Genomic DNA, 72089 nt, shown 5'->3' on the forward strand with positions numbered 1-72089 from the left:
TTTCTAAAAAGAATTGGCGTACCAGAGCACTTATACTTGCTTTATACTTTTTACCCACTTAGACATTGGGCTACATACTTTCTGAATTTTAATACATAAACAACCCAAACCGCGATGTCTAGTAATAATAATTAACAGCAAACACAAATTAGCACTCGGCGACGGCATTAAAATTCCAGTCGGAACAATCAGCTCCCATGAATTCTCTCACGATCATTATCTTGCACTCGGAATTGGAACTGGAGTGCGCCATTTGGCGGCTAAATGAAGAGGCTGCCGCAATGGGGCAGCGGCAGAGTAAATGTCACTGCCAACAAATTTGTAACCCACCTGGCGAATCGCAAAACATTTTCCATGAAATTGCTCCAGTTAGAAATTTTTTAGCCCAACAGCAATATGCTGCACAGAGATAAATTCCGTAAAGCGTAGTAAACTTGCAAAGAGGTATCGAAAAACATTTAAATTAAGCGACAGAAACTGTGATTTATATTTTGTAAAAATACAGAAACTGTGAATTAAATTTTGTAAAAATACAGAAACTGTAATTTAAATTTTGTAAAAACACAGCAGATAAGGTGTGCTGGTTTGTGATGCCTTAAAATAGTAAATCAGTTAATAATTCTTACCCATCAGTTCTTTTGGTGTACTGCCTCGTGCGGCAGGGTGTTGAAAAATTGCAGGCACCTCTGCGGCCCCAAAACCCCCTTTTTACACCCTGGCAGCCTCACACTTGTGTCACGATCACTTCTCAGTCGCTGCCACAGCCACACATCCATTGTTGCATCTTGGCCGCGGCTGATCTCACAGAGATTGCGCCTGCGCGGCACTTTTTGGGCTGGTCATCGCGACATCATCGCGCCCAGCCAGAGAATTGATGAACGCCCCAGAGTCCCGGTGCCTAACTGCACTGGCAGAAATAGTGGCATAGTCCTAGTGGCATAGTCCTAAGGAGTGGAAGAAATCCACTAACCATTGCCATAATCTACTATGTATTATTTTCCCCTTTACTACTAACATATAAGGTATTTATAAGTTAATATTAGTTAAAAGTGATCTATATGTTTTAGAGCATACTCTGTCTACCAAGTTATGGTATTATGGTAGTAAGATAACTATAACTATAACAATTGAGTTTTAAAAATCCATTGACTGTTAATTAGTTAAAGTATGCTACAGCTTTTGTCCAGTGCAGATACAGAAGAGAGCCCATCTGCATGGAAGTGTTGCTGCAGTTGAGTTGGGGGTCGAACTGCGTCTATTTAAGGCCAAGATTTGATTGTCAAGCGGAGATATGCCAATTTCTCAGTCGGATCCTGGCAGCTCACAGCTTGTCGGACATTGTTCTGGCTATGAGTGTTGAGTGTTGAGTGCTGGATCTTGAATGCCGAATGCCGAATGTTGAATGTTGCATGTGGCGGCGATCGGAGTCGCCTCGATTGAAGCCGATTGCTGGTCAAGCGAAAGTGTCAATATAATTGGCCAAATTGATGCTGCTGCTGCTGCTGCTGATGGTGTTGCTTTTGCTGCATTTGCTGCTCTTGCTGATGCCTTGGGGCCCAAATTAGGCAGACTCGTTCCAGGAACATTCCCCAACGCTCGCCACGAAGTTCTCCGCACGGCCAGAGACACATTTCAATCAGTTTTCATTTTAGCGGCGAAAAGCGATAAATAAATGACAAAAACCATTTCATAAGAGAGTGAATGTCGTGCCGCTGACAGTCGCATCTGCTGCCGAACACTTGCAACTTGCAACAGCAGTAGCTGCAACATCGACAGCAGCAACAGCGGCAACTTCCTCAATGCAACATTGCTACTTGCATAAATAGAAACAAACTTGAGACTCGTTTGCATGCAGCCGCTAGACTTTCACATTGTGACGTATTTATGGATATCAAGTGCCACAATTTCTGCACTCGCGGATTCATCTTTGTCCCACACTCCATAGAACCGAGCAGCATTTCCTTTTCGATTCGACAGCCCAGAGAAATCCAGTTAGTTATGTGCGATTCCCTCTTGAAGACCGGCGACTTCTCCCCGAGTTATTTGCATATCCATATTTGTTGCATTCGCATATTGATGGATGCATTCGCCGCGCAATTATTTCGGCTGGACTGTAAAGGAATCTCAGTTGGTTAACTTTTAAAATGGCACGAAGATAATACGATTGGAATTCCTATATCAAAATAAACGGAAATTATCTTAATCGGGAGTTGGAAAAGATATGCCAGCTATTTGACAGGCTCGGATAGGAATTTCTAATCGCAAACATTGCAGTTTGTCAGTTGTAATAAAAATGGATTTACATTGGGTTGGAGCAGAAAAGTATTTCGCTTAAACTTAATGAAGTTCTAACTTGTTGCTATCTTCTATATCAATTAAATACTGATTAAGATCAGTATAAGTGAATAAAACTGTTGTCTTTCCTTAATCTTTATGTCTTGCCATTTCGCATAAAACTCGATGCAAATGGCTTTGTTTGGACAGAGTTCGAGAATTATAGACATCGTTTCACATTGGCCTCAAAATTAATTAATTAATCAATTATGGAAACACCGCCCATCCTTACATCCACATCCACATCCATGGCACATCCATATCGATGACGCCGCGTATTCCTTGGAAACGGGCTGAGTTTTTATGTGCCAGCCATCCCGTGTGTAATGCTCGTTAAAGTTTTATTGGCTGCCGCTCCCGATGGGATGTATGCTCCCCAGTTCGCCACCTGCATATCTGCCAATATTTGCCAATTATTGAAGTATGAAAAATTCAAAATCCGCGAGGGAAACAAAAGGCGAACGCAGCTGGAAACGCTGATAAAATGTCGCCGCTTTGCATTTGAGTGCAGCTAATTAATTTTGATTCGCCAGGTGGGCAGCCACCCAGAAGGGCAGTATCCATCTGGAGTGAGAGTCACGGGCCTTGTACTGCTATTTAAAACAAATAAAATCTATTTTATTTTATATTTTTATGGAAATAATTGTATAAGGATTCTTACTCGCAGTATTTCTTATGTTTATGGGTGAAATCCCAAGGAAGTACGTAAATATTCCTATATATGTTTGGTTTTATATTCTGATTACACATTTTCGATTTTTTTAGTGTATCCACCAAGCCCTGCACTTGCTGGTCAAATAGTCAGCTCACTCGAATCGGGTTGAGTTATGGCCAATTGTCATTCGCGCAACACATTTGCCATTCGATGACCTGTCAAGGCTCCAATCCCCATTCCATTCGGGTTTCCCCATAGGAGAGTACAGCGGCTTTCTATGGGTTTGCATGTCTTTCTCAAATTTTCGTGATTTCGCATTTTGGCTTTATTGCGACTAATGCTTATCCATCGTGCGGAGTGTCCGGTCAGTCCCTGGCGTATATTATTTGGGCATAAATCAAAACTTTCACTTAGCACGCTCATTTGTTTCAATGAAACCGCACCGCCCTTGTACGAGTATCCGTACAACGTATCCACACACTCGAACAGTGATAAAAATCTATTACAAGCTCATATCATATTTTATTTCCGCTCTCGCGCACTTCGGGCGAAATTATGAAAAAGCTTTTTTATGGTCCAGTCTTTTTACGATGACGAGGAGCGGAAGAGGACAGTGTCCTGTGCCGGGCATTGTCCTTTGGCCAAGTGACATATTAAATTTAATGGAAATTGATGAGCGCTTATTATGATATGAGATAGCCAGCTTCTTTGTCCGGTCCGCACTTCCTGGCCATCTCGACTTCAGGGGTGGTTGGATTTGGATGGATGGATTTTGGGTCCGCACTTTAGTATCTTTTTTTTATCATACGTGTATAAGTAATTTCTGCTGATGGTCGCACTAAATTCGTTGATTCAATTTCCTCGCTGGCATTATGTGCTTTTTTCTTTCGCATCTGGAGCGCAGTGACAGCTCCAATAAATATGGATATAATATTTCAATATTTGTGCAACTTTCTTTTGGCTGCAACGTAAATCACGATTTGTCCAAAGACTTTTGTGACTGTTGGCTTGATTTCGTAGCGATTTTTGCCGCTGCAAAGGAAAAGGAGAAATAAATAGGAAAACAAAATAGAGGAAGCGAGTTTCGAAGAAATTGGAAGCGCTTTTTGTGTCTGTTTGCTATTTAAACGTTGAATAAATAGTATAATTTAATATTAGCCATCGATATGCATTACAAATATTAGCAATTATTGAATAAATACACGACAACTGATTGCCTCTTCCTGTAATCCCCTTTGATTACCCACTTGCCTAACAGCTTTGGGTATTCGATACGAGTATACTCAAAACACCCGCTGCTGGGATGCAGAAACATTCCCCTTTCTGCCTGGGTATTATTATGGCCATTGTGCGAGGTCATAAATACTCACGAGCCCTGACAGTCGTCATAAAAGTGGGCATGATTCATATGCCAGGCTCCCCGGCCGTTTAACGACACTTTAATAATTCTCTAATTGCAAAAAATACGGCGAAATGTTGCAGTGGGCCCAGCTCACGATCCCTGTCCCGTCCCAGTTCCTCCGATTCTCGAGATTCTGCCAAACGGACCAACGGCTTTTAATGGCCAACGAGTGCCTTTTAATTGGGTGGCGCCCAATGCCATAAAGCAGCACGAGGGGATCGGGTTCGATTCGCCCCGGGATCACTTGTCTCGGCTTGAGTTTGTTTGGGTTGGGTTGACACGATGCGATGGGTCTTGGACCCAACTGGCCGCCGGGCTCTTCTCCACCTGCGGAGAATGCTTATTCATAAGTTTTGCTGCATAATTTAAAGCGACACTAAAACAAACATCGCCAAAAGCCTTCAGGACTTCGAAGGCACAAAAAGGCACAGCATACTCTTCAATTATCTCTATTTCGTTGATAATAACCATTGTATTTCATATAAAAATTAACAGCAAAACATTATTATTTTATAATACCTCATACAGTTATAAAGTCAATTTAAAATACAGCGCTCATTAAGTTTAATAAAATATTTGCTTACAAATTTAAAACAAATTCTGCGCTCATTAAGTTTAATAAAATATTTGCCTACAAATTTAAAACAAATTCTGCAGTTTTGATATACTAACATTCTTAAAACATATTTATACATTTTTGTTTTCCTTGCTAAGAAGTATAACTAATATACCCAGCGAAAACAACCAAAAGTGAAGAGCATGTGGAATTTCAGCTCCGGTTGACGTGAAAGCGAAGCAAGTTGAGGGAAAAATGCCAAGGCAAGTTAACGTCATAATTTTCCGGGCATTTGAACGTTGTCTTGAACACCGGGTTTCCCTCCTTTTGGGCTGGATTTCCTCTGCTTCTTCCGCCCCCCTTTTGTTGTAATAAGTTTCCACTTCGTCGCCAAATTTCATTACGCACTCGTCCGTCCCTCGAACTCCCCGCCGATGTTGACATATCGGATTACGCACTAATTATCCTTCTAATTAACCCTTCTGTCTTAATGTTCTTTTCGTCTCACCTTGGAGGCGGCTTCGACTTGTTTTCCGCTTGCCTAGGGAATTTTTCGAACGGCTCGGTTTCCGTTTCCCCATCTCCATTTCAATCTCCATCTGCTTCCCTTTTGGCCAAGTCTGTTGCTCGAGCATGACCCTCTTCATGCCAGTTGGCTTTGCGTCGTTTTTAAGCCTATTAGACAAAAGTCTCATAATTACTTTGTTACTTGCCACTGGCAGTTGGCTCTTGGCCCGGCTTTAAGCCGTTTTCGCTCGCCGCCTGTCACCACTTTTCAGACTAAGCATATCGATATCCATCGGATAGCGGGGTTCATTCCGGTGACTCTGACAGGTCTGTCAAGCGATTTGACTTTGGCCAAGTGGCTACTGGAATCGGAGTTTCTTTGGGTGCATGAATAAAGCTGTATCATTCATAATTGTGTTTCAAGCCATTAGACACATTAAATTTGAAAGAAATGAGTTGACTCTTATCAATTTGAATAGGTGAGCTGACCTTTTAGAAAATTACACCAAATTATTATGAGTAAAGTGAGATGGTAGTTATACTTCAGTTCAAGTTACATCTGCAATAGAAATGTATCTACACTTATGCATCCACTTGACTGTAACTGCCTAATTGCAAGTTTTCAGCTGCAGTCTGTAATCAGGAATGCGTCCTCATGGACACACATTAGAATTACACACAGTAAAGTCAAATCGACGTGGAGTGGCATTCGAGGGAGGCAATTTAAATATTGATTGTTATATCAATGCATCAATATCGAAATTTGCATATCGCCATCCGCAAACTAGCTCCATCTCACTCCGAATGCAAATGTCACCAAATTATCCCCGAAATGGATCAGTTGCCTGGCTCGTCCACTGGGTAAGAAGATGACCCTTTGTGCTGTTTATCATTAAATGTATGTTTGGCCAGGCCTCGTACCCACTTATAGCTGTCCAATAATATTGCCGCCCCCAGGTGTCCCTGTACGGTGGGCGTGGCACATTATTATTGTATGTCTGATCACAATGCAGCAATCAGCAGCAACAGCCCACACAATTGAGTCCATTGAAACTGCAGTTGCAAGTGCGAAACTTACTCCCCATTTATGAGTAATACCGCCCCCACTCAACCAATTCGAATTTAATGCACTTCGACTGAAATTGCATGTGCAGATGGCACAACTATCATATAGAAATGCACATTTACTCTCGATTTGTGTTTGCATGCAATAAAAATATCAGAATACAAACTCGAGACATGCTCCTTTTCAATAAATATATATTTTGGGCAGCTCAATGAGTTTGCTAGATACAAGTATTCATTTAAATACTCATATTTCCCATTTGAAAAGTTCAAATTAATATGTTTCGTTGGCGATTTTGTATATTCAAAATACTCATATGGTAATAACACAAGTCTTAAATAGTCAAATGGGTTGATTACTTCTCAACCTCCCCTCTTTCAGCCAAGACAAAATATTATATTATTATTATGTGTGTCTGAAGATGTGAGGTGCGTAAATATACCTTCAATAGTCGTATGTGTTTTGTTTGAGCATTGTGAATTGTGTTTGAGAGCAAATATTTGTGCAGCACAGGACTGCAAGAAGCCAAGATGTTTGATGCCCTGCCAATGTGTGGAACATCCTCACTGATGGCTGGCCAACACCACCACCCACCACCCACTGCCACTCCCACAACCCATGAGCCAAGAGCCAAGTTGTAGGCCAAGTGCAAATAGCAGACTGCCACCTTTCCCGCCCCTTCGTGTGGTGGAAACTTTAGATGTTGACCGTTGTTTACAGTTGACGTTGATTAAACAGACATAAGAAGGGGGGGAGCCACCCCAAGCACCAACACCCGCCGAAACTGATATGCTGAAATCAAAGATGTTGATTTCCGTTGGGAATCGTCGCCTCGCTCCCAACTTAACCCATTCGCTGCGCACAATTGCCAGTTGACCTCCGATTCCGACAGTGACCACTGACTGGAGCTTCTGCCTCTGCTTCTGCTTCTGCTTCCTTTTGACCCTCCACTGCACTGGTCATATTCAATTACAGGGCTTTCATCGTGCGACTTCCTGCCGCACTCGAATCCAACTCAGATACTCAGACAACTCAAACTCGTACTCGAACTCGAATCGCAGCGAGTTGTGAAATTAATGTGCGCTCTGATTTACATCGACCGCACCCAAAAGGTCTTCCCGCTGGGTATGATATGTTAATTCACAATAACAACGCCAAATGGTTGGCTACACCGCGAATAAAATTGGCTAAGTTAGTTGTTAATTACCAAATGTTTCTTGTATTAAAATAAATTCATTCTTCGCCTTGTTAAACTGATAAAACTGAGCTGTTTTCTACTAAAAGGTAGAAATAAATAAGTGAAATATATTGTTTGTTTATTTCTACATTACATTTTTATGTTAAATTCAAGCCTCTATATCTCTTTGCTTATTGTAATGATTTTTTTTCAGTGCAGCACTACAGCGACAGCGTCAACAAAAGGCCAAAAGGGGTTAACAATTGCATTCATATCCGCAGCGAAACGTTAAAGAACACTCGCATATGGTAAATATAGCTGACCGCTGACCAGGGCAGGGCGTGGCCCGCCCCTTTGGACCGGATGCACATGAAATCGATCGCCGTGGCGAGAATCGATCCCTTCCCTCACCTTGCCCCAAGCCCCGAAAACACCCCTTCAATTATCGCATAATGAGCTGTTGCTTTTGCTGTTGCTTTTGACGGAGGCTTCACTATCGTTATTTTCACACATTTCAATTTCATAATTGATATGTGGTCAATTTGCTTAAACGCCGGCTAACACACGAAGCCACAATTTGTCGAATTTCTCAGCGTTGTGGTTATCAAAACGCAGAAAGTTCCCCTTTTGACATTTGATACGGATGACACGCAAGAGCTTCGCTGGCAAAAGATTTTATCGGACTTCGAAACGGGAAGTATCGCGTTTTGGTTTCACCAAGCCAAGGGGTTTAAGTCAATACAATTACGGGTGATTCGATTTGTCTTCATGTTCGCAGTCCTTCTGGTGATATTTAATCTTTTGCTATACAAAACAGGCCAAACCTATTGCAATATCATAGGTAAATCTGTGAGAGAGTAGCCAGCTTGGTATTACATTATCCATAAGTGGCTGTTTAAATTGATTTCATAAATCTACTTTTTAGATTAAATTTTTCACTTGTCTGTTGTCCCAATTAAAATCAATGCTTTTATCAATAGCCACCTGCGAAACTCACTATTGGCCTGATTCGCTGAAGGGAATCACACAGTTATTCACACAGTAAAATTCGCAAATTATGACGAGTATGGCAATGCCGACACTTCTTGTATATAAACACGTATATAGCTGTATAAAATGCGAGCGAATTATCATTTTGGCACGACGGCCAAGAAATAGCGACTGATGTCCCAGAAACCGCGAATTCGTGTGCACTTATTCCGCCCCCAAATAACTCTTTAGTTCCCCGCCATCGCATGAAGCCTAAGAAAATGCGGATAAGATCTACGAGCCAAACAATTCGCTTTTGACGTTTATGATCAAATTTCTTAAATCAACTGTCATGTCCGACTGTCATATTGAATAATTTCGGTGGCTTTATGCCCCTGCTTTATGCCGTATGGTGTAAATGGCGGGGAAATTGGGGGATCGCCGCACTTGCTATGCATAATTTATGGCCACATTATGGCCAACTTTTCGCAGCGAGTGAACTCATTCTAATTAAGTGGCCCAGACCTCAGACCCCGGCTCCATTCCGATGCCAAGCCAAATCCAAGCTGCCCTGCAGAGGGGCCACAAACTACACTCGGAGATCGGTGAAATGTGGTTCCATTTTCAAACATAACTAAATATGAAAATAAAGATAAGTTTCACAAGTTGATTTTACATAAATATTAAGAGTTCGTTTGTATAATATACATAGGTGACCTATTTAAGCACTTTATTTCATTTCTTTTAGTGTATTTAGTGCTGAAGAGGAGCAGTGACGAGGCCCAGTTGGGGCCACATACGTGAGTTGGCCGAGCGGGGAAATTAAAATGCGTGGACACGCACTTAAAACGCGAGGCAGGCACAAAATTTAATAATTTCGCTTTTTGCCCAACATCATCAGCCCTTCTACAGATACATATACAGATACAGATACAGATACAGATACAGATACAGATACATATACAAGTGCTGTCGATTGACGATCTTTCGACCTGGCCAATTTCGAGTTCCGTAGCCGCCGAATCGGTCGGCCGTCTGCGATGGGGCTTTATGATTTTATTATTCTCATTTTTAATGACAACGACGACGATGATGACCAATAAAGATATTAAAACGGCGCATGAAATGTGCCCCCGAAATGGTTTCATAAATGGCACTGCGCACGCCTCCGCGAAAAGGGGCGGCAGTGGGAGGGGCAGGGGGTAGGGGATTGGGATGGAGATGGGGCTTTCCCCGCATATGCCACGAATACAAATTTGTTATGATGGTTTTTATGCCATCGCCACAAATGAATATGTAAGAGCATACGCATACGCATTCACATTCACATTCACAGTCGCATTCATTTTGGCCCTTTCCATTTCGGCCAGTTTCGACTGCCGCTGCATTTTGAGACGGCAGCGTGTGGCGCTCAGTTCAGCTGGAGATTGCATCTCGTGCATGCCACTTCAACAAAAATGGTACTTCATTTAACACAAAATATAAGGTTTAAAAGTTACACACGCTTCTGAGTTTGATTCGATTTCATATAGCAACTGCTTTGAGTAAAGGTTTATTCAAGTTATTAGGCCAAACTAATTTTGTTTTATTTATTATATAGTTAATGTAAAAAATAATTAATTAGCTGTATTCCTTGCCATTTTTTTGTTTGGTATATGTGGTTCTATAGCAAGAAATCTCGTTTACTTCCCAGTGATGGTTGAAGTGCACTTTATAAAGTAGAAGGGATCTTGGAGCCATAAGATCTTGTAGCCGCTCCCCTCCCACTCAAAATGCACCTCGTTTCCCGCAAGGAGATTCAAAATCGTAAAGATCTGCTGCGTTGCGGGTACGAGAAATCAGGCTCAGATCTTGGGCTCAAAACCCTCCTGCTCTCCCTGTCTCTCTCTCTCTCCGTCTCCGTCTCCGTCTCTTTCTGTATCTGTATCTTTATCTCTGCTCCGGCGGGTTCATTGCGGATTGGGGGCCGCGGTGTGTGTGTTTTTACGAATCACGGATTCGATGTTTCGCATGAATACGTAATTAAATCTATAAATCGGCCAATTAAAATGCTTTGATATCGTGACAACATAACATTGGACATTGCCGTATGTTGAGATAGTCTCCGACTGCGACTCATACAAACATACATACATACACTCCCCAACCTCCCAGATTCTTCTCGAATCTTTTTTTTTGCAGTCGGGATTAAAAATAAAATGAAATTATTATACGAAAACAAAGTGGGCAGAGACCTTCGATTGCCTCGCATTTAGCTTATTTACTAAATGCACTTGGGCTGTGTCCTTATTCCCGACAACGATCGCTGGCATATTATGTTATAAGCATTCTTTTAACGTTTGTGACAGTTCAATGCCCAGGCAACCTTTTAATTGTCCACTTCCCAGGGCAGACTAAACATGAATGAATTTTACTTGGCTGCCAAAGGATGTCGATAAAGCAATCGCTGCGAAGAGGGTCGACTATCAACACACTCCAAAGTAAGCCTTATCTCACCCGAATGCGAAAAATCAGCGAAGAGAAGTATGCAGGCCAAGGGATTCAAATAATTTTAACCAAAACATGTTTCTTTTACTGTCTGCTTTTATTCACTAAAGATTTTCAAGAGCCTAATGCTAACACTTTCATATAAAAGCTCACTTTTGCATTGATTCTTATATATATTTTTAGATTGCAATTGGAAATAATTCAAATTAAAGTCTATGCTTAAAATTAATTTCATATCCTTTACTGTGCAGCTGTTTCTTTTCTTCCCCTTTGGTAAAAACCGGTTGGCTTTCATGGCTAATATGCATATTAAGTTGACCATCTCGAAACGCAGCCACTGACCACTGACCACTGAGCTTTAAGCAAATGCCCGCCTACGTCTGGCCGCACTTGCAGATACTCCAACGCGGTGACAAACTATCCAATTATAAAATGGACAACTCCCTGCCGATCGCATCGACGACATATGCAAATGGGGCAAGCGCCACCGCGATGGCCTGGCTGCATCCAAGCCACCGCCTGCAGCACCTGGGCCCAATTGCGACTCATAAAAGTTGTGGCAATTAACAGAAACGAGATCAGCGCGGAGCAGCCGCATCCACATCCACATCCACATCCCGCTCCTCCATTTCCACATCCACATCCACTTCCAGCTCGCCACCCACACTGCGGTGGGCAGGGATTAACTGAAGCGTCGATCTAGCGATTAATCGCAACAAGTGCCGCTCCAGAAAGGAGGCGCATCGGAGGGAGGATCCATCCAAGCCTCAGGCGTCGCCAGAGTCGCCTATGCCAAGCTGAGTAAGAAGGGGGTCAGGACTGGGGATACCAGCAAATATTGAAAATAACTTAGAAAAACCAACAAATTTTGAAAATAACTCTAAAAAATTGTGCTGAAAATTTACAGCTTGAATGAAACTCTATTCCTCCGAATTGAATATAAATGGAATATAAATTTACTTTAAAATATATATACATATATAATTAAGATCTAAACAATCCTGAAATAATATAATATAATAATATATATATAATAAATTATCGAATAAATGTATAAAAGCACACTTAGTGACGAAGCGCACCGATCGTTACTAGTATAAAAAGCATTATCTATAAGGTAGTTAATGAGAAGTTTGATTGCATTAAATAGAAAGGATCTTAAGCCTGTTGTGCCTTTAATGTACTAAAAAATTCAGCTTCCTTTGCATAGCTTTTTCACTACTGAGTAGCAGAGTTAAAAATTTTAATTTTCGATTTTTGACTCTAACTTTTGTAGGGGAGTGGGAATCCTCTAGTTCTGTGTGTTGCACATTATTGCCGCCTGTGGCGCCGACTTGAATGCCGAGCCCAGTTACAATCCCGAGATCAGGAACCCAGGATCGAGGATCGAGAATCGAGTACTTTGGCGAGGTGGGCAAGTGGCAAGTGGCAAGGGAAAGGGCCGCCAACCAATCGAAAACACATTTGTCGCTGGCGAAACAGCGACGACGATCAGTTCGTGGGCTGTTTCGGCGAATTCCCGGCATTTCCCCCGGAAAATGGCAACCGCCTCCCAACTACCCCCTCCTGCAGCTGCACACTTGCAGCTTCCAACTAGCAACAACCAACAAGCAACAACCAACAAGCAACTACCAACTCGCAATGCCAATCGTCCAGATCGTGAGAGTTTAGTGCGCAGGCAGGCTCACTGAGCAGGCTATACCATCATCGGCTGTTGTTGTTATTGTCATCATTTTATAATTGTCGTTGTAAGCTCCTCAGTCGCAGCCATGAATGTTGTTGTTTTGTTCCTGTCTCCGCTGTTGCGGCGGTTGCTATTCGCAATTGTTGTTGCCCCACAGCCATGGCCAGCAGGCACTGCCAAGGCCCAGAGCTACAGCCAAAGCCAATCGCATTGCCGCCGAGGAGCAGAGCACAGATCCAGACAGGCCAGTGGCGGAGATCGAGGAATACGACGACCAGGCGACATCGACGACTGCCAGACGCCGTCCGAGTTGTTAGCTTCATTTGTTGCCGCGAGTGTAAGCTCGGTCGGGCTTCAAAGTGCCCCCAGGAGCGGATTTAGCTCAATTCGGGTGGTATTTATGCACTCTAAAAAAATATGAATAAATACATACCTTCATTTAAACAGTAATCAATAACCTCTACTACTAAGGATATTCAGCATTTTAAAGTATTAGTTGATATAAAGAAACTAACAATGTATGGTCCATATATTTGTAAATGTCTTATTGTGTTTTCAGTCAATGAATATATTTACTACTTCAAAATATTAGTTCAAATTTCGGCGCCCCCTTTTGGGCGCCAATAAGTGCGCCCCTGGCCAAAGGATTCAGGAGAGTTGTACTGCCTGCGCTTGAATCTCCTGTTCTGTCTTTGTTGCAATGAGCGCGAATGCGAATTCTTCTGCGTCCCTGTCTGCTGTCCCTGTTTGCTTCCACCCTTATTGCCCCACCACCCTCCGCAGCCCCACACAAACCGCTCCCCCTACCCCTCCCCGTTCCCCTTGCCCACTGGCAACCGCTGTTGTTGTTGGGCTGTGGCATGCTGTAGCTGAAGCTGCAGGTCGCCTTAAGCGGGCTTTAAGTGGGCTCTGCGGCAAGTTATTTTTGTAACTTGTTGGAATTTTTGATTTTGTTCATGTTCGTCGCTTCAGAAATGTTCGCTTATGTTTTCCATAATTTAAATATGGTTGAAATTCTACATCGGCCATCGTCCAACGGGCAGCGGCCATCGGCCATCGGACGGAGTGCAGCAGCATGGCTGCCATAAACTGGCCAAGACGGACGTGAGATGGAGTTGGCCCAGAGGAGGAGACTCCTCCAGGAGGGTGTGCGATCAGAGGGAGACGGATGAACAGCCCAGGCGGCTGGCATCCACAAGTAATGAGCGTTCCACTCGAGCTGCAGATTAAAGTACATGCGATTCTCACATGGCTTGATGTCTCCTTCGAGTTCGTCATCTAATCGCCTTTTGGAATGCGATGGAGAACAGAAATGGTGGAAATACAGCACAGATATAGAAACTTTAACATCCACATGTGTGATAACAATTGCCTCTAGGTACATTGTTAAAAATGTATTTTAATTGCCTAGAAATTTCTTATAGATATTGCTATATTTTTAAAAAATTTACCTAAACCATTTATCTGTTCACATATAATATAATGTGAACTGATAATTAAATCTGAGTACAACTATTCCGTGAGTATCTACAAATATTTCAGAACTTTCATAATAAATTATGTATTTCGATACTGGAAAAGATATTCTAACGAGTGAGTATTAACTTTCCACAAAAAACACCACAAATGCTTTCTAACTGCTCATCTATTTTAGCTATTGGTTAATATAATATTTTTCCCAGAAATTTATTGCTCCTCTTGATTTAAATAACTTTTAGGCATAATGCGTCTTCGACACTTGTTGCGGATCGCCACTTACAACGGCGATAACCAAGGTTGCAGCAGCAACAACAACGTGCCACACACAGCAGCAACACGGACAACAACAAATAACATTGTCTGAAAGTTGTTGCTGTTTCTGCAATGAGCAACTGCAACATCGGCAGCAGCAGCAGCAGCAGCAACACAAGTTGCCACTGGAATATTTGTGCCGACTACTTGTCGGCCGACCAGCAGCAAGCAGCAACATCCAAACCTGGACTATGATGAAGTGGCAATGGTCAGTTTCGGCCCAGACACCGATATTGGCCAACTCGGTAGCTGACCAGGGGAGTGAAAATTTGAGAAAAAGACATTTTTAAATAGGCACAAATCAAAGTTGAGCATGCGACATGGCCAACAGCAACAGCAACATCCTTGGCTGCTGCAGCTACTGTGGGGCAATCGATTTGATCCCCGTGGGCAAGGGCCGGGAATGTGGCATCTGTAATCTGGAGTCACCATTCGGGACACTTTGAAGTCGGCCAAGTGCAGTTGTGCAGCTAGTGTTGCTGCGGGTCAACAGGTTGCCATTGCAGTTGCTGCCGTGATGCGCCGTACTGCCTTGCTGCAGTTGCAACTGCAACTGCAACTGCTGTTGTCAGCGCTACACAACTCGCTGAAATTCCTAACATCCCGGGCATGTTCCTGCCGCAGTCGGAATCGCAGGAGCCGAGTGCTGTTTCCAAAGGACATGACCAGCCATTCCCTAATCGATTGTCATTGTCGGTGGTGCGTGTTGGCCCAAGCGCCACCGAAAGTCGCCAGTCGAAAGGCTCCTATTACAGCGCCATCGTCCCATTCTCATTCTCATTCTCAGTCTCGGCAGTGAGCAGTCGGCAGTCGGCTGTGGGATAAACCAAAAAAATTGTGTTTCAAATCATGTTCGTTTGGACAGAGTACAAACAGCTTGGACAAACTGCGGAAACGTCTATGAGATTGTCATTAGCAGGCGACTTTAGCAGCCGGCTTTCCCAGCGAACCCAAAGAACAATAGTCACACGGAAAAAATTGGAAAGTAATATGTCCACATGGCCATACCGCTGCATTCAGCAGATGAGCAGATCATTAAAAGAAAGTTGTCACTATACTTTAACTCATTTTCAAAAAATATATTACTAAAAACTGAAAATTACTAACTACAATTTATGCCATATATGTACATATATTAAATGCCTTCTATATATATTTCAATGCTTTGTCGAAGGTATGCATTATGATACTACTTTTACCATTGAGATATAAAAAATTAAATTGTGTTTACTTTAAGTACATATCCACTAGTAATTGGTACTATTTCTGGTGTTAGGTTTATATCATTTGCCTTTTCTTTACGTGCACCACTGCAACAGCATCAGTTGCCGAGTTGCAGTTGCAAAAAGTCGCCAGTGGCAAACGAATCGTAACAAAATACAAGCCGTGAATTTCATTCGAACAACATCGTCTACAAGACAATCGAAGGCGAAGGCGATGGCGATGGCAAAGGCAACTCCGGCGGCATTGGCGACACGGACGACCAGCGAACAATAGCCACAATTTGGGCCCATCCAGCACTTCCATCGCCGGGTTCTATTGCCATTCCTCGCCAGAAGAGCAAAAGAGCTTCTGAGCAGAAGACTTGAAGAACAGAATAGGAGGCAGAAAAAGTCGCCAACTGGAGTCGGCTGGGTCAGCGAGCATTGGGCCACCTTGGAACCGTCTTTAATCATGCCAACTGCATCGCTCAGCTTAGCGGCAATTATTGTCACTACATCCGCAGATCGGAGTCGCCGCCGCCAAGATGTTGCAACTTGTACGAGTTTACGCAGCAATTTTCATTTCAATGTCACCGACTCTTTCGTCAGGTGAACTGGACTGGCGTGGGATTATGTGGGAATAGGTGAGTTTTTGAAGGATTATTTTGAGATTATTCAACTAAGGTTAAACGGAATAAACATAAACACTTGGTCCAGTCAGCCAAACAATCAGTTAGTTCAAAGGAACGCGGCCCTGCACATTTTCATCATCGAATAATGGCAATTAATATTGCTCCGATATGAGCGAAATTCCAATCAGCAACATCAAAGGGGCAGATAACTACGCTGTCATCGCTAAAAACTGTTTGAACAAACAAATGATCAACGGACAGGCCAAAACAAAAGAGCCAGCCCCATTCATTACAGTCGACAAGGCATCTGGGAACTTGGAGTGAGTCGAGTCCGGGGGCATAAACAGAATATAACAAATTTTCCATAATGACCAGGTGAATGGTTCGGATCGAGCGATCTCGTGTTGCAAGCCCATCTGGACGGGGAATCCTAAGTTTGCATAACTCATACCTAAATGGGGGCCAGCATTTAGTACCCGGAATCCGTATGGCCGGAGAATCAGGGGCATTAATCCATCAAATGGGTGAAAAGCAACTGCCACGACGGCAATTATTCATTCATTCATAAAGAGATCGGCCATAAATAAACAAACAAATCGACCGGCCGACTGACAAATAATTGATCTATACTATCGAGTCTGTGCCCCGAGTTTCACCCTCAACAGAAATCGAAAGCACCACCCAATAGTGGAGCTCTCCTAGTGCCGTGCACAGTGGTATGAAATTGATTATAGAAGATCATTTAGATTTGGAAATAATAAATAATTTACCATAAGTTCGTATTCAATTGACAATGCATTCTTATAAGAAATGCAGTAGGATTTTATTTCCATGAGATTTCTCTATAAGTAGGAATATAAAAGTTAGGGTATCACTGTGCTCCGGTGAAACCTGGCGTCACAAATCGGCGACTACCGGGAAAATGGGGACGGGAATCGGCGATCGGGACTCCGGATCTCAGATCTCGGACGGGCGTGGGCGGCTATATGTCCGTCCGGTTGAAGAGCAATGAATGAAAAATTCTGTTTATAGAACAGATGAATCGCGGAGCGGAGGCATTTGAGGGGATATTCAGCCAGGAGACCTATTAGCGAGTGCGTATCTGTACAATTTCAAATTATTAACCGTGAATCTGTTTGTTTATTGTGATCGAAGCTCATTCATGTGCTCAACCAAGTGGCGGCAGCCAATGGATTGGTTCAAATCAACGCCGGACCCACCGAAAAGTCAAGAAAAATAATTTTAAATGGAGACCGAGAGGAAAAGTGATTTTTGTGCGCCAAATCAGAATGCGATCTGCAGTTGTCTCCCAATCGATACGCTGTATCTAGAGATACTTTTGTGTGGGTGGGCATCCGGCCAAGCCAGTCCGATGATAAACAAACGCAGATACAGATACAGATGGCGATACAAACACGGATATAGATACAGATACCGATACAGATACAGATACAGACTACAGGTGGCTCCAGCAAAGCGCGTTTCCGGCGGCGTTTTGCATGGAACACAATTTAAATATTCATTAATTTTATGAAAATCGAAATTCACGCGAATCGAAACGAAACGAATCGAATCGAGTCGTTCCGAATCCAAAACTCTGTGCTTGCTGCTACTGTATGCCGCAAGTGTATCTTTGTATCTTTCTATCCGTGAGCTTCCACTTTTGTTTTGTTTTTCAAATTAAATTGTGGACCTCTGTGTGTGTGTGTGTGTGTATTGGGGATTCAATAAAATTATTGGGCGCGGGTCTATTCGAGCGTTAACAAATATTATTGTTCATTTTGCTGTTATTGTGATTATAAATTTCGTATGTGCTGCTTGTGTAAACAGCAACAACAACAGCACGACAATGGCAGCAATTTGGGGTGCAGCCAGTAAATTATTGTGCAGGTGAGTTTTAAATGCTTTTATTTTGATTTTAATAACGGAAATACTAAATTAAATATAAAAATTACCAATAGCCAGCAACTGATTGATTTACATTGTTGCAATTGTCTGGCTTCCCTCGCCCATCGGATTCAGTGAGCAATGAGAATGGATTTCCACTCGACCCCCGACCGGAACACACCCAAATCGCAGATAGATTCCACATAGATAGATGTTCGAATGTATAGGAGTGATATTGAAAAACTTTTGCCATGGCATCTGGGGCCATAAACAATATGGGCACATGCGATTTACATATCAATGAAGCGATCGCATTGGAAACAGGCCTCTATCTTGTTCCAACTGAATAGCTAAATGTTTGACAAATCGTGAATCCATTTGATGAATGTAAGCCCATCATAACACCGAAGAGCACCAGTGCCACGCCCACTTTTCAAGGGGATTGCCTTTTCTCACATTGAAAGCATTTTATTTAATAAATTTTCTAATTCATCTTCTTCGAATACATATTTATTAGAAATTCCCCAGTATTATAATGTTGATTCCTTTTTAGCACACTCATACCTGCGACTTCTGGCAACCTCATTCGCAAAACAAATTCCGCCAAGACATGGATTGTCTATCTGATTGTGCGATCGCTTAAGACTTAAGACCAGCAAATTTCTTATAAGTAGCACTTGGCTGGCGCTTATGAATTTCATTCATCCGCGGCCCCAGTGGATCCCCGATCCCAAAATTGTTTTGCCCAAAAACCGGCAACTTCCGTTCGAAAGCGATGGCTAACTGGCGATTAGCGGACCCGCTGCCTAAAGATGCTTTATAATAATTTCAAATATTCTGCGGCTGGGTTGGAAAAATTAAAAAAAAAAACAAAAGAAGCGAGAAAACATTAAAAAACGAACATGGAAATTATTGTCGGTCTCTCCACTTGAGGCCGATAAAAGTTTTTCGATAGTGGCAGTGAAAATGCCACAAACAGCTCATTACAAGCGTCAAAACAAATTTATGCAAATAGCAGCAGCCGCTGTGGCAGCAGCAGCAGCAACAACAACAGGAACCACAAATCGGAAAGAGTGACCATATATACATGCATATATAGCCAGAGATCGGGCCTTTAAGCCGAGTTCGGAGCGGTGGCAATTAACATTGCGCCGTGCGTTGAGCATTAATCATTTTAATCGCAATTTATGTGTCGTCGACGTCGTCAACACGAGCCGACACGACAGCAGCCGCAGCAGCAACAGCCGCAACAGCAGCAGCAACAGCATCAGGCAACAGCAGCAGCAACGGCAGCACACCATCATCATCGCAAGAATCAACTACGACTACTACAGTGAAGCCTATACTTGCAAAACACAGGTAGGCTCCGCTTTTCCGCTTACGGCAATACATTTTGTCATTTAAAAACACATTTTTCAAAATGAGTTTGCTATATAAGATGCATAAGATTCACAAAAATGTTTGTATAATTTAATTAAAAGTTTATTAGTTTACAGATAACTTTTTAGTTTTATTTTTACGTAGTTAGTTTAGGAAGACATAACATTTTTAGTAACTACACAATACCTTTTTAATTTGAATAACTCGTATGCTTATGAGAAAAGCCCATTTCAGTAAAGATAGTCTGCTATTAAAAGGTGCCTAATTTTTCAAAAATATATGTGCACTACATGCATGCTTCACTGTGCCCCATATCGACCGCAAATGAGCGCTAAACGAGCTCGAAGACTCCAAGAGCAGCACGATTTTTTTGGGGGCAGCCTGAAGAAAGCCGACTTGGAGTTTTGATTCCGCACATTTTCGGGGCGGTCTTTCAAAGCCACCGCACGCACTTCAATCCCCATTCCCATCCGCATCCCCATACCCATTCCCCATCCCCATACCCATTCCCCAATGCCAAGCCCCATCTTTTACCGCCCTGTTATCGGGACATCTTGTCGGCTCGGTGTCAACGTCAATGACGACACCGAGGCATTTGCTCCGATCAAATTATGTTTCATAAACGCTCGCATTTATGGCGAATGACAACGGCAATGACAACAGCACATCGCAGCAGCTTTAAAGCAATGATTTGTTACAATTCTCAAGTTATTTGAACTTTTTCGAGATTCCTCTGGTCGATGGCCCGCAATCTGCGGCTCTTTGTTAGCGTTCGACTTTTTCCCGGATTTCGTGCTAAATGCCTAATTATTTTTTATTTGTCAGGCAATTGGTATGAGGTGCCTTGGTGGTAAAAACCTAAAGAAAAACGGGTGAGGATGTGTAATCGATGTGGTTGCAAGTCGCAGGTGATCGATTACTGTTGAAAGGGCAACGCCTCAAGGAGAAATCAGTAAAATATTTTTTAACAATTGAACTTGTTTTACAGATACGTTCTTATTAAAGAAGATATGATCAATTTGCCTAGATAATTTCCTCTTTAGTGACCATAACTTCCTTTTTCCGACACGGATTTCTTCTACAACCAACTAACTTGGTTTCTTTTGAAGACCACTTCTTTTACTATTTTCTTCGCTGCAAAGAAGCTCTAATGTTGAATGGGTTCTAAGTCTTTAGGGCTATTTTATGAGGGTTTTTTTTAGCCCCAACGGCTACCGAGGAACGCTCAGTTCTTGCAGCCTCAAGTTTTGCTGCGTTCAAGTTGTACTTTTACGACTGAACAGAGTTGGTCGCTTGTAAATTTGTAATAATTGCAGATATTTTAACTCCACTTGGGCTGGCTACGATTTATGGCCAGCTAATTCGCTTTGCATGTCAATCGAACTGTACGAGCAGGCCATTTATGCTGGCCCAACCAGACGGACGGGACGACTCAGCGTTCGCATGATTTTCTAAAAACTTTTATTTTATATTAAAATTTAACGAGACTGCCATAAATCTTTGCTAAAAAGCAGACAATTCAAATTTCGCAAGCTCCGCGCGCGAAAGCAGCAGGATGGTCGACAGGGGCGGAGGCTGCAAAGGGGGTCGTTTGAAAGGACAGGTTGACGGAGAGACGACAGTGGCCACGTTAAACGTTTCGCCACTGAAATTGATCCAGTTGCAGTGGTCCGCGGATGCCTTGCATCGCTGGAAATGTTTCCATCATTGGCCAGCAGTTTGAGAAGCAGAAGCAGAAGCAGAAGCAGAAGGGTTCAGGAGAGGATTCTGGAGGCAGGAGCTGGGGGCACCCATAATTCTTGCACTAAAGGCCAGACAAAAAGCACTGAGCGATGGCCATGTCAGCAGCTACTGACTCCGCTCCGATCCGGGCCCAGCTCGCACTCCAACTCGAACTCCAAAGGCGCAATGTCCGGCCGATTTAACCAAATGGGCATATGGACATCGGCTGGCAAACTGGCAAACTGGCAAAGTGGCAAACTGGTCAAGAGCGAGCCGCGTGCGTCGCCGGCCTGACAATAGGCGAAATATCATCGAAAACCATAAAAAACTGACAGCACAAAAAGAGGTGTTGACACATTGATTTATCTGGCATGCTACTGGGCACAGCACAGATGAGACCAGAGACCGGAGACCGGAGACCGGACCTTCTGACTTCGCCTTCTATTTGGCTGCCCGCGGATGAGGATAAACGGCGCGGCTCGTCCAGCGGTAACTGCTGTTTTGGATGGATGGATTCATATGCGAATGCTGAGGGGCTGCGACAGGAACAGGAACGGGAGCGGCAAAGGCGGCAACAATATCATAACCATAACAATGAACACACTCAGAGAAAAAGAGCCATCCAATCAGGAGGCACAAATGATTTCAGAGTGGATATAGACAAACCAAATCCAGTAATAATTCATAATAAACAATATTTTAATTTTCTATAACGATGTTATTAACATGGCAAGCAAATCCTAGCAAATCCCATTTTTAGACAAATTAAAGTGATGTACATATGTAAGTTTGATGTATGATAATTTGAAGTGAGGAAATATGAAAAGTGTTTCATAATGTAAACCAAGTACTTATCTTGAAGTAATTCCAACAATATTCCTAAAAAATTGTCTGCATTTGCGCACTGTATTTTCCTGTGAATCCATTAAGAAATTTAGCCTAATAAGAAACTATACTTTTCAGTGTATTAACCGGGAATAAAAACTTAGGAGGGGGTTGCCCAAAATGTTAGTCGTGCAAATCTTCAAATCTTCGTGGAATCTCGAGGAATATGGGGTACCATATTTTTCCATATGTGTGTGGGAGCTTCCCCGCTGCAGCCCCCTCATATGACAATCTTGGCTGTATCCATTTAAGCCACTTAACACGCACACACACACACACACACAGATACATACACACTCACACACACACAGAAGGAAATAAGCCAGGGACAGGAATGAAAGAATGGGAGACAGAAAGATATCCGCTGGAGTGATCCTTTTGGCTGATGGGTCAGTGCGATATGTAGCCGAAAAACGTTACCAATTTAAAAATTCCAAATAAAATATAAATTGACCAAATTAATATTGGGAATACATGAAACAATTCTGGGAGAAAAATGTTCACATTTTTGCCTTCTCTCCTTCTTTTGGCTTCGCTCTTCTTTCGCTTCTTGGGTTTTTGTTTTCGGCTGATCACAATTTAAGTTCTTATGAGAAGCCTGCACATTGCTTATCCATTTCCAGTTTTTGGGAGACCAAATCAGAGTCTTGAAAAACTCTTCAAAACGCTGAAACAAATGCAGAATCAGAACCGGTGGCAGTCAAAGAAGAAATCGCTGTTGCCACTCAGTTTTTTGGGCCAAATGGTAGAAGGCAACCGGGAAACGGGAAATGGAAAATGGGAAACTTTAAAATGGGATTTCGGCTTGCAGCTCGCTTTTCTCCGCTCAACTCTGCGGTCGAAAGAGGCGACAAGGCATGAAACCGGTAAATTAAAGCAAAAGGATAAAGTTTAATTGGAAAACTATTTTTTGCCCGTCAACCCCGGCACCTCCCCTTTCCACCCATCCCCCATACCCCCATCCCCTCATCACTCTGTTCTCGCTTCCTTAATCTGCTTACCTTTAGTTTTCTTAATTTCATCCATTCTGTCGTGGCATTATATTCACGAGTGTGAAGACAAAAGTTTCGCTTCCATTTCCGCTGCCAATATGACTGCTCGCCAGCCCCGCTCCCTCCTGATATACCCACCGTGCCCGCACACACACGTGCTTATTCATACACTCAAAAAAAGAAGACATACTGATATTGGTCAGGCTGTAGAATGCAAAGTTATTACTTCCTGTTTATGTAAAGTGTATTCAAATGGGTTATTTCATATGGCTTCATAGCTCCTGCACCTAAAATATAGTTGAGCATTCTATTTCTCCAAGTGTACCCACCGCATTTGCTCCATTTACCCTCCCCCCCGCCTTTTGTCTTTCTACCGCCGAATGAATTTTAGCAAATGAATAGAAATTAAGTTTCGTTGCCGCTTGAGTGCTCGCCCAACTACTGCAATGCCTCAGGGCCCAAGTGCCCACTTTTTGCCACCAAAACCCCTTTTTTGGCCAGGTGAGATAATGCCGTTATTGTCGAAAAAGTTTAAAATATGCCGCCTTTTATAAAATTTAATGAGAAAAGTTGGCGTTATAAATTTTTGTATGCGGTGAATTTATTTGCTCATTGCTGCAACTCGCAAAAGCGTAGAAAGAGCTAGTTGCTAAGTGAGATGGGAATAGGTGAAAGAAAGAGCTAGTTGCTAAGTGAGATGGGAATAGGTGAAAGAGATAGCACTATTGCGAGCGACACTGCACAATTCAAAAAGTTTTACACCCATCTCAAGACTGATTGCTGTTTGAATGATTCCTGAGTGGTGAGCTCGATAAAAACAGAAACTTTTGAAGAGCACCAGAGGAAAATTTTTCCTTTGCAAATGATATAAAGTCCCACTTATAGAGGTGTTTAAACACATGCTATAACCCATAAGGAAATATTAGTCAACGTCCTTAAGAAGGACATATTTTTATAGAATGCGGAAGCAATCATATTCATACTTCACTAATTGTAGGAAGGTTTATTTTCCGCTTTGGTCATGCACCAGCTAATGCATTTTAATTTTATCTATAATTTCCACTCATTTTTTTAGATTTTATGTATTTTTCATCCGCGATGACACAAAAAGAAGCCCCTTATTTGATGCCGCGATAATTGTCATCTGTTTTGCATTATAATAACGCTCGGCTGAGCGGACAAGTGTTGCAGATTATTATTGTGCAACTGCAACTGCAAGTGCAACTGGCCTTTGATTAACAACTGCGGAGCGGAGGCATAAATGAAAATTTCATTTTCACAATGCGGCTTTCATGGCGACCAGCAATATTTGCCACTAATATGCGGCCAACACGGCGGCACAATGGAGCCAGTTTGCCGCATCTGAAATGCATATTTATGAGCCGTGAGTCCCACATCTGCCATATGTATGTACATATATACATACACGTGCATGTGTGGCATATAGGTATGGATATATAGAGTGGGGCTATAGGCACGCATCAGGGAACCCGACCGCTAAATGTGCGGCTGCCAATGTGCGATTTGCATTTGCATTTTGGCCGAGTGCCTAGCCTAGACACAATTCCTCATAATTCGCGGACTGGCCGGCGAAACTCTCTCTTTTACCAGCAGCTTGCCACATTTTGCGGCACGTACGATGCGCAGAGGCGAATCCGAATTGAAAATGAATTACGCCGAAATGAATGCAAAACTCTTATCGCAATGCGGAATCTATAAGTCACCCACACGCGGCAGTTGCCGGCTTTTCACGTGGGGAACGTGACCATAAAACGGGTTCAAATGGGGTCGCAAATCAATCGAGGTTCTGTGCGAAACAAATTGTCAGAGGTTACCTTTACTCAGAGAAGAACAATTTATGCTTACTAACCGATGACGTTGATGAATAACGTTCTTAAAACTCAAATCGCTGATATATTACTATAATAATCTCGTGTCCCAAAGGCCTCTACATTTATTCCGAGGTGCGACCCAAAGTTGGGCAACTAATGCAAAGATGTCAAGCCCAATTAGCATTACTTAGTGCATTCGACATTTATAATTGAAAAAAAGGAAAAGTACTAATTGCCCCCCGACCTGTGTGACATTTTTTCAAGTACGCGGTACAAACCCAAATCGATTGAAAGTCTATAACATTAATTTATGCCTTCATAAATTACTGGCCCATTACATGCCCCGCAGGTACCACGGCGTGTCTTGTTTTCGCGTACTTATAACACGACACATAGGCCATAAAATCAAATTTCATATTTCATATTGCCGATAGGAATCTAAATTTCGCCTCACGTCGCTCACCTGCCTCGCCCACTCACCTGCGCAGTTGGTAGCATTCGGTAGCCGTCTTAGGATCATAATAATCACGCATTAATATCATAAATTCATGGCTCTAACTACCGAATTCAAAGCAGGCTTGTGCCACCGCTCCCAGCTCGGGATTTCAGCTTGGAACTGGGGCTGGCTTGGAGCTGGAAATCATAACAATTTGATATATTGTGCGATACATACAGCCACATGTCATGCATTTCAAGTGGTGCTAGAAATAACCCGAGAAATAATGTGGGTTTTTGGAAAAAATATGGAAAGGTTTCCATGTTTGGTATGCTTTCCTTTTCGAGTGAATACCTTCACTTTCAATCTTTGTGGTGATAAAAAATGTAATACACTTAAATGTAAACACGGTACTAGGTGTATATGCATAATAAATTAACACAGCAATATATTGAATACTTTTGGTTCATAGATTAACTAGTCGGCAGAAAAGTTACTACCAAACGGAGAAAAGAAAAGTGCCAGTGTATCAACTACAGACAACTTCGATAATGAATTAGATCGGGGAAAGAGGGTAGAGGCAAGAGAGTAGCCCTAACCCTTTGGCACATCGTTAACGGGTAAGAACTGGGTTATAGCCTGTGTACGCCCCATATCTTTAACGAAAGTCAGGACACTTGAGGCGGCAGGACAATGGCTTGGCTCATTGTGCCAGGACTTTTATGGCGGCCTCTTCAAAAGTGTAATTGAACCCCATTGACCGACGAAGGCATTCGGTAGTTCTGGTAGTTCTGGTAGTTCTGCGGACCCGCAATAAACATAATGGGATTGCTCGACTCGACCCATATGGAGTATGAAATTGCCGGCTGACACACAAAGCGAAAGTCTCATAGTTTGAGGCCAAATATGATATTCCACCCACCCGGTTGACATTTCAATTTATTTCACCATAAATAAAGCAATAGAGCCAGTCGAAGAACCCTTTTGCCGTCCCCCAAAAAGCTTGCAATTCACATTCGCATTCACATTCGCATTCACATTCACATTCGCATTCACAATTCACAATATTTCGCCATTGATGGGACCCCACGTTCGGTTGGGCAGATCCATTAATTATACGCCCACTTCACAGGGGCAGGCAGGAAAAGTCAAAATATTGACAGCTTAAATTTTTTTCGCAGATCCTGCAATTGTTGTGCAGTGTGGCGAGTGGAAGGCGAAGTCCTTCTGACTGCGACTTGCAATTATTCAACGACAATCGGAAGAGGAAGCGAACAAAAATATCCTTTCCTCATATCCGTTTATCATTTTTGACCTTCTGCCCACTTTGGACCCTTCCGATTTCGTCCTTTTGTGGCTGCTGAGTGGGCGGAATGGGCGGAGTGGTGGCTCCATTTAAGTTATTGTTTCGCTGCCCGTCATTTATGAGGTTGAGGACCAGGTTGCGTACTCCTCGAAGGACTAATGAATTATTATGCCCAGAAGCGCACGCCCCTCTATAATTTCTGGTTCGCAGTGAGCTTTGTTGCGAAAATTATTAAATGGCCCGGAATGAATGATTTAATGACCATGCCGGGGCATAATTGCAGGTCCGCCGAGAAGGGTTCGGTATCCACCAACACAAAAGGGGTTGAGCAACCTTAAAGCACTGGCCAACTTAAAGCCTCTAGTCCACTGGCCACTTTTTTTCGGGGTCGGAAGTCACGGAGTGCACATAACAATTGTCGGGCAATTTTCCGGGAAAGTGGCAAAACGGATTTCTTCACACCAAATGTCTTTGTTTCGCTGCTCACATTCTCACATTCATACATTCATAAAGTCATATGCCATGAAAATTCTGTTCTTGTTTCGCCAGGAAATGCATGTCCAGGAACCTCGGTCTCCTTTGGGAGACATCACAATCAAACCGTCGTGTTCTTTACTACCTCTGCGCCACTTCTAGCAGCCAGTCCTCAAAGTCCTAATGGCGTGGCAGGGGATGGCCGGGGCAATTCGCCAAATGGAAATATTATTGGTCTGCATATAAAGTGAATTTTATTCCGCCTTCCATGCAGGAAAACTCATAACTTTCTGCCAGGATAATGCACACGTCCGCGCTCCTCGAGTTTTGTTTTCTTTCCTTTTTTGTTTAGCTGTGGCGTTTTCATATAGAGAAAGCGTAATCCACTTCTGAAGTAATGGAATGGCCGGGAAACACAGGCATTTTCACCAGAACTGTTGACGTTGCAAATGGGTAACGACTGCAGTGCTCGTTTCGGACTTCATCAAAGTAGTTCACTTGGTTATGGGCATCTCACATGATAGGCGACTCTTGACTTATGGGTGTCTCAATATAACTGAAGTTCTGATTATCCTAATAATGCACTTACCCCATCTACTTGATTGAAAAATACGTAATGATAAAACACCCAAGCCTTTATGTGAGCACACTATCTGATATATCGATATCTTTATCTATATCACACTATCTTAATAACTTCTATACTGATAAACCAATGTTGCTTAAATGTCTCACACAATAGACATTGAGGCACGTAAATAATTTCGTCCTTCAACTAACAGATCGTATCCCTTTGATGTAGCCTCTTTTTAATATCACTAAAATAGCAAGTGGTGAGCTATCCTTACTCCCCAAGTCAACAACCCTTGGATGCATCCGAAGCTATGCTAATTTTTCCAATCGTTAATTTCACGAAATATGCAAATAGGTAATTCAACTGAAAACTTTTTCGCCAATAACGACGATGACGAGACATAAAACGCAAAATGCCGGAAGAAAAAACTGAGTCGGGTCAAACCTTTTTTACAACTCAGCGATTTGATCGAATGACGAACCTGCGCATTTGAATTGTTATTAAAAAATGAAAGAAAATAGAGTAAAGTCGAGCGGAAAATATCCTTAACTCCGACAGCTTTGTCTGGCTTGCTGCTTGGGAATGGGAATGGGAATAGGAATGGAAATGGAATGGTTAGGAAAAATTGGGAAGGGATCCACAGCGATGGCGGACGAGACCCAATCGCTGTGAGAAATTATCATAAAAATCGCGCAAACTCCGTGCGTAACTTTAAAGTCAGCAGCAGCATCCTTGGGGTGGCTCCTGTCGATTAGCCTTGCTTTTTTTGGGTGGTGGCTTGTATCCTTTTTAATATTCCCGTCATACGCGTTGTCATTTTTGTTGTATTTGATTTTAATACGAATTTCACATTTTACAATCAAATTAATTGGTCACGCTGCCGCAGAATTACACCCGTACATCCCGAAAAAGGGATACAAGGACACCCAGGGCTTAAGCCAACAAACAAGTTCCGCCCGGAGTCCTTCGACAGGGGATGCATTTCGGAAGGAAGGCAGGGAGTTGAGGAACTTATTGTCATTGTCTGCATTTGACGGTTCGACGACTGTGCACGTGAGGCCCACGAAGCGGCGCTAATTTATGCAAATATTTACTCAGTCCAAGGCTGAAGGCAGTTCAATTAGTTCCGCGATATTTATTATTTTGTTGCCTGCATTTTGAATATTCAATTTCGCCCGAATAGTCCGCGCACAAAATGCCCAATTTCATGCCTGCCGCCTTGAGCCTCCAAATTAATTTGTAATACGTTGGCAATTTGGCGGATGAAATATCTCTTGCCGCGTTTGTCATGCCCGTCACAGAAGGGCTAAATGCCTCGATTTATGTGCGACTATTTGCATATCAGAATTTATACTTGTACATATGTATCTCGGAGTTCACACACTGATCTGTGAACTCTGCCATGTCATCATTTCATATTTCATCCAGCGATCGAGCCACGGGCGGTCTTCCGTCAAATCGGTTCAGATTTAGGATGGCCAGAAGCTGGGAGGGCCCATAAATCGCACGGATTCCTCTTGAAAAGTTCAAAGTGAACTTGAGTAAATTTAGACATCGGCTAGCGTTTGATCCTCACCAGTTGGACGATAGCCACGGATGAGTCTAATGAAGATGTATCGCCAATCGCAGCATGACACCAATCAAATCCGGAGGTGCTTGCTCCGGGCTGGAATTTTATTTGGTGGAACTGAATACGGGAAAATGAATATGTGTACTTAACAATTTCGTAGACTTCCATCTTAAATGTTAGAAAAAGTAAGCCTTTAAGGGTACACAAATATCCCTTTTCTTTGAGGTCCTACATCATATGCACCTACATATGCATCTGGGCCAAACACGTGCTCCTGATTCGGGGTAAAACTGTAAAATATATCTGGAGTGCAGAACAAACTCCCCAGAAAATAGTCAGAGCATCGCAATGTTTCAATATGTTTACTCTTGTTTGGGATGCATCGACACTCGCGTAAACAAAGGCCAACCTGCAGATGAGAAACTACTCCACACCAGCCAACTACCACTACCACTACCATTTCCATTCCCAATCCGCATCCGAATCCACGATGCTCCACTGCGAGTACAGTTCAATAAAAAAGGAAAATAGAATCATAAATCAGCAGATTAATATTTTATGAAGTGTATTGTATCTGGCTTTGTCCGCATTGAGTTGGGGAAAGGCGGGGAACTCGATTCATTGGGTGGTGGTGCTTGGTGGGTGAATGTGGATGGTTGGGGGTATCTGGAGATGGTACAGGGTCTTTGAACAAACGACTTCCCTTTGTTTACCATAAATTCGTTAATAGACGCTGCCGCGTGTAAACAAATCACTTAAACATTTTCAAATTGACGCCTGACATGATTTTTTCTACTGCTCTGCGAGCGAGAAAGGCATCCACATCGATAGATGAATATTTATTTAGTTGTTGAAGTACGGGAAGTATCACAAATTGTAAATCTACTTGTTGTTACATTGAATTTTCTTGTTGCCCCGCCGGAGATTGGGAGTGGAAACTGGCTTGGTTCGGTGGCTCCGAGTATCCATGGAGGTCCAGCTTGTGTCGCGGCAATCAAGTGCGACCGGCGATGGGCGGAAAGTCAGGGGGAGGAACTGCCACGAGGTTGGATTGACAAGTATTTGGTCTCTTATCGTACATTACTTCTGATGAGTTTGAACAGAAAACTATACACATTCTTGTGGTTAGTGATTATATAAAGCTAATAAAAAAACCAATTTTATAGTTTTATTTTGAAAGAATATAATTGTGCCACATGTTTTCTTAGATCAACCCTCGCTGCATAAAAAAGTACTGCAGCATTTGCAATTAGTAATCAAGCATCCAGCATCGCGACTGACCGAGTGAGACATTGGCTCGCTTCAGATACAAGCATAGATGGGCTGGCGAAAATCCGGGGGGAGAAAGTATCTCGGTAGTGTCAGATACAAATGCGCATACGAGTATAGATACGAGTACGACAATCTGTCGGATAAAGTTTTATGAAAAGTTCAATTAATTAGCGTCGATTTTACCCAGCACACGCGTAAATTAATAATCAATGCATTTATTTGTGCATTTCATTTTCACAACGCAGTAGTAACTACGAGCTGCTGTGGCGGACGTCGCGCCGTCTGCCAGCTGCCAATACAATTCATTTGCACCACATCACATGGCAGCCCGGTCCCACCCCATTTCATGGCCATCCTCCGACAGGTCGGGATGTGCCATCTCCCGATGGATGAAAACAAATTGTGGATCTGCTTCCCAGCTGCCCAGCTACCCAGCTCCAGCTTCTGTGGACTTCAGTTCTGTTCTGTTCCGTTCAGTTCTCCTCGATTCGATGCGATTCCGACTGACAGCACACGTTTCTTTTACTTTTTTATGTGTCTTCGCCTCGTTGGGCTTTCGTTTTTTATTTGTAAACAATAATTTTTTACAATATTCGAGTCTGAGCTGCAGATGCATCTGCAGCATCAGCACTCCGCCATCTATCTTGTGGATACTTGCTCATACTCGATGCTGCTGCTGCACAATCTGTTTACGTTATTAAATTTGTTCTGCAATTGCCCTAAAGCACGAGGTAAATATCGTAAATACCCAAGTTTCGAGAGTCATTAACTCAGGGAAATTATGGGTGCTCCCAATAGTGCTTATATTTTTATGATATCGCTATGCTGCATTTCAGATTGTTGTAACCGAATTAGGCTCCTTAAATTTAATTTCTAAAATTAGTAAAAATAAATCTAAAATCCTATCAAATATTCTTCTTTAATTCCCATTGAACAAGATCCGCATTCTTGTAGTCTTTTCTATTCGGACACAGAAAGTATAGGCTTGAGTGGCCTGTAAAAGCACATTCCCATATTTTAATTGAAAATTCCTGGCCATAAGCAGGAACCCATAAATATTTTAGTGCCTCGCTGAGAAAGCTAGTCGTCAATTTGCTACGCGTGTTAAATTCGTGGCGATCACTTTTTATGGATACAAGACCCCCGATGTATCGGCTTCTGTTGGGTGAGGCACTTATGAGTGGGTGTACAATACTGGTGTACTTGTGGTAATTTAAATATGTCCAAGCCCCCGGGTGCCACTAATTGGTATTGAGGTCTAATCACGGGACCGACGGCGCCAGCGGCGCCTTCTAACAATTTCATCGAGTTCAACGTATGAAGAGGCACCAAGTATCTGGCAGCACTAAAGATACACTATATATGTATGTACATATATACGATAAGTCAACTTGAGTCAAAGCTTTGACAATTATTATTGCTCAAGTGTCATTGACAAGCGACTACAAGCACAGGCAAGTCGGAGGTATCCGTGAGATACGACCTGCCGCAAATACACTGAGCAAAGTGCTTAACTGGAAAAGAGAAAGCAGACAAAAGATCTTATAAATAATTTGCATTGACTTTTTCTTTTTAAAAACAATCTCGGAAATATTGTAAGCAAAACAAATAACAAGTTGTAAATTAAACTAAATTATATTTATCTATTAACAAAATAGAAATAGACAGTTTAGTATGCAGTTTAATAATGAAATACATGAAACTAAGAAACCAATTGCTTAGAATGTAACAAATGTATGTATGTACGCTTAGTTTTTCTCAGTGTAGGAACATCAACTCGAGCTGCGCATGCGCAGACGTTTTCGACATGCTCGTGGTGTGATATGTCGCCTGGCGCTGGTAACACTGTTCTCACAGATTTCAATCACGTTTCTAATGATTTTTATGACGTAAAATTGAACCTTTATTTATCTATCTATCTTCCTATCTATCCATCCATCTATCAGTACGTCCATCTTTCAGTGTGCCTGCGTATCTATCGGATGTCCATCGACTGCTGGCTGCGGCGGTAATTTTAATTCGACGCCGTCGCCAATCGGCTGCCGAAGTTTTTGGGCTCCATAACGCCGCCTAATTGCGCCGGATAACTCCCGAGCCATAAAGCAAAATTTGTATGGCTCGTAGGGGATAGGGAGTTAATTAATGGGCTTGCTTCTGCGCGAACGTGCTGGGAAATTGTCGGTTTATTTGCATGTTCGATTCGATTCGACATACAAATCGGCCTAAAATCCGGACGGAGCGCGGCGATTCCCGGGTGATTTGTGCCTCGGCCCGGTCATGGGAATTATTTCTGCAGCTTTATGCCAGCTGAATATCAAATGAAATTTATAAATTATTAGTTTATTACAACTCGTTCAAACTGTCGTCGTGTCGCTGGACATTTGCCTGTTCCCAGGCCGAATCGATTGAGGTGCTAATTTGTTTTATCGCCACGAATCTCCGGCAGCGACATGAATTTTTATGCCGACCTACGAGCAATTCTGCGTAATCCGTATAATTCCGCATGCCTTTTGTTGTTCGATTCCCATCGCTGGCGAATCTCATCAGCGATCGCTGGGAACAAGTTTACTAAGTTGCCAAGCTTACAATATGGTTTGCCAATATCCAAATTCAACGAATGCGAAGTCTAGCCCATAATATCCAATTTATATCAGTATATAGCTATTGCAGTGCTCTAACTGGAAAATTAAAATTATACAACATTTATGTTAAAGAAATCGGAGATCCATGGCTATCAAGCAATTTGCTGTTCGGCCAACTGCATTTTTCCCATCGCACTTTGACAAATTTCAACATGTATAACACGAACGCATCTGGGAAGAGGAGTACGAGTCCGAGTGCGAGTCCGTCTATCTGGGCTCTTATCAGCCTGCGTAGTCCGGCTTACCTGCCCCGTTTAACTCATTTCATTTGGGTCTGTTGCCGGTTTTCTGGTCGCCAGTTGGCGTGGATGGTGTCCTGGGCGAGTGCAACATGCGTCATCTTTGGCGACATTGTCGAGACGACTGGCTGTGGCTATGGGCTATAAAAAAGCAACACGGCTGGATTTGGGATCAGCCTCTCTCGGGGTCTCGCTTATCAATATTTTCCGTCGAGTAATTTATTGTATTTCTGCTCGCTGCTTCCTTATAGCCAGTCCTTCGGAACGGGCCCACAAAACTAACCAACCAAGTGCAGGGTACAGCAAGTGCATGTGTGTATAAGCTGTATACTCGTACACACTACCTTTCCGGGCATTTGCTTTATGTCGTGTCACATTTTTATGGCCATGGCCCAGAGCCGCCTTATGGCATCGATTTTTATTATTTTTCCCCGGATAAAATAAATATTTACCTATTTTATGATTAGTCGAGCTTGGGCCGAGGCATTGTTTTAATGCATTTTTAAAGAACCTCAAATTTAATAGACTCGAGCTCATAGCAGTTAGATGGAGCTGGCAGATAGGAGCCGATGTTAGAGACAATGTCAGCGCCCTAATGGCAACGATTTTGGCCCTTGTCGTCGCCTTGGCCAAGTGTTAATGTTACCAAAACATTTCTGGGCGCATAAAACTCTTTTCATTGTTTTCAATTAAGAAAGTTAATTATTTGATTATTATCAGCATTAATTGCACGGGCTTCAGTTTCAGTTTCTCATTAGTTCGGCGCGGTGTCGTCCAATGGAAGCATTCTGATTTATTTCATTCTCCATTCCTTATTCCTCCACTTTGCATTCCGAGCTAACGTATAAAATATATGTATAAGTATATATTTAAATGCCCGCCTAGATGGTTGCATTGATTTCTCTCCCTTTCCCTTTGATATATGGCTTTTACATGGAAATCGGGGCCAAGACTCGTAAAAGAGCCATCACCTAGGCCATCGGCAGCTGATGAGATTGACAGGTACAGTTTTTGGTACATATTGAATAGTTGCTTCGCTGCCTAAGCCATATTAATGGGTTATTCGAGTTCCTTTGATTAACTCTGAACATCTATTCTAACTTGTGGCGATGGAAGCACTTTTGGATAAGCAATTAAGCAAAGACAAAGAAATAACTAATATATATGGAAAGAAACGAGTATTATCCTGATTCGAAGAAACTGTTGCGAATATAAACCTCACATTGCAGATGAAGAAACCACAAGAAGTATCTCCACTCAGATTTAGCCACCCTGTACTAAAGCCACACCCTATCATCGCATATTTCACTTGCTGCTGCCGAACAATTTGTCATAATCATAAATCATTTCGGAGCGCTAAATCCAGTGTCTAATGCAACGCAGGAACCAGCAAGGAACAAAAGGACTCAGCGAAATCACCGCATATTTCACAGCAGGATATTGGCCTCTAAATTGCCCCGCAAAACATAACGCTTTTGGATTGCCGAAGTGGAATCGTAAAGGGGGAAGTCAGGAGATATTGCCGGCCAGAGATTCCATTTCTACTCCTTGGCTCCATGGTGCGTGTATATGATTTTCAATTATATGAAGCACCGCACAAAAGTTGTTTGCACATATGTCGTATCTCATCAAATTATTTGCCAGGACACACTGCAGGATGCGAGGCGCATCCTTTTGTCCCCTGGTATCCGCCCCCGTGGCTCATTTAGTGGTGACAAAGTTTTTTTTTCAAAAACTCCTGCAAATGTGCAAGAGTTTCCGGCTAAAAGTTTCACAAGGGTTCAGTGCCCAGAATTTTTCCGAAAAAGCCCGCAGATGCAGTGGGGCGGGGCGGGGCTGGGATGACCCACACCCACAGAGACACGATTCAATTAATTGTGACAAATAATTTATGAAACTGCTTACATGTGTGTGGGTGACGAGCATAAAAATGAAAAATCCATGTATCAAGACGGATAAATCAGGGATATGACAAGCATTTCCAATTTGACGCTGATGTGCAGTCCTTGGGGTAGTTCCTCCTCATCCTCATCCTCATCCTCATCCTTATCCTGCTCCTCCCATTCAGAGTTGGCCTCGCCGTTTAACCCCTTTTAAGTCCGTCGCATCCCAGCAGAAAGTTGAGTGGCATCTGAGCTCGTTTCGCACTTCAAAGCTGTCATCGCGACGATTTCTTTATGGGCCCCACATACCAAAAATCCATAACTGGTTTGGGGTGTATATTATCTTAGCTGAAGATTTTTGGAAAGGGGCTTACATAAAAGTTATGATGTTGTAATATTGTAAATTTTAAAATTGAAATATACTTTTTTACATAAATATTAAATCTTCACTGATATATATATATAGATTTAACTAGATAAGTGTGATAAAGCAGAACTGCAGGCAGCAATGAAAGCGACATATAATTTGTTTTTAAATAGTTTTTTGTTTCGCAGCGATTCTATAAATTTAAATACGACTATACGTTGTTGCCACTTCAAAACCAGTTAAGCGTTGCCACAGCCACATTTCAACACCAGCTGAGCACCAGCAAGAGTCCTTTTGTGATAGAGACACAAGTCCCACAATGAACCCCATTCACAGCTCCGTTCTCAGCTGCTGCAAATCTCCTTATGACATATTTTGATATTTATTTATTATCTTGTCACTCTGATTTGCAACTGCATAAGCCACCCCGATTTTTCCATTTTTTAGAGCAGGGATTCGCATCCTGGGGCGGCACTCACTTGTCGCGTGTCGAGAAACAAAGCAAACAAAGAGCTGTCAGCAAGTGCTCTCGAGTGCATTCTTTTTTGGATATTTTTTTTAAATATACTTGATCAAAATTAAATGCACACTTAAGTAGCGAAAGTGGAAGGGCAGCCGACTGAACAGATAGGCGTTGAAATTATGGCAAATTGACGAAGCGCACACAAGTGGATTCCAGGCCGCGTCCCTTTGTCAGTGCAAATATTTGACCAGATGCGGCACCACGCAGCTCGCAGCTCCTGGGTCCTGTTCTCAGATAGCTTTTGCCCGGGATTCACTTAATTTTTTATGACATCCATATGGGGGATCAAAGCGGATTTGGGCGGTTCGATGTTTTGGAAATTGCTTCTCTGCCATCGTCCGAAATTCGGGCTTAGCTACACGAAATATGAGCGAAAGTATCTATGAGATACGATGCCAGAGATAGCTCTGATTTCTGCTCCTTGGCTTACTTCGATTATTTATTGTATTGCACAGACGGAAAAAGTATATTTCTTAAAGCTTTATGGCAACTTTATGGGAGTTTTCGTTTGGCAAAGAAAAGTTATGTCGATAACTTTAACAATAGAGCTCCAAACTAAAACAAGGATCCTTCACGGATGTTTAAATTATCACACTGCCTGGGGTGTATATATCTAATTCTTTTAGCTTTAAGTCATGGTAAATTAATATCTCCAATTCCCGTGTATAATCCCCCTTGAATTCGTAGGTTTTCTGCTCTGCGTGCAAAGGTAATCTAATGAGTTCGGGCCTCAATTAGCTTCAGGAAACGCAGCACGGCAGTTTTAGGCCAGAGGAAATACACGTACCTAATGGCAATTAGGGGGATTGCCTTATATTTCATGCCGCCCCAGTTCATCATCATTTATGAGCTCCGGTTCTTGTGGGGAGCTGGGGCAACGAATAACCCAGACGATGTCAGCTTCCACCGAAGTAATTGAATTTTGACGTTGGACCGTTCATCATTAGTCCTGCTAGTCCGGCATGTAAAAAAGGATACTTAACGCAAATGATTCGAATTTGTCAGACGCTCAGACAGATACATCCACAAATGACTGCAATAACTGCAATCGATGGGGCGGGGGAGGGGATCCTGGGGGAGGGGGCGGTCAGCTAATTTCCTGTAGCCGCGAGTCCTTGGGGGAAAAGCTTCAGGGACGCTTTTCTTCTCCTGCCAGTTTTTTTGTGTTTTTGTGTGTGCGCGGAAATGCCGAAAGTGCATCTGATTTATGTGCGTTGCAAACTTTCAACTTTGCTACGATTTCGTTTCGATAGTGGTGACCCCTCCTTATATAAAGATATATATGTAGTAATATATATATATACATATATGTCCGCTCAAATGAGCACAGAAAATAAATACTTTAAAATACTACTCTGTACACATAGTAATTGTGGGCTTTCATTGAATATAATAATATTTACAGATTTTATACAATTTGAATCTCCAGCATAAGCATGTTTAATAAAAATAAAATAAAAAGGAACTAATAATAATAATATCTCTAAGTGTACACGCACGGCACACGAACAATGGAATCAACAAAGACGAGCAAGGATGGCGAGCCAAAAGTTGGCGTTAAAACTAAAATTCCATAAATTAAACCTGGCTACTGGATAAAAGGTATGGGGGTGGAAATAAAAGTTTTGCTTTTACCCTCGCTTCGGTGATAAATCACAGATCTTTTTACATAAATTTATGCTTTGCCATTTGCGGCGGAAAATGCCCCACCCCACCCCAACCCACCGACGCCGAATTTTTCCGAGGTGGCTTCACCTAGGCCACTGGCTAATGGCTAACGTTCGACTGGAGGAGGTGGTTGGTGGCTATGTGGGCGTTGGTCCTTCGGTCGTCCTGCTAAGTGCACGCTATGCCACAGGCACTCACACACACAGACGCGGCTGCTTATCGGCGAAAAATATGAAAACTACCTTTTCGAATGGGCGGACGTGGCAGCGAAATCGGGGAACCAAAGGATATGGCGCACTTAGGCAGCCAGGACCTCACAGTCGACTGCTCCTTGTGCAACTTTTCCCCAGTGTCTGAGTGTGTGTGTGGTTGTGTGTGTGCAACACGCTTGATAGAGAAGGAGCTGCACAAAAAGTTTCCACTGCAAACGAAAACTTTTGACCTTTACGAGTGCAAGCCATCAAAAGACCATATACTTTCACACAAGCACATGTGCCAAGTAAATGCAGTGTGTTTCAAAAGTATAAGTATATTCAAGTAAATGGTAATTCAAGATAAATTATTTAAAAGCCCAGAAAATATGACATTAACGAAATCAGGACACGGTAACACAATACAGAATATTTTTCCGTTCTCTTATTGCGCTTAATTGAAAGCAAGTGATTATAAGACTTATACTCCCAAAACGCACTGTATTCTCAAAATCAAGCAAGACAACAGCATATGTGCAAATACTTGTGTGTATATAGAACTATATATAAACTGCACTTTCTTCATATCCTGACGCTAGTTTGTGCCGAGTTTCAAATGCGTTATTTTAAAAACTTTAAGAACTCATACACAAATATACTTAGTTGTATGTAAGTGTACTTGCTATTTGCGGAGGAAGGACGAAAGTGGTTGTGTTGGCTGAGCATTCTTCTTCTATTTATCAACGCTGTGCATTCCGACAAGAACCAGAAAAATCAAAGAAAAAGGAAATGTGGTAGCTCATTTAACGACCTTAGTGCTTCACGTCATTAGTGTTTTAAAATAAATAAATAATGAAATATTAAATCATAAAATGTGTTTATTATTTGTTCATCAATACGGCAAGAGTAAGGTTTTTAGTTAGCATAAAAATGTTGCTATAAGTAAATGCAGCAATTTGATGAACGCATTTTAGTGAAATAGATTAACTACATACTCTACGTAAATTTCTTATGTATGATTAAGCCAGACTACTTTTCCCGATTGCCAAATTATATTTTAGCCAGCTGGATTGTTTGATTGCCGGACTGTCCCGCTGCACTTACTTCCCAGTTGGAGCCCTAATTGAAGAACATTCGCTGCGAAATGGATCCCAAATTAGGGGCCCATGCAAATGCATCAGTGACGACCACCTGCAGCCGGATCTGCGCGAAGTGCATCTGGGAGCCGCGAGCGCCTTGGTGGCCAACTGGCAGCTGGAGTAGCTGCTCCGGGAAGCACATTGCAAGAAGCGAGATCATAAAAAAAAAAAAGCCAGCTTTGGGCCGGCTGGGATGGATGCACTTCAAGCCGGGGTGGGAATAAAGTCGTAAATAAATAAGTCTAGAAAATGTCGTCGGCGCTGTCTGCGAACTGCAGTTGGACTTGAAGTTGCGGACGGCGCTTCGTGTCCGCATTTTGGTATTCAAATGAGTCTAAATGAGTCTACACGACGTGGCCGGCCAACTGTTTTCGCATTTTACTTTTTCATTTATTTATTTCCATTTATTTATGCTATTTCTGCTGGCTGCTGCTGCTGCTGCTGCTGACGACTAGTGTACATATGTGACTTGTTGCTGCTCCTTGGCGCGCATATTTCATGAATCAAGTAGCGTGTGTGAAATGCGCGACGTTTGTTTAATTTATATGTGAATGCGCACGCGCAAAGTCTTTGACTCCTCGCGTCCCTCCTCGTGACAACACGCAATGTCCCCATATTTTGCATACATTTTATTCGCTTTCCAATGGCCCACTATTTATGGCCCACGCTCGCCGTAAACTAGATCATTTTGATGATCTAACTGCCTGGGCATCGGAGTATCGGAGGGGTACGAGCTGCGGAGGACCCACCCAGTTGCAGTTGGACCCCGGACCCTGGAACCTGGAAACGGAGGACTCCCCGCCGACAGCTCTTCCCGGTGGCCTCCTGGCGCCGATCTCGCTGCCCGTGAGCCCTGTTTCGGGTGGAAGTCGTGACTAATTACAGAAATTAAAACGCTGTAATTTAATTATGTATCTGCGATTTGTTATCGGCCCTGGCGTCGGCCGTCTCAGTTGCCCCGCTTCACTATCGCTGTATCAAAGTCAATATGCAGCAGTACACTGCCAGAAAAATGTATGCACGTATACGTTCAAAATATCTTTTTCTCAGCAGCGTAAATGGTATTTAAAATATTTGTATTGGTACATGTTAACTTCTCGTGCTAATTGCCAACAGTTTCCATAAATTGATTGTACATATTATAACTTAGTTGCTTTCTATACAACCATTACGATGTAATTTCTAAGAGGCCTTCATATTTTTTCCACTGCAAAAAATAAGGAAAAAAGAGATTCAGAGAAATGATGCTACATAGTGGGCTCTCCAGCGAACTCAAACTGACTTAATTCAACAGGAAAGCGCAGAGCAGAAGGTGGACAAAGTGCAATTCATTTGGCCAAATACAAATAGACAAAAGTTCACAGAAGCCCAACAAAAAATAGAAACACACACAAAAAAAGAAAAGCATCGCTAAAAAACCAACGGACACTGGGCATCGCATTGGAGGACATGACTTGGACCACAAATCGGAGTGGGAGTTCCACCAGGAGTTCCAGTTGGTGTTGGGCTTTTCCTTCTGCAACTCAGCGCCATCGATATGCACTGATTTCCATATTCAACCGATTTGGGTTTGCTCAGTCTGCATTTAGTTGTGGATAGGAAAGTATTGGCCAACTGACTAAGTTGGCTGGCCAGATTAAATGGCAAACAAATTTTGGCTGCGATTAAAGCGTGAGATATGAGGCAGAAAAGGAGAACTAGCTTATGAATACAAAATATATCATATATATTTTACCTCAATTACAAAGAAATAAACACAATTGTCAATTTTAGAAATATGCAAAAATGGTACGAATTCAACGAGCTATGGCATTCCACTTTTGGACAACTATTTTTACTGCTATTGAAAAAAACGGATTATTTTTTATCAAAAAATCGAAAAAACAAATTTTGTAAAAAATCTGATATTTTCAATCGGCATTTTCGCCATAACTTGGCCAAAAATGGATGCACAGCTAAAGTAAAGACTGTTTTGTGCTGCTAATAAACATAGCTAACTGTGTCTATCCATACATTTTCGATTTTCGAAAGAAAAAAATTTGACAAATTTTTGCATTTTCGATAAGGGGTACCATCATCAAAATTTGCGAAAAATGGCAAAAAATTAGCATTTCAATTTATGTACATGGATCGATAGGGAATTTTGTTACGAATTCAACGAGCTATGGCATTCCACTTTTGGACAACTATTTTTACTGCTATTGAAAAAAAACGGATTATTTTTTATCAAAAAATCGAAAAAACAAATTTTGTAAAAAATCGGATATTTTCAATCGGCATTTTCGCCATAACTTGGCCAAAAATGGATGCACAGCTAAAGTAAAGACTGTTTTGTGCTGCTAATAAACATAGCTAACTGTGTCTATCCATACATTTTCGATTTTCGAAAGAAAAAAATTTGACAAATTTTTGCATTTTCGATAAGGGGTACCATCATCAAAATTTGCGAAAAATGGCAAAAAATTACCATTTCAATGTATGTACATGGATCGATAGGGAATTTTGTTACGAATTCAACGAGCTATGGCATTCCACTTTTGGACAACTATTTTTACTGCTATTGAAAAAAAACGGATTATTTTTTATCAAAAAATCGAAAAAACAAATTTTGTAAAAAATCGGATATTTTCAATCGGCATTTTTGCTATAACTTGGCCAAAAATGGATGCACAGCTAAAGTAAAGACTGTTTTGTGCTGCTAATAAACATAGCTAACTGTGTCTATCCATACATTTTCGATTTTCGAAAGAAAAAAATTTGACAAATTTTTGCATTTTCGATAAGGGGTACCATCATCAAAATTTGCGAAAAATGGCAAAAAATTTGCATTTCCTTTTTTAAACTCATATGGATAGGGAATTTTGTTACGAATTCAAAGAGCTATGGCATTCCACTTTTGGACAACTATTTTTACTGCTATTGAAAAAAAACGGATTATTTTTTATCAAAAAATCGAAAAAACAAATTTTGTAAAAAATCGGATATTTTCAATCGGCATTTTTGCTATAACTTGGCCAAAAATGGATGCACAGCTAAAGTAAAGACTGTTTTGTGCTGCTAATAAACATAGCTAACTGTGTCTATCCATACATTTTCGATTTTCGAAAGAAAAAAATTTGACAAATTTTTGCATTTTCGATAAGGGGTACCATCATCAAAATTTGCGAAAAATGGCAAAAAATTACCATTTCAATGTATGTACATGGATCGATAGGGAATTTTGTTACGAATTCAACGAGCTATGGCATTCCACTTTTGGACAACTATTTTTACTGCTATTGAAAAAAAACGGATTATTTTTTATCAAAAAATCGAAAAAACAAATTTTGTAAAAAATCGGATATTTTCAATCGGCATTTTTGCTATAACTTGGCCAAAAATGGATGCACAGCTAAAGTAAAGACTGTTTTGTGCTGCTAATAAACATAGCTAACTGTGTCTATCCATACATTTTCGATTTTCGAAAGAAAAAAATTTGACAAATTTTTCCATTTTCGATAAGGGGTACCATCATCAAAATTTGCGAAAAATGGCAAAAAATTTGCATTTCCTTTTTTAAACTCATATGGATAGGGAATTTTGTTACGAATTCAAAGAGCTATGGCATTCCACTTTTGGACAACTATTTTTACTGCTATCGAAAAAAAACGGATTATTTTTAATCAAAAAATCAAAAAAAAAAATTGTTTGTAAAAAATCTGATATTTTTAATCGGCGTTTTTGTCATAACTGCATTTCTGTTTAGTGCGTCTTCCAGGTATAACGACGTAAAATCGTCGTTCCGTTGAAAGTCGCTATAACCGGATTCTACTGTATTTATAACTAATTTATTACTTTTTTAATAACATAACTGTTGTTTAGCGATCCAATTAAATGCATTTGGTCAATTCGATTAGCATATTTTTTAGGTCCTACACAGGTTTTATTTGTCGGATTTCGTTTTCGCTACCAAGTTTGCAGACCTAAGCTCTCATTTATTTTACGCAATGTAAATGGAATATGATATATTATACATATAGGGTGTTTAAAAGGGTACTTAAGCCATATTTAATTTGTACTTCACATTGAGAAATCGGGCGCGAAAGTCCGATTATTAAGGGCAATGCCCACAGAATTGTGCCTAATTATGTACGCGATTCCGGACAATGTTTGCACCCATAATATTTACCGATTCGTTTAATGGTAATTGAAAACTATTTCCAACGATAATGAAGCGATTTCGATGAAAAGCGAAAATTGCTGTAGCGGCGATAATGAAAACAAACAAGAATTCGCACAGGGCAATAAAATCCAGTGCACCGATCACAATGTATCTGCACTCTACGAGTATATACATATGTATCTATGGGATACATTCTGCAGAACGACAGAGTGCAATTTAAATTGTATATTTGGTTGGGTTTTGTGGGCCCATGGGAGCAGCTTTTTCAAAATAGATTAATATGGAATGCACCTTGGGCCGGAGGATTTTGACAGCGATTTCGATTCGTTTTCGGATGCAGATTCGGTTTGACATCCACACACAGATATCGCAAAAACGTGGCATTAGTTCAGGCGGCTATACATATACATATATAGGTGGATATCGAATTAGCTGGAAAAAATTCAAACAGCTGGGAGGCCAGCGATTTTGCAATTTGTGAATGAAAAGTCCAGTGGAAAATTTCTGAATTAAATTCTTTTCGGGCAGTTAATTTGCATGAGAACCAGAGTCCACTTGAGTCCACTTGAGGAATTCTAATGCAAATGCGATGCCATTTTCCGAGAATTGATTGACAACTTTTCGGGCTGCCTAATGCATCTCATTTCAACATTTCGAGAGTCCAGCAAAGACACTTGACTCGATTCCACTAGACTATCAATGGATTCTAGGAATCTATAAATGCAGCGATACAAAGTGAATGAAATATACGCATCACTCTGATAGATTTTAATAATTAAGCAGAATAATTTATATATATTTAATCACACTTTTTCACTACGCTCCGATTGAGTGTAACTCTCCTAATAAAAGCCATTACTTATTGGGCAACATGTTGCCAAAATCCGCCGAGTGCCTTGCCCACAATGGCGACCTGTGCAAACCACCCAGCAAAAACAAACAACTCCAATCACGCTCCTCAAAGCCACCGAAACAAGACTCATAAGAGCGCGAAACATTTTGTTGTTATTTTGTCTTTGACACCCGAAAAGCGCCAAAAGACCACCCCTCCCCCTCACCTGAATCACCTATAGCGATTTGCACCTGTGCAGCGGGCAACGGTCTCCTGTCGATGGCCAGATGCTGGGCTAGGCTCCACTATCCACTGCTAAGTGCACTGACAGTTAACCTATACTAAAGTTCAAAAAGTTCAAAAAACACTAAAAGTAAATTAAATAAAATAATTAACATAAGCAAGAAATTACCTATTGAAGCTTCACTCCATTCACTACCATTATTTCAATTTCCATTATTTCTTTAAATTCTTATAAAATTCACGATATTTTTGGGCAGTGCACTTTCGAGGGGAGACAGGCATATACTTCAATGTACAAATGTTTCGGGCCAATTCAATGAATTTTCGGCTAACTGTTGATGCTGCGGTTATTTTGCAGCCTCGGCTCGCATCAATTAAGAGGTGTGTTGCACGGGCCGAGTCAATTAAGCTGCCGGCATTTTGCTCATGCAAGGGACTTGCCCCCCCGACCCCCTTCGCAAATCACCGCCCCGCGGCCAGACAGACATCTTCCATAATGCCGCACGATTGCCGATAATCGCTCGGGGATTCCCCTTATGCGCCCCATGTTGCTGGCTGATGTTGCTAGTTGCGCTCGCTGGCAATTTGCTGCAGCAATTCATAATAACTGGGCCCGCTACCACCCACAGGGCGGTTGTCAGACCGCAGGGGCAGTGGGGCTTAAGCCACCACAGTTGCCAAGCCCCCTTTCCCAATCCCCCCGCCCACCCGTGCTTCAAAGTGGAGTTCGCGTCGTCGACTCCAATCGAGGCGAGTCATAGAAAATTGCTGCAATTTTATATTTACAGCAATTGGGCGCAAATGCGAACGGGGAGCTTGGGAGCTAGAGAGCGAGCGAGACGGAGCAAAGGCAAATGTAAAAACATGAACTTAAAAATACATAATTGCATATTCCACCCGGGACAAGTCGACCAACCAACCAGCCAACCAGCCAACCGATTGAGCCAACGTTTGCAGCCCCCATTTCCCAGTTCCCCAACTCAGCCGCAATCCCAATCGCAGGCCCAAGTTGGACACACTGGAAACTCGGAGCTGACAAACAAGCGAACACTCATACGTCACGTTGATTGGAAATGCGGCACAGTGGAACCAGATCGTAGGAATTCGAAAGGATTACATTTACTTAGGAAAATATGATATCTCTAGATATTTCAAAACAGCTGCTTTTTTAAGTAGAAAGTAAACAGTAATTTATCAAATCACTTCAAATATAACATTTTATTTTTGTAACTGATTTTTACATTTTATTTAACATTTTATTCTTAGAACATGTTTTAAATGGATTTAGTTTATCATTTATATTTAAAATACACTCTCTTTCAAATAGTATATATTTAAATAATTGGGTGCAGTGTCCTGCGAATGATTTGATGTAGCGGAAGGCGGCCCACCGACTGTAAACTCAAATTATATATACCCACAAAAAGCCGAAAAAGCTTGAAAAAAAAAAACAACCTCAAGAGCACAGGAACACTTTGCACTCTTTTGCTGCTTTTTTGAGGGGCGAGGAAGACGAAATAAAATAGCAAAACGTTTTGCATCCGCAATAGCAGCAAACAGCTAAAAAAAAAAAAAAAAGAAAAAGAAAAAAATAATGAAAATAGCAGCAACGGAGAAGAAACAAAATCGAGGCAAATTTCATGACAGGCAAGTAATTTTGTTGTGATTTTTTGATTTGACCCAAACACTCGGCTTTGAAAAAAAAGCAACTGGGGCCAACACACACACACACACTGACTCACATGCAACTCGGGTTGAAACGTGCAATTTGTATTTGCTGCCCCCAAACCCCGAGCACCAAACCCCAACCCATTTCCCCCCGATTTTCCATCCATCGTATCTCCCGAACAAAACGGCAATTATGCCGCGTTTCTGCTCCCAAATCGGGGGAAATATATTTGAAGCGCTTAGATTTGGACAGTGGGTGGCAGGAGTTGACTGGATTCGAGGATTGATTGGAGCTTGGGAGGGGCGGGGGGCGGAGGGCGGGGCCCCATATCCGGGTCGGTTAGGATTGGGTCTTTGTCCCGTTGATTTACAGCGCTACACAAAACGATGAATCGATGATTCCAGCATGAGAAATTAGATCAACTCGCTGTCTAACTCATCATCAACGGCGTTGGCAACGTTGGCCAGCACCAAACACACCGCACAGCATTGCCAACAGCGACAAACAAATCACTGGCTTGGCTTTCGAAGAAGAAGAAAAATGGGTGGACATATAGAAAAATGCAGAGATGAGGATTAGAATACTCTTAAAATCAATAATATTTAATAGGTTGTATACTAAAAACCCCAAAGCTTAATAATCCGTCTCAGTTATAATATCAATTACGATCGCAATGGTATATAAAATAATCGAAACTTTAAATTTGTATTACTTTTAAATTCAATACTATATTTACATTATAGAATCTTCTATGAAAATCGAACCAACTTCCGTTGTTTATGGTATTTATATATATGTAAGCTTTCCCCAAATTGTGTTAACCCCTTTCGAGGGTATAACGAGCAGCATTGGGATTGAAATTTTGAAAATTGCTGCTGGGATTGCGGGATTGTTGTTTGTGAGCCCTCCCCTGAACCACCGAACCACTGCACCACCGAACCACCTCCTCTGTATCGGGAGTATAAACTGTTGTAATTTTCTACTTGGCTCTCCGCTTTGCGCTGCGCTGCCGCCTGGCAAAAATTGGTTTGAAAGTTGACTTGCTTTCCAGTGTTTTTCATGTAATCACATGGCCATTTCCCACACCACACCATCCACCCACTGCCACATGCCTCATCCCCATCACATACATACCTCCCATTGAAGGGGTAAGCAGCCAAGCAGTAAATCGCGCTGACTGCTGCAAATGTCCGGCATCAGCATCCCGCTTAGAATTCCCAAACCGGGCTTTGTCTCTCGCAGAATCTCCATTTCATTCCGTTCCGTCCGTTCTCCATTTTGTTCTGCTCCACGCCCAGGGGGCAGGTCCGATCGCTCCGATTAATGCCTCATCATTTGCAGCGGGAAAACGGGAAAATGTGAAATGGGGAAAATGGGTAAGCGTCGCAAATTATCCGACTTCGACGAGGCGTGCCAGCCAAGTCAATCGCCTTCGATTGTCTCCGCCGAGCGATGTGTTGTGCGGCCCAGTCCCGAGTCTCATTTGGCCTAATGGCTGCCAGGATAAGTGCCAGCGAAAAGTGGATTCCGCCTCCAGCGTCTCCTATGTCCTAAGTGTAGGATGGCTCCATTCATTTGCTGCTCTTGGATCATATTTAAGTGAAGAGCTTTGAGCTATAATTTAAACGAAAATGCTTTAACGAGATTATAATATATCTTTTCAAAATTATTAAATGCTTTTAACATAAAATAACTAAGATTGATCTATCTCTCACATATTTGGTCTGCTTTATCATATATCTCGAACTGCCTATCCGAACCAGCAGCTAATTTCTTTTTTTCCAACCTATATTTTTCTTATAATCCTAGCTTTATGTCCTGTCCACACAAACGTGTGCTGGGGCGTTTTCTGAGCGACTTGAGGCAACCGCAAAAGTAAATCGAATAAGCCGCAAAAATATCATACGAATATCAGAGACATAGGCTGGCATGCACATCATAAGGCCAATTAATCTGGCAGTGCAATATTATGATGGTGTCGATTACCCAAACAGACAGCCACGAGCCACTGACACGTGACCAGGGCAGGGATCTAGCTTTCTCGAGAGGATGCACATACATAGCTCCGCCAGAAGCAGGCTGTCAGTAATCCCCTGCATAATGTTGCCTAAATGCGAGCGCGTGTCAAACTCGGGCTGCGAATGGACCAGGTCTGCGGATGGATATTATAGTAGTGCACTGGAAAAAATTAATGTTTACTCATGATAATTAAAAGAATAATGCAAAGTCAAAGTGTGGTATTGAAATGGAAAAAGGAATAGGTTACCTCCCGAAAATGGAGATTGATAGGAAACCAATTTTGTTTTCCATAGCTATCATAAATCTTAAACAAAATATAAAATATAGTTTAAGTATAGTTTGTATCATCTTAATATAATTGAAACCCATTTCTATTGAGATTGCGCATTAACATTTATTTAAGTATAATTAAAAGAATTGTATTGTACATACAATATGTAATACTTTTTACTGCACCTGGATAATGCTCTTTAATATCCGTAGAACTCTCCGCTTTTCGCTGTGCAGCTTTCAGTGCTCCAGGAGGAGAAGCTTCTCCTCCAGCTGCCGATCTCTGGCAGACTTCTCTCCAGATCTGCCGACGTCAAAATGCTGGAACCGACTCTTTTTCAGCGGCGACTCAAACTCAAGCTCAAACGGAGGCCGCCTTTGTGCCGAGTTGGGGCCAAAGCCAAAGCCAAATGATGTGCCAAAGTGACACTTGGCGATACACAGATACGGCTACTCAAACACCATTAAGGCGGGTGTTGCATTCAGGGGGGTGGGGTAGTGGTGCAGTTGCAACAAGCATATGGGAGGGGAGGGGTGGGGAAGGGGCTTGGCATATTCCTGTTGATATTTGCCGGAATGATTGTTGGTTTTATTTTATTTTGTGACAATTTCAGCAGCAACAGCAGGAAATAATAAAAATGCAAACAAATCGTTAGATTTTCCTATTGAAGTGTTTTCACCCCCCTCGCCGCCCCTCGCTCACTATTCGATTGGCTTTGTGTGTGTGAGTTGGTGTGTGCGAATGGTTGGTGTTGTTGTTGCTGGTGTTATTGCCTTTTGTTGGCCGTGTCGGTGTTGCTGGTGTCGTTGGGCATGTTGTTTAGAGGCACAGTGGAACAACTGTGGCAGTGGAAATATCACTTTCAACAAATATATTTATTTAAAAAAAAAACCACTGTCAAAAGTTTACTAGGTAATTAGTTTTATAACAATGGGGAAAAGAATGTGGTAATGAAAATATAAACAACTGAATATGCTGAAAGATAAATATATTTCCCAGTGTATATAGTATAGCTCAAAACTGCTATATAGGTGTATATGTAAAGTCAACAGATTTATATATTTTTGATTCCGAAAGTAACCTGTCTGCTTTAATTTTAAATAATAATAAATGGCATACATTTTTAGATATCGATCGGCATAAACAAAGCAAACGGAAACAGCTAATGAATTCATGTAATCATTTATCACATATCAGCGGCGCAAAAAATCAGGAAGCGTCGTTCAATTAGTTCCAGAATTCCCGCTCCTGCTGATATCATTTCAATTGGAGTTTATTTATGAGCGCTGAGAAGCGAATACGGCCCACTGTGCCGATGATGATGATGACGTTTGGAAGCTGCGATATCAGAGGCTGAGACGATGGACCCAAGAGCTGAGAACCAAACTGAAGCCCGGCAATTTGTGCAATTTTTCTTGTTTAGATTGTTTTCGGTGTTTGCGTTGTCGCCGGGCTGTGTGTTTGGTTTTTATGCCTGCGATAAGCCCGCACACTGCCCATAACCATTCTCATATTATTTGTAAGGATTTTTGCATTTATTGCCAGCGCTTTCAAGGATTTCCCAGCCCAAACAGAGACCCAAACCCAACACCAACACCATCCCCATCCAGAACCCAATTCCAAACCGTATCCGAATATGGCTGCAGTAGTTATCTTAATAGTTATCAGGCGATTGTTGTTTTAGTTTTACTGCAGTTAGTGCGTGGATCGGCCACTTTATTCGCCAGTTAAATTTGATGCCATTTAACGGGTTGCGGCAATGGAGACGTTTGCCCCCTCGTGCGGTAAATCCATTAAATTGCCCCAAATTGAACTAAACTAAAGTTGAGAAGGGAGAGCAAAAGGTTGTGACAAAACTGTTGTAAATAAACTGCTGGAATGGGAGCGGCAATTACATGCCTCGAATTAACATCCTTATGGAACAATAACTCAGCTCGAGCTGCAACTGCAACTGCAACCCTCAGTCTGCAAGGGTTGCCCCATATCTCGAGTTGCCTTTCTCATAACGAATGTATCTTCAAGGTGCCGGGAAATGCCGCTGACAGATATACAGGACTACCTACTGCAGATCCTCGTTGCATATTCCCGCTGACAGAGTGATGGAAGGGGCGGAATGATCCCGCCACGATACCGAGTTATTCCCTCATTCCCGTGATGACAGTTTGTCAGTTGACAATCAGCAAGTTGGCATATTAACCGTGTTAATTACTCACTGACGGCATAACTCTGTCATGTATGCGGCAGATACGAAAGTGAAGCAGATGTTGCTCCTAAGAACGGAGCGAAGAAAGTGCCAGGGAAATGTGTAATCGGAGGGTAATTAATCAGGTATAACAATTTAATAAACATGTAACACCAATCAGACTTTTCCCCTAGCAGTTCAGCTTTATTAATAACGGGTGAGATTTCAGCGAAATCCCAAAGTCTTTCTAGTCACACAGAGCTATTTTTCGCTAATCGAATTAGAAATCTAAATTCCATTGTTTTATGACCACCTGGCCGGTGTAAAGATGTAAATGACATTTCCAAATCGAAACCAGTTCAAACATCCATCACAGCGCAGTCGCACAAAAACACACAAAATGGGCCACAGAAACAAACTGGCAGACAAACAATCCGAAAACAATAATAATAACCGACGACACACTCAGAACTCAGCGGGTGTCCGTCATTAAAAAGATGACAAAGCGATGTCAACAGGAAATTTTTTGATTAACGACTAAAATGCCAGAAGAGCCAAGCGATCGGGCTGCGCGATCAAGACGCGTTGAGTGGAATCGAAATGGAGACAAAAACCAGCAGAAACCGAAATAAGTTAACCAGAAAAAAGCTAACGATCAAAACCAAAGTCGAAAAAAGCAGGCAGCAAAAATATGTTGAAGGTAAAATATCAATTTAAAAGGCAATAAAAATATTTCATTGCTGTGGATCAGATCAGGCTCTGCTGGCCGCGTCGATACTCAGTTTCGATTTCGAATTAAAAGATTATGACGATAATAAACTTGACTAATCATTTTTATTCATTTTTATTACAGCCAACCCCAACTGTTACCACGAAAAATCTTGGAAATCGTTTTCTGTTTTTTCCCAGAACCCCAAACGAGATGCAGAGATACGTAGATCCGAAGATCCGAAGATCCCAAAGAAAACTCAGAGAAGGCTTATTAATTTTTCATAACTTAAATACATATATTTATTTGTTCTTCTCAATAGATTCACTTTTATTTGCATTTTTTAGTTTCTGTTTCTGTTTCTGTTTTTGTGTTTTGTTTTCGCTCGGGCTTGCGTAATAAATTATGAGACTATGCTTAATGCTTACGAACAGAGTACAGAGTGGGATACATTGGCATCCGTGTTTAATTTAATTGTGGTAATCAATACAATAATCATACGATCGCTCATAGACTTACTTATCGCTAGGGGTTAATCCTTCCTTCCAATGAAGTGAAATTATAGTGTGAGGGTGTGAGTGTCGGGGTTTGGGGATTGTCCCCTCGGCTAACAACTAAATTAACTATGAATGTTAGATATCTTTTGTGGTTCTTCATCTGTGATATGGAAAGCATTTTGCTGGGGCTTCGATTGGGTTTTTTTCCACCGCCACGCCCCGCCCCCCCGCAATCGTAATTTGTATTTCGTTTTTACATTTAATATCACAATTTCTCATATATATTTTTTTTTTTAGATTTTTATTCCATTTGTAGCTCCTAACCCATACTCGAAAGCAAAGTGTTTGGATTTCGAAATGTGTGTGTGTGTTTTAATGATAATAAGTGTGTCTATATATATATATGGTATATGAAGTATGTACAAGAAGTGGAAAATAAATCTAATTTACGAGTAGTAGGAAACAAAAGCCTGCGCTCGGCGATCGCATCTAAATTTATAGCATGTCATATTATTGCACATTCCAAATAGATTATTAACGTGTATGCTTATGCGTGTGTCTGTGTGGGATTTGGTTATAATATATCATATATATTTATATATACGCATGTACACATGTCTCGCTTAGGTACCTATTATTTTAATATAAACATATACCTTAAGATTTGCTTTAAATTCGAATTTTGATTTTACTACGCCTTCACTGCCTGCTTCAGCTGCCTCGGATTCGGACTCGTATTCGGATTTGGATTTGGATTTAGTTTAGATTCCGTAGTGATTCAGTGTTTGTGGAACATGAAACGCCATCAGTCTCTCCATACCAAGCAGCCTTTGGTTCCAGATCAGCACATCTTTCCATTTGTTTAGCTGGAACACAAATCGCTTTTGATGCATCTTTGGATACGTTTCATGATCCCTCCTTAGTGCGGGTGTACGTGTGCTCACAGCGAAATTCCCCGGCTAGATCATAAAAAATTGTTGTTTATGAAAGCCTCGGAGCGGGACCATAATCGATCATCGATCATCGATCATTGATCATTCGATCGCATTTTGCAGTTGGAAACTTTTTCACTTTTCGCTTGGAACCACAATCAAGTAATATTTTTGTGGGCAACAATTTTTTAAATATAAAGATTTGTGTACACGACCGATCTTCACCGGAGTCGGGCTCCTTCTCCCCCTCATTTCGCTCTAAATCTTGAGATCATTTGGTTGCGAGAATCGATTGCATCTTGACTGGGTCTGGACTGCGATCGCCAAACTCTTTCCGGGAGTCAAGTGATCCTGATCGGCGATTAAGCCATCTGGATCGGAATCGTGGTAGTGTAGTGTGTTTACTTATTCGCGATCTTCGTTCCACTCACTCATCTGCAATGGGAAAGAGCAAATGGAAACGGATTGGTTAGTAAAAGTGAGGTGATTGGGGAATTTCCAGAGATGGTCATTTGGGGCATGGGAACAATGAAGTGGAAGTATCTATAGTGTCTCCAAAAATTATAAACTACTGATAATAATAAAAAGAAAAAGTGCCAAAAATTACAAAGTGGGTAAAAGCAAGCTAGGGGATTTAAAAGGATAGGACGGGATGGGTGATACTGGAAGACTTACATACTTTACGGCACGATTTCTGAAGGTTTCTTGCTCCATATCGCGGATCTTATGAGTTAGCATGTGTTGCTTCAGGTTGCCCTGCAAAATAAACGAAACAAAAGGAAATTTCCCATTAGTTTTCTAGTTTAAATTTCGATTTAAGCCTAAGCACCGTATGATTACCACCCCGTAATGAATGTCAAATAAAAGTATCCGTAGCTCACCTTGGTTGTAAAGCCGCGATCGCAGATGCTGCACTTGAAGGGGCGCTCCTTGGTGTGGCTCCTGTAGTGGATCTCCAGCGCCGAGTGGCAGGGGAATGTCTTGTAGCAGATGCCGCAGGTGGTGCTGCCGCGCACCCCGCTGAGCGCCAGTGGGTTAAATGGTGCCGCCGGCATCACGGACTGGGCGATCTGGTTCATGGCATTGCACATGTTCTGGGTGGTGGCGGGCGGGAAGAGCGGCAGGTTGGGGAACATGCCGAAGGGCGGTCGGGCGCCCATCAGCGGATTGGGCGGCGGTCCCGCTCCCGGTCCGCCCTCCTGCCGCTGATCGCGAGCTTGCGGCGGGGATTGCCGCTGGGCGGCGGCTGCTGCGGCCGCTGCTGCAGCTGCTGCGGCGGCCTTTTGCTGCGCCTCGGCTGCCTCGCGACGCAGTTGCTCCTGATGCTGATGCAGTGCCGCCATTTGCTGGTGGTGATGGTGCTGGGCAGCTGCTGCCGCCGCCACTGCCGCCTGTTGTTGCATCAAGTGCTGATGCTGCTGCTGCAGATGGTGCTGCAAGCCGGGGGGCAGGCAGTCAATGCCCACGGTGGGCGGCAGGGGTGAGGTCAGTAGGTTGGCGGGGGCATTGCCGGGACCACTGGGGCTCCTGGGCAGGCTGGGTGGACTGATGGGCTTCTCCTTGGGCAAGGGCGATCGCGAGCTGGAACTCGAGGTGGGAGCAGCGCGGGGCGTCAAGTCCAAGGCTCCTTGAGAAGCCTCCGAACGAGCGGGCGAGGAACTGGGCTTGATGGCCAGGGAGGATGCATGTACGCTGGGCGAGGTGGGCGCAGAGGTGGAGCCCACCGAGTGGCCATGACTCGAGGCGGAGGAACGCGGCCTGACGGGATTCGTGTTGACCACACCGGTAGCATCGATTCTCAGCTTCTGCTCGAACAGCAGGGACTTGAAGTCGTCACCAGACCGGGAACGGTCGCCCTCCTGCTCGAGATGACTATTGGAGAGGTGCTCCGAGGACACGTCATCGTCGTAGTCCTCGCCGCAGTCCATATTATCATCCATATCACCCTGCGACGACTCCGAGCCCAAGGCGCCATTGTGGGCGCCATGATTCGGACCCGGAGGACCACCTGGACCGCCGGGTAGAGCGCCGAAGTGGAAGGCAGCCGCAGCGAAGGGATTCATAAAGTGACCGGGCATCATCGAAGGCGGCGGATCCCTGATCTCGGCCGCCTGGATTTGCTCCGGCGTCAGATCCGTGGGCTCACCCGTATGCAAGCGGATGTGCTGCTGCAGGACCAGCGCATTGGAGTACTTCTTGTGGCACACGGGGCACTGGTGGAAGTTCCTCATCGGCGGCCGAATCTTGTGCACCGCCATGTGGGTCTTCAGGTTGCCCTTGGTGGTGAAGGCCCTGCCGCAGATCCGGCACTTGAATGGGCGCTCGCCGGTGTGGGTTCTGTAGTGCATCTGGAGGGCACTCTTGCAGGACAACACCCGATCGCAGACGACACACTGATTGGGATCGCTGATCTTCTTGTTCTTCATCAGCTCCTTGAGCTTCATGGTCTCGCAGGTGTTCGAGACCTCGATGAAGTTCTCCCACGAGTTATCGTTGCTGTGTGGGCGCGGCAGCAGGGCGGCCATCTCGTGCTTGATGGGATTGAAGAACGGCGATCTGGCCATGTGGTGCGGGTGGTGATGCGGCGGCGGTGGAACGCCCGGCGGCAGTGCTCCGCCTGCGGGCGATCTTATGGGCGAGTGGTGTTCGGGGGAGAGCGTCTTGGCGGTGGTGAAGTTGAGGGGGAAACGCTCAGCGAAGAAATCCTCGCGGGGTGGCAACTGTCCCGGCGTGGGCAGGTGATCCAGGTGGGATTGGGAGCCCGGCGAGGGTTGCGGATGCATTAGGGCGGCCGGTTGGATGGGCTGCACCACTGGCGGATAGCCCATGTGGCTGTGGCTGTGGCTGTGACGGTGGTGGTGCGGGGAGCGGTGCTCTGCCGAAGGAGAGGGTGTTCTTCGTGGCTCAATGCGATGGTCCTCCTGTTTAACCTGCTCTGGCTCCTCCTCCACACGCTCCTCCTTGATGCGAACCTCCAGGGGCAGTGGTTCCGGCTCGGGCTCTGAACACTCGGCCATCTCCTGTTCGTGCTCCTCCTCCCGCTGGTCCTTCTCCTCAACGGGCTCGTTCTTAACCTGCGGCTCATCCTCGTCCAATTGCGGCGAGGGCTTTCGCAGATCCGTGGGCAAGTCCTGCGGGAAGTATTGGTGCGGCGCCGCGGCTCCCAAGCTCTTCAGGATCTCCATGGGCGGACGATAGAGGTTCTGGAGGCCGGGGAAGGCGGGCGGAAAGGAGGCCGGAGCAGAGCCCAAGGGCGGCGGGGCGGGGGAATGGTTGGGAGAGCTATCCGTGGGCGACATTTGATCCAGCAGCGGCGGATGAAACTTGTCCATGTGCTCGGGAATGGGCGTGGCATTCATGGGCACATGGGGAAACTTTTGGGCATGTCGCTGGAAGTGAACCTTCAGGTTTCCCTTGGTGGTGAACCGACTGCCGCACACATTGCACTTGAAGGGCCGTTCGCCAGTGTGCGACCTAATGTGGATCTGGAGCGCCGAGTCCGAGCCAAAGACCTTACCGCAGTACCTGCAGCGGTGCTTGAAGAACGGCTCGTTGCGACCCTTTCCCTCACCCGATTTCTCGCCAAAGGCGAAGTCATCTGCCATGCTGTTTGCGAGGATTCCCTGCGACGCGGAGTCCAGCACCTCCTGGGCACGTTTCTGCAGCAGATCCAGCGAATTCGGCTCGGGCAGATCATCGTGGTTGGTGATGATGCTGGAGGCCAGATCGGAACCGAAGGGCAGTGGTGTGTTCTCCATTTCCTTTAGCTTGGCCAGCGCATCCTGTGCCGTATCTGGCTTGTGTGTGCTATCCAAACTCGGTCTACGATTTGGCTGCAACTCGTGGTCATGCTCACGTCTCCTCTTCAGCGACTCAGCTGGAGAGCCGGAGGACTCGCGCAGTGGAACACCTGCATTTATCAGATGCTGACGCGCCTTGGCCTCCGCCATTCTGGCCTCCGCCTTCTGGCGCAGTTCCATGTCGGCAATGCGCTCCTCCTCCTCGTACGTATCTGTTTCCTGTTCCTGATCCTGATCCTGATCCTGCTCCTGATCCTGATCCTCCTCGACATCCTCATCCTGCTTGGCCTGATTGAGGGCCAGCTGCGACTGGAGCTGCTGGATCAGCTGGATCTGGAAGAGCTGCTGCTGCTGCAGATTGAAGAGGGTTTGCTGCAGAAAGGCCAGCTGCTTCATGGCAGCCTCATTGTCGGCTCCAGTCGCACCATTCGCAATGGTCTTGGCCGCAAACTGGGCAATGGCCATTTGCATATTCTGTATGGCCTCCAGGGTAACCGGTGCTCCTGCTCCGACCGGCAGAGTTACCTCCGTGGAGGGCAGCGCACTGCTGGGTGCCTCATCGTGCATCTCCACATCCACCTCGACGTCCTTCTCCTTCTCTGGCGCCCTCTCGGTTGCCGCCTCCTCGGCACTGGCCTCCGCCACCGGTGAGCTGGGCATGGAGCCACTGGCATTCGGTTCCCGCTCCTCGGAACTGGGCTTTGTCATCGCCACTCGGTTGTTGTTATCCTCAACGGGCTCTATCTCTGATTTCGCCTCGAATTTGATATCGTTCTGGTGCTCTTGGGTGCTCTGCTCTGCTAAGCTCTGCTCTGGAGCACTCTGCTCCTCGTGCTGCTCCTCGTGGTGCTCCTCGTGGTGCTCCTCCTCCGGTTCGGGACTCCGGCTGGGACTGGCCGTAGTGGTGGCCGTGGTCAGTGGCGAGCAGCCACCATTCTCCTCCTGATCGCTACCGATGTCTGAAAAAGCAGCCAATAACATTCTCAAATTAATTAGGATAGGATTTAAGTAAATGCTATTCAGTATAAGCTGTATTTTTGACATTCAAATAAAATGTTTATTAGATTTATGATTATGACTGCCTCTCAAACAGACAATTTTGTTTAACTGCTCATGCTTTGAGGTAAATGTCTCGTGGTAAATTATTAATGTAACAATTACAGCTAACCATTTTCATATACAAATGCTGTTTATACGAGTATGGCATACATTTTCATATGTTTTTCTCCGCATGCCAAAGATGCGCATCGGATGCAGTTGGAGTGCAACCAAAATAGTCAGAAGCTGGTTGAGATTGTTGCCCATTTCCCGATAACTCAACTACCTGTTAACTGCCCCTCCCCCCTGCCCACGTTGCATATGACTTAATCGGCGGCAATTGTTCATTGCAATGCGTTAAAGTTGCAGCTAGTTGCTGCTGCGGCTGTTGCAGTTGCCGCTGCCTGCAACTGAATGCAATTACACTTCTTGTTGAAGCATGTGTTCTCTCTCCTTTTCCCTCGGTCGCAGCTGTTTTTTGCTTTCTGCCCACAATTAGTCTCCAAGTCCATCGCTGGCAGTTGCAATGGTTGCTGTTGCTGCTGCTGCTGCTGCTGCTGCTGCTGTTGCTGTTGCTGCTGCGGCTGGCCGACTGATGCTCACTTGTTGCCAGGTGAGCTGTCCAAAGGGGAGAAAGCAGTTGACAGCCGTTTGGCCTGGTCCACTGCCTCTGACTAATTAATCGCGGCGGGCCTAAAAAGCAAACCAAGTCAAAGATTGGTCCACCAGCAACATCGCCAACAACATCAGCAACACCAAAAGCAACAGCACAAATAACAGCATTAGTAATACTTTAGCAACTTTTGCCGCACACGCACATAAAATATAATTTATGATAAGTCAGAGCCAACGAACTGGGGCCACACTCGCTCGTTCGTTCGATATATATAATAAAACATATTTCTGCACAAATCAAACGAGTTGGGCGAGTTTTCTGTTGTCTGTTTCTGTTTTCGTCCACAAAAGATACACAGATACAGATACAGATGGAGCTACGGCTTCAGATTCCGATTCAGCTTCAGATACACGGATGGCAAAGTACGAAAAAAAAGAAAGATATGCAGATAGAGCGCGCCTGGTCACTATCAGCACCATTTGCATATCGATCGCATTTATATTATTTGTATGATTACTTTTCGGAACAGAATTCAATTTAAAGATATTTTTTCACCTTTTTTCACCGCCTAACGTTCAATTAAAAACGCCTTTTGCGCCGGCCTGCAATTGCAGTTCAAAAACGAAACCGCTCGGCTGGAGGAGTTATGATTATGATTGCTGATAAGTGAAGTGTATTTTAATTAATTGAAATTAATTATAATGTTGCCATAAAGCTTTCAAGCGGCGGCAACACGCAAGCCCAAAAACAAAACCACTTCCAATTATGACGAACATAAAATTGTCTCGAACATGGTTAAGTCATTTTGCAATTGGTAATAAAATTGTTAAATTTACAATAACAATAAACGCAGCTTGTTTATTGTGTTGGTGTTTGTGTTACCCTGTAAAGACAGGGAGATATTGCTCCTCGTCGGAGGCCATTGCCTTCGGATTTCGATCCGAATTCGATTTGGATTTGGATTTTGGTCTTTAGTTTCCTCGCATCGAAGGCGTGGGCGCCCAAACAAAATATCCAAACATTTAACTAAATCTATATATATTCCGATCTGCCACCGAGTGTAAGTGTGTGTGTTGGTGAGCCGTTTAAAGATTTATTTTTTGTCTACCAGAAACGAGCGTATTTCGCTCCACTGACAACTGGCCAGGTTCTGTATTTGTATCTGCCAGATAAATAAATATGAAATTGTGAAACGAGACGAAATTATATATTTCCCATTGTTGAAGCAGCACCCAAACCGCTCCTATATAAATTCAATCGTGCAAGTTTAAAGGTGGATTAAGTCAAGCCATAAATTCGCGCCGTGTCTGTTGGCTAAATTCAAATGAATTATTCCCGCTTCTCGTGCGCAACTAAATCGAATAAATCCCTCGTTCACAAACGATTGAAGAGTTTTTTCTGAGGGGCGAGAGAAGGTGCCTCCCTTAAATACTCATAATTGCTAACCCAGTCTGTCCATCAACTCATTAACCAATGTCAACTTTTTGGCATTTTGTGTGTTCAAATATTTTCAACAAATTTTGTCTGCAAATAAATTGTGCTTTGGTTTATTTCTGCTTTCAGCACATTCATTTTTTACCCGAACTTCGGATGGTGAGAGCTGGTAAAGTAAATTAATTGCAATACATTTATTTCTAGGAATATGAAAGTATTGCCAACGGAATTTATTTCTCTAATTTATAGGTAATTATATTTTTTGTATGCAGATTGTAAAAATTCAAAGATTGGACTTTTGATTTGTTATTGGTGATGAAAAGTCGGTTAAAATTCAGAACTTTAACTCTAAATTCTTATAATTCTGCAAAAATAGTATTGATTTATAAAGCACGACTTTCTTTTATATTTTTATAGATAAATAATTTTAGTTTATTTATCCACAAGCCAATGACACTTTTTCTTTCTGTGTGCTGAACTCGAAATTCCCTTGGATCCGTACCTTTACCTCGACATTTTTCAGTTCATTCCTCTAGCACTGACTTTTGCATACGCCTCGACTTTAGTTCTGGGCTGACTTTCAATTATTCCATCATCATATTCAATATGCAAATCGCTGCGAACCAACCGTGAGCCCGCTGGCCTGAGGTGAAACAAATGTTCAGCCAATTGGAAAATGTAAAATCAAAAACGAAAAAAAAAGAAACCCATGCGAATAAACTACATAAAGTATACGCAAAGTGAGCTGACAAAAAAAAAAGAAAACCAGAGAGTGTGTGGCATAATTGAATAATATATCCAAGTCCGGTCTGATCGGATTTCGCTGCCATAGGTCAGAAAGGGGAAGAGCACAGCAATTGAATTTTAGGTTTTTCATACATTTTTAATAGGAACAGGGAAAAAAAAGAACGGTCAAATCGCATAAATAAAAATAATTAAATAATTAATGCCATTAAGTTATGCGAGCGCGACTTCGATTACAAAGCAAAACGACACAAATTGATGAGCATTTCCATATTCACAGAATTGGCTTTCCACTGACCACATTGCATGTTAAGGTATATAGTCCATATAAATCATATGGAAATAAGCGCCAGCTCACTGCGAGTCTGCTTCGATTTTCATTTTTGCAATATTAATTTAATTTATTATCCCGCACTAATGAGTTAACATTTATTAATGCGCCAGCCAGCAACAACAACACACGTGAATAAACAACTTATATACCTATGTATGTACGTATATGCCATACGCCATATGATGTATATATGCGGTGTATAAATAAAAATCGCGCCAAACAAAATGATGAAAAAATATCCCCATCTGTACGCATACAAAACTTTATGTGCTCTCACTTGTAAATATGGATGCTTTTACATAAGCAGGAAAACTGTGTGAAATTTGACTTAATTTTTTGAATTGCCATATCCAATATGGCCCCACTTCCCGCGTAGTCGTAAAATTCACTTGATTCAACAGTCTCACTAATTTCAATAAATATAATTAAGTTCGCTGGGATGCAAATGTCCGAATATCGAAGCTTTCAAAACCAATTAAAGAAACACGCCTGCCGAGAGGCCTCCAAAAATTAAACATAACATCGCGTCCAACTTATTTCAGTGCCTTTCCCAAAAATGAGCCGAAGCCATATTTAAATCATATTGTTTTTAATTTGCTCCATTAAAACGAAATCGATTTTTGATTTATCATAAAAAACAAGATCGCAAATCGAATCAAATCAGAAACTGGAAATGCAAAACCGAAGAAATATGGTTTAAATGTATACATATGTCCATATAATCGGATGAAAAACTGGTGCATTTCTAAATTCGAATATACCATTTTTTTTTTGTTTTTTGACTTGAATTTCTATTAAATGGCCTACCTACGATTTCTGCCTCCGATGCCACTATTATTTATGTTTTCCCAAAAATGTTCGTTTCCATTTCGGAGTCTTATCAGTCAAATGGAAAACGGTTGTTGTCGTTGGGAAAACTTTAGAAAACAATAATGACAAATTGGTCAACTAATCTTAAATGGTTCAGTTATGCATGCAAATGGGTTTCGTTTGGAAAATGTTGTTTTAAGTTCCGCTGATGGGAAAATACTTTCTAATTTGCGGTTTTTGATTTTTCTAGAGGAATGACAAATAGGATAACCAAACATAAAAGGCAGCCGCCTAGCTGTTTATTAAATATTTGCGACTCAACACGTTTTCGAAATATCAAATTTTGTGTCTATTAGAAATTTCAATTATGTCAAAAAACATTTAAGACATTCCTTTCAACAAGTTTTCTTATTTCCCAGTGATTGAATGTTTTGCTCGGTAAATAGATTTTCAGCTCACCTTTGTCGGCGCTGCGAGCGCGATCCTTCAGCTGTTTGACAATGCCATATTTCACTGTACCAAATTGTATCATTTTATTGATGGTCTCCTGGTGATTATCCTTGAAGTCACTACGCATCGCACACAGAACGTTGGACAGGTGATTTTTCATCAAGAGAACTTTTTGCTAGCACTTTTGCGTGAGTGTGTTTTTGGTTTTGGTTTTCATTAACTCAGCTTGATCATTGCACTGTGTTTTTTTTTTTTTGGTTTATTTTCGTGTGGGAAAAATAACTAAATTCTAGTTACTTGTAGCACTTTTGTGTTTTGTGTTGTTTTGCCGTCGGCAGTGGGAAACGCGTATTACCGCTGGCCTTTGCGCGAGTTTAGCTAATGTATCGTGTTTAGCTGTTGGCCAAAAACTATAGCTGCCCGTTGATTGTCATCGTTAGTGGTAATTTTCAATTTTCGCGGCACTTGAGGGAAATATCTTGTGTAAATGGATGGAAAACTCGCCAAAAACAGAACTGAGTGCGCGTTACGCATACGCAACGTGTTACGAGTGCGGCACTGAGAGAAATCGAGTGCTCGCTGCGAACGTTCAGCAACGCGCGTCCAAACAAGAGTGACACAAACAATAACAGCCGCCACGAATAACAGCCGCCAGAAGTCGTCGGGCGCTCGGCTTCGTTCGGCTGCCTTCGTGAGCAACCGGTTTGTGTGCGAGTGTGCGGCTGTGTGCGTGCGTGTGTGTGTGTTATTACATCCTGACAATCACTATCACTCAGCCAACCCACCTAGTGCTCACTCACACACACACACACACACACGCACGCACGCTCTCCCGCTCGCATTTCATATTATTTTTCATATGCGCCTCTCGCTCGCTCTCATCATAATTTTTATTAAATTGCTGTTACTGTTACTCTTGCCGGCCCGCTCACACCCTGGTGCTTTTTTTCCCTTTACTTTCTGCCTCGGGATGCTCAGTCGCAGTCGCTGTTTTTACCTGAGAGACGTTTATGAAACTTGTTCGGCGAATTATGAGCTGCTCTCCTTCTTTCCCTCTCTCTCTCTCTCGCTCGCTCGCTCTCGCTCTCAGGCTGTCTCGTGAATGAGAGCACAAAAAAGAAGAAGCAGCGAGACTTCCTTCCGCCTTATGCGGCTCACCTTTGCGCCATTGTTGTTGTAGTGCCCCATCTCGCTCGCTCTCTCGATTAATAATTTATCATAATTTATGGGAGGGGGCTCCCCCCGCCAGAGGGCCCTTGGCAGCCTGCCATCTCGCTCGCTCTCGCGTCTAAGAGCCTGCCATTTGTTGCGCCCTCTTTCGCTCACTCGCTTACTCCATCTCTCTCGCTCACCACTCGCCGTCTCGCTCGGCAGCGCAGTTATGAGCGTTGTTGTTTTTTTAATTTCGGTTTATAAGATTTTGTGTTCTTCGCTATTGTTCGTATAAAAAACCCCCCTTTTTATCGGGGAATTCTGACTTGGGTGACTTCGCTTATTCGTCAGTTCCTCGCCGTGTATGTATGTGTGTGTGTAAGGTGCTCACTTGTGTGTGTGTGAATGTGAATATTATGAACCATTCATCAAAATGATTTCTTTTTTTTTGGGCTTTCTGACTTTTGGGCAACTCCCACTTCTTTAATTATTTTCGTTGCCTCTCTGCAAATGAGGAATTTGTAGCATTTCAAGTCTAGGTATTAAAAACTTTCGTACCAGTTGCCATTTTAATTGCAAATGTTCTTTTGTCTGCCTGAAACACCTGGCGATTCCAACTTTTTTCTTAAACTTTTTAAGCTGCACAATAAGAAACACTTGGCAAATGAGTTATGATTGATTGAGAGGTAAATGTTAAGGTTTTCATGGTTTCTTGATTCGATTGTGAGTAAGCTTCAGGAACTGCTGATTTTTTGTTAAAAATCCATTAAGCAATTGTATGATCTTTAAAAGTTTTGGCCTGCTTTAAAAGCATTTAAATGATGTGATTGAAATAAAACTTTCATTAAAAGTCTTATGAGTGATGATTTGATGGTTTATAGTGAGACCTAAAAAACAGTACGGGGTGATCTTTTACACCCTTTTGTAAATAGTTAAAAACTTCTTATGTATCTAAGAATATGTATATAATGGGATACTTTTGTAATTTAAGAAACTCTAGGCTAGGGAACTACCATCTAGGATACCGTGCTATGTATGTATGTACTTCCACCCAGAAATTGACTTTATTACCAAAACACCAGGAATGCGATGGAATCATCTGAGAAAGAGAGGGCACGAGGGTCCTCGGAAAAAACAACAATAAGCTGAAATAAAAGGAGCATTAATAATGCTGCTTGCGTCGGCGTCGCTGCCGCCAAGTGGCTAGGGGGGCGGGTCAGGGGGGACTGTCATAAATTTCGGGGAGCGAGCGAAATCGGATGAGAGCGCCAATAAAATGCAGAAAACAGGAGTAGAAAATAATACGTATTAAGAGGCGAAAGAAAGACGGCAAGTAGAAAAAAATGAGAAAAGGATGTGGAAAGGGGGCTGGCGGGTTTGATTGCGAGAGGGTGTGGAGGGGAGGGGAAAGCCACCTTGCGCACCAGTAAGAAAAAGCCACCAGCACAAGCAGAGAGCATAACGGAGTGTGTGTGTGTGTGTGTGTGTGCGAGAGAGGGTTTGTTTATGTACAGGGCAAATACATAATTCATAACGCTCATATTCGCTCATTTTGCAGCAGCCTCGACCAACGAAAAAGCGGATCTGCCCTTTTCATATCTGCCATCATATTCACACCCACACCACGGCATTGTCGAAACACACACACACTCGCTCTCACACCAACGCTCCCCCACCCCCACCAACACTCACACACACACACACACACAGCGACAGCGCAGACAAGTTTTTGATAGACTCTCATAATCATAACGAAAACAACAACAGCGCATCGCTGCATCTCGCTCTTCGACTGCCTACAGGTTGCCTTCTCTCTCCCTCTCCCCTTCCGCACACACCAACACCATCGCACAAATGCGCGCTCTGCGCTCATTTTCGAAATGCCAGACTAGCTATTTCTGTCGCACTCTCACTCGCTGTATCCCCCAGCAGCGCTGTTCCTCTCCTCTGTTAGTGCTAAAACTCTTATACGCCCTTAACATAGCTTGCTTCGAAAATGTTGGATATTCGAAAGGGGTAAAAGTGCTTGTAAGATTGCTGTTATTAAGTAAATTCTCTGCTACTTGAACCTGAAGACTAACTTCTCTGCGAAGTTTCTCAAATTGCGACTTTATTTTTATAATAAATCGTATTCCTTTTTTACTATTTTTATTTTACTAATTAACTATATAATTTTTATAAATTCGGTGTTAATACTTGCACATTTCATTACATACTCATTTTTTAAACTTCCAAATATTTTAAACATGGTATATATGGTATGTACTTAACTTTTTCCCAATGAATTTCTACATATGTACAATTTTATTTATTTATGTTTATACATTTAACACGTTCATCGGTTCCGACGAACATGGTCTACGGTAAGTTATGTGTAGCTATAAATAAACAATTTTCAAACCCCATTAGCTTCATAACCATAAACCACGCAATGAATTCGTTATAACGGGTGTTTTTTTTAGAGGTATAGAACTTTAAGTTGGCATTACTGTTCAAGATGGCGACCGATTTAACAGCTGTCAAGTGATTTATTCTCAGTTTGGTTTGGCAATTCGTCATGCGTGCTTACAAAATCCAACTCGTGCAAGAATTGAAACCAAACGATCATCAAGCAAGGCGTAGATTCGTCGAATGGGCCCAAAACGAGATTGCTGTTGTTCCCGATTTTTCATAAGCCTCCAAGATCTTGTGATTTAACACCGCTAGACTACTTTTTGTGGGGCTATGTAAAGTCATTGGTCTATGCGGATAAGCCACAAACGCTAAACCATTTGGAAGACAACATTCGCCGTGTTATTGCCGATATACGGCCAAATATTGGAAAAAGTCATTGCAAATTGGACGTCCAGATTGGACTACATCCGAGCCAGCCGTGGCGGTCATATGCCAGAAATCATATTTAAAATGTAATGCCACAAGATTATCTTTCATGTCAATAAAATTCATGTCAATCGAATAATCCATCGTTGTTTTATTGCAATTTAAAGTTCTATACCTCTAAAAAAAACACCCTATATATTTATTCGCCTTAGCTTTTAAAGATCTCTCATAGAATTGATTAATTTACTCAAAATGCGAAATATTTGTATATATTGGGTGTATATCTTATTTAAAATTCGAATTCAAAAAGCAATACATAACTCTCAGAACTACTTCCCGCCATTCTATGATTCAAAGTAAGTTAAAGAATTACAGTTCTTAGCTCCCCATCAATTATTCATTGCCTTCTGTTGATTTCCCCATTCCATTAAAAACAATAATCAAAAATGTAATCGTTAAGCTCCGGTTTTGTCACCCCAATTCGGAAACCCTTTCGTCCCGAATGCCTCATACCCTGGGTCGTTAATCTGCAGTCCGAATTTCAATATCGCTTTGCGGTCTCTTTGTTGCCCTAATTTAAAATCCACAACGAAAACAACAGCAATATCCGAAAGTAAAAAGAAAACACAAATTAAACGCAACTGAAATAAAATAAAAAACGGAATTACTTCCGCTCGGTTTCGGATCGGTTTCCCGGGCAGATTTATGGGGCAAGGCACTCACAAGATCCTGCCGGCGGTTGCCTCAAAGTCCCCGAGGAAAAGCGGCTAGGAAAATCGACTCGAAAGTGAATGGGAAAATGAAATGCGACAAGCATTCCAAGTGCCCGGCGATCTTCGGCATAATTATTGGCCAAAAGGGAGTTTTTCCGAGCCTCAGGCACGTTCGTTTCCCCTTTCCCCCTTTCCCACTTTTTAATTGCCGATTGCGTGTCCTGGCAAAAGGATTAGGCCGTTTGTTCTGGCCGCTTGAGCTTTTCACACTTGTCTCATTGCCGCTCATAAAAATTATGGCAGTCCAGTCGCTAATTTCCATTTCCGCCGTAGATGGACATGCGAAGTTTAGAGGCCTAGAGGTGAGCAAAGTTCGTGAGCGGATATGTAAGAGTTTTAGAAAATTACAAGAGTTTTCAAAGGAATAAATATTTATATTTAATTATATATAATATATAATATAATAATTTCAGAAATTACAATAAAAATGGTTTATAAATATCTTGGACCAGTGCAAGTTGATGTAACCTGCAATTATTCATGCGGTACAAGGTACCTTCTTATCACGAGGCCATCTTTAGGATGCATATCAGTGCTCTGCGCATGCGTGACTCCATTTTGGAGACGTGCCCACTTTCGTGGAGAGTTCGCCGGTGGGGATTACGTGATCCAAGGGGGGAATGGGGGAGTTGGAATCGGGGGAGTGTTGGCTTGGGGTGCGTTTTATGGCTTGGATCGAGCTACCGTTTTGGAATTTTAACAATTTCTAGGGAGTTTTATTTGATTTTAATGTTGAGCATTTTTGCCGCCTTTGTGGTTCAGTTCGCCTTCAGTTCCTTCACTTAAACTAATTACAAATTCAAATCGCATTCGGCTGAGAAATTTTCTATCAAAATGCGAACTCATTTAAATCGCCTTGAAAACGTTTGATGTTTGGTTTATGAGCCTCTCGTTCCAAACACATTTCTCCGTCAAATTTTTTTCTTTGCCCAGGTTATAAACGTTATTATTGTCGGCATATGCAGGTTCTGAGATTGAAATTAAATTTCGGAGATTGGAGTTTAGATTAGTCAATCCATGGGTTGAGCATACTTAAGTGGAGTAACAATTTTCTGGGTTACATTCAAGAAAAGATTTCTTTTAGTGAATGGTCACTTTATTTATTTATTAAATTGATTATTTTAATATCCAGATTTTGATTTCCCATAGCTTTAGCTGGAATCTATTCCCAAGAAATAAAACCCTAATGCCTGCTTATAATCTCGCTGTATCCCCACACATTATCACCGTTCATTACGACAGGTCTCATGTCAATCACTTGGATGAAGTTAATCGGTAGACGAATTGCTGATTTGGAGACAAAGCAATTGGGGAAGTTGAAGAAGTCGTAAATCTCGACGGTCTGCGACGGGGGAGCTAATAAAAAAAAACAGAAAGAATGCATTTATGGAGTCCTTTAATAAACTGAGAGTCGGGATCGTCAGTTCGTCGAAAATTTTACAACTCCGCAACGCGATAAAGATTTTATAGAGCGACATTTAAATATTGCCGGACATCAAACCAGGTATACATAATTGCATATAAATCAATGCGCCGAGAAGGGTAGATGCATAATGATATCTTCATATAGGTATAGGTATGCTATAGGTATTGGGATAGGTATAGGTATGGGTCTCGAAGTCGATCAATATTTCATTGATAGACCCGAGAGGACACTGCGGGCAAAGGAAAAGCGAAAGCGAAAGCGAGAGGAACGGAAAATACGGGAGAGATAAGGAAAATGTCAACAACTCTGAGGCTTGGCCATAAATTTGCCCCTCCCCACACGGCTTCCCAGCCGAAGAACTCATTCCTCTGCCTGTTAGGCAATATTAAAAAAGGATTTCCCTTTGTCTTAGCTCCAGCAGTACATAAACGTCGAGCAATAATAATTAAAAACAAAAAAAGAAAAACACACATTGAAAATGAGGGAACCTTTTTTACCTGACCTGATTTTCAAGTTCGTTTCGGTTTTTGGTCAATGAAATGCAGACAATTGGCGACAAAACTATCGATCGAGTTGACAAAAACAGAATTATGAACTCAAACAGGTACAAAATCGACTCGATGATCGTGAGGCGCCGTCGATAGTCTGGGCCCACTCATAACTCTCATGCGACTGGGTCCGATAAGGATTGGGTGCCCATCGTGGCGCCGTTGTCCTTGCGGATGTCCTGTCGTCCAGGCAAAGGCGACCTGCAGGTGTCCCAGCCGTATTTGTTATTGTTTCGCTTGTCGCTTTTTTTTTTTTAAAGTTCCTGCGCAAATCGAATCAAATTCAAACTCATCAAATATTTGACATCATTTGATTTGGATTTGAGTGGCGAGAAAACCAAGTGTTTCCAGGGCAGCGGAAAAGCATCTCGCAAGGCCTTCAAGGAGACACTGGAAAAACTGTATGACATCTTTATATCTATGCATTTTTTTAAAGAGATTATAGCTGCCATTATGACATTTTTTATTTAATTAACATTTCCAATGTTATTTTTTTCTAACTTTTAACTATACAATTTGGATTGGGTGTAGGTGATTAGATGAAATTCTATTATTTTTAAAGAACTTTACATTAACACGTTTTTAGTCAAGCTGTAAAACCGTAAAGTTCTTCGGTAAATGTATAAGTGAATAAGCTTCTTTCGTAATGATTAGGATAATTTTTTCGCAGTGTGTCGCCAATCGCTCCTCACGCACGCATAATTTCTGAAGAGGTCCTTCAGCCCATCATCTCCATCTCCGTCTCCGTCTCCATCTCTCGGCTATCCGGGCACTTCTCTACTTCTCCTCTCCAGTTGAGAGTCGAGATTTCATTGTTGGCTTCCTTTGTCAATTGCACTCATTTAGCGCGATTTCTGAAGCCCCTCCTCGTTACACATTTGTTGCATTTATTTATTTATGTGCTGAATGCTGCGAAAATTATATTTGCCCAGCCCACTCGAAAGTCGTTCGTTTTGATTGCGATTGCGATTGCTCCTTGTGGCCAGCCGCACAAATCACTTCAAAAATTTGTCGAGTGTAATTGGTGCGGGGAAGTGACAATCTTTTGTATTTTCGCACTCGCGTGCAAATATGTGGCAAAAATGTATCGAACTATGCTGTCAATTAAGTTGTCCGCAAAGTTAAGGGCTTTTAGTTAACAATGTGCTAGAAAAGCTGTGAAATTTAAATTTTTACATTTAAAACCCAAGTTTGGGGTTATATTGCACTTAAGAATTAGTTAATATTATGATTATTTAAACATAACCACATAAGGGCTCTTTTATTCCCGAAATTCTTTATAGCTACTTTAAATGTTGTCGAAAATTGTTTTGGTCTCAAGAATTTCTGCAGAGGTGTGTCCTTTTGTTGAAGAGGTAATTTCATTTGCTAATCTAACAAAGATCCTAAATGGGTTTTAGGATCTACAGAATGAAATCAAATTGTGCGAATGGTGAAGAAATTACATAGCAGTAAAAGTAAAGTGTTTAGGAAAAAGTAACAACAATGGCTACGTTTAAAGGATGCCGCCTCAGTTATAATAGTCAAAGTGATCCTCACCCTGAATTCATCTTATCATTCGGGTGTCCTGCAATTAAGAGACACATGATGTCAGACATTATTCCCAGAACACGAAAATCATAGTTCAAACCTTTCGCTCAATGGCGATCAACAGTAGCCCATGTGAGAGCCATAAAAACTATGGAAAGCTATAGAAAGAAATCCAAATTAGATCTCGAAAATTAGGCGCAATTAGAGGCAAATTCAGTGAGCTCTTCGAGGCGATAAGGCTGCCAAAAAAGCAGAAGGCGAAGACATAATTGGGCTTAATTGCACAACTCTCCGGGAAATAAACAAATGCTATCAGATCGATCCGTGGAGAGAGGGTTTTACGAGCGCGTGTCAGAGGCGGACTTTGGGTGAAAGCGGGCCCGGATCGTTCAGATCAACACTCTATATACATATGTATGTAATACAGGTAGATTCTCTCAAGATCGGTATAGTTCGACGAAAGGATAAAGGAGCTATAGCTATAAACTCAACCCTCGGAGGAAACGCAACAATGTTCCTGTTTACGACCTCGCCCCGTCGCCCATTGTCGATCGCTGATCGCGCTCATTGTGCCCTGCGCTGTCTGCTCTACATATAAACCAGACGATTTATCTTTTATTGTTGGTAAACACAGCCCTAGACCATCCTCCGTACTCTCCTCGATCCTCCTCGATTCTGCCCGATCCGCCCAGCTCGAGTCCAAGGCCCAAGGCCAAGGATGAGCCGCGGAGGAAAAATCAAAATTTTATGATCGCCCAACGAGCGCTTGCGGAAACATTTGAAAAGCCATAAAATCCTCCGAGTGCAACCCTATGACTACACGGAGAAAAATTTCTCAGGTTTTCCAGGAACACAGAGAGATCTTTAAATAGTAATGTCTCGCAAAAAAACTTTAGTCTTTTAATTTAAAAAAAAAAGTGACAAAATAACGATGTATTTTTGATCATGAGTTTTCTAAAACTTATATTAGGTTATCTTAGGTTATATACTACCAAATAAAACCTAGTCTTCGCATAATTTTTTGATGGTATGAAATGTAATTAAAATTGTATCCAATGTTACCATATTTTTGGCTCAGTGTATGGCTTGGCAGAGGGGTCGCGACCCGAACGAGCTGTTTATACGGCCTTTGGCATATAGTTGATCCATAAACGCGCTGCTAGTTGCGTTTTCATTTCTTCATGATTTTATGGCCGGTGCATTTGTTTTCCTTCAGCACAATATTGCTTCAATTTTTCCAAAGTTTTATGGGTTTTCTATTGAAACAATGGCACATCGCTCTCGAGCGTTATTTCATTCAATTTCTCTGTGTGTGTGTTCCGATATTAACGAGTGTTTTCTGTTTTTGTGATCCGGCAGCAGTTCGTTCGATCTATTTGTCTATTTCCAGCTCTCACAACATTTTAATTTTCCCTTTTATTATCTATCACCCGATTGCGGTTCATTATCCTCCCTGCCCCCCCACCCCTCCACCCCTTTTTGGCTACCGCACTTTCCATTTGCCCCATCAACTCCTTCGGGGGGCAGAAGCTGTGCGTCTGGGGTTTACGACTTTTAATTGATGTTAGTTTTTCCATAATTTATTGTTGCATTTTACGGTTTCATTTTAACCCTTTAATGGCCAGTCTCCGGCTTCGTTCTTCGCTGGAAATCA

General features: G+C 42.5%; 1 protein-coding gene and 1 long non-coding RNA gene across 3 annotated transcripts; one reads left to right on the top strand and one right to left on the bottom strand.

Moving 5' to 3' along the window:
- The first annotated feature begins 18091 nt into the window (after positions 1 to 18091).
- On the top strand, positions 18092 to 19752 carry LOC120455767. The gene is made up of 3 exons (XR_005616768.1): positions 18092 to 18352; positions 18424 to 18736; positions 18903 to 19752. It is a non-coding gene; the product is annotated as an uncharacterized LOC120455767 (long non-coding RNA).
- Positions 19753 to 52597: 32845 nt separating this feature from the next.
- Positions 52598 to 62795, bottom strand: LOC120450768 (homeotic protein spalt-major). 2 transcript variants are annotated; one of them, XM_039633932.1, is made up of 4 exons: positions 62196 to 62795; positions 53842 to 57719; positions 53640 to 53716; positions 52598 to 53395 (listed from the first exon to the last, which is right to left on the bottom strand). In XM_039633932.1, the coding sequence occupies exons 1-4, from the start codon at positions 62344 to 62346 to the stop codon at positions 53392 to 53394; spliced, it is 4110 nt and encodes a 1369-aa protein (XP_039489866.1). In that variant the 5' UTR covers positions 62347 to 62795; the 3' UTR covers positions 52598 to 53391. The 2 variants fall into 2 exon arrangements, with proteins under 2 accessions (XP_039489866.1, XP_039489858.1); XM_039633924.1 differs by having other exon boundaries at positions 53636 to 53716.
- Between the last annotated feature and the right edge of the window lie 9294 nt (positions 62796 to 72089).

Source organism: Drosophila santomea, chromosome 2L, assembly GCF_016746245.2.
Source record: "Drosophila santomea strain STO CAGO 1482 chromosome 2L, Prin_Dsan_1.1, whole genome shotgun sequence".
NCBI classification, from domain to species: domain Eukaryota; kingdom Metazoa; phylum Arthropoda; class Insecta; order Diptera; family Drosophilidae; genus Drosophila; species Drosophila santomea.

Coding starts and splice junctions, on each gene's coding strand:
- LOC120450768 (XM_039633924.1), bottom strand. CDS start 62,346: ATGAAAAATCACCTGTCCAACGTTCTGTGTGCGATGCGTAGTGACTTC. Junction 57,720..62,195: donor CGCTCGCAGCGCCGACAAAG/GTGAGCTGAAAA, acceptor CTGCTTTTTCAG/ACATCGGTAGCGATCAGGAG. Junction 53,717..53,841: donor ATCGCGGCTTTACAACCAAG/GTGAGCTACGGA, acceptor TTTATTTTGCAG/GGCAACCTGAAGCAACACAT.